Here is a 72089-nt window from a genome sequence, read left to right on the forward strand (position 1 = left end):
AATGATATTCTTAACAATATGGCTGTAATTAAGAAATGTTTTTGCTTTTCTCTTTGCAATGATAATAAAAATAATAAAAAAAAAAATAACTTATCACATTGAAAAAGTCACAAAACCAGGATGTCTATTAATTTGAGAAACATTTCTATTTTAAGGAACGAAACACTCACCTACCTTTAGGTGGCATACTTTGTCATGGGGTTCTTCATCACAACACATCCCAAAGGTCAGTGGTGTAAGCTACAATTCTGACTCGGGGGGGGGGGAGCTAGATGACAGGGTATAGATGAGTCTGGCAGAGTGTAGTGTTGGTGGTGCAAAGATCAAAAATATGTTTTGGTGGAATAAAATCACACTTCATTAAAAATCCCAAGGAGTATATTAAAATATAAGAGAGATATGAAGTGAAACATCAGTTATTAAAAGGTCGAAATGTTTCTGCCAGTCTAAAACCCTACTATGAGTTGTGTGGTGTACAGGACCTTATTGGTCTGCTTTCAAACCACCACTAGTCTGTCTGATGCTCTACTTGGTCAAAGGCAAGCATACAGCCAATGAGTCAAAGGAGAGGTGGTTGGTTTGTGGACTGTTACTGCACTGTGATCTAGTGGTCTTTAAAGAGGTATGTCTTCAAGTATTTTCTAAATTGCTGCAGTGTTGGGGTGAGTGCAAAGATGGAAAAAACTGCTGCCTTCTTTTTCCTTATTGACAGTTCTTCCAGTCTGATAGTGTCCTGGCTGCAAGTGTATTGCGAGGGAATGGAGATGGTGAGTTGTTCTGCAAGATAAACTGGGTTGCAGGTTATGATGAGTTTGTAAATGATTTAGCTGATTTTAAAGATAGTGCGGCCAGTAAGGCAAAGCAATAGAGTTTAGGATGGGGGTGATGTGGCCATATTACTTTGAGCCCTGAAAGAGACATGCTACAGCATGTAGAACTCACTTGAAGGGTGCCAGTGTGGAGTTTAGAAAGCCATGGAGTGGGATATTGCCACCACCCAGGTGCAAGAGCACAAGGGCTTCAACATGAGTTCTCAATTCCCTTTCTGGAAGAAATTGTTTTACTTTCATAAGAAAAGAGAGCTGGAACCAGGCCATCTTGTTATTTTTACAATGTGTTCCTTGAGAGCAAGGTTGGTGTCCAGGGTACACCATGGTTATTGGGCAAGGCATTCAGTGAAAGTTGGGTTTCGAAGCCTTCAAGGTTCATGTAGTTGAACCCGGTTTGTACTAATTCTTTCTTGTTGTTCTTAGCAAAAAGCAGGAATTCTGTCTTGGTTGAGTTGAACTTCAGGAAGGCCCTGGACATCCCGCTCTGGAGGAGATGCAGGCAGTGTTTTAGGTATTGGATGTCTGGAACAGAGGAGAATTTCAAGTAGAGTTGTGCATCACCGATCCGCATATTAATGCTGTATCTGTGAGTGAAGATCCAAGGGGATCCATGTAGTGGGTAAAGATGACAGGGGAGAGAGTGGAACCCTGGGGGACTCTGCAGGTGACAGAAATCTTTCAGGACCTGGAGGTACTCATGTGATCAAACTGCTGTTAGTTGAAAAGGTAGGAGGAGAACCAGTGACGGACATTGCCACTGAATCATAGTCCGGACTTTAGGGTGGTCATGACAGTGGGCTGGTCAACTGTGTTTGCGATGGAAAGGCTTGCCCCTCCCATTGTCAGTGTACTTATGCAGCCCCATCCTCCGTTACTGTAAGAGAAAGCATATTCCCAATGACTATTATGGTAAAAGAAAGACTTATAAGTGTATGCCTACTTATGCTGGTCAAAAGACTGAAACTGTAAGAAAAAGGCCTCACATCCTGCGTACCTATGCAGGTTAAATGATACATTCATAGTTTACTTCCTTTTTAATTACAATTTGGTTAAGAGCTCTGTGAGATTTTCCTTCTGTAAATCCATTTTCTGAATAAACAAAGTTACTTTGATAATTAATGTCATTGTTATAGAATGAGTGATTGCCACTGTAAATTGAGTGGAATGTCTACTCTAAAGGCAGTGCCATGCGTTGCTTGAGAACTGTTGGTACTGTTGAGTCCTCTCCCTGGTGTGCTGTGTCAGGCATGGCTCTGTCAATGGATTTACTTGACGATTGATTCATTCTCTCAGTACACTTCCTTCTTGCCCTGTTTTGGATTTTCACTGTTTGAAGAAACTCCAGATCCATGACTTCAGAGGTCACCTTGGAAAGAGCTACACTTTTATTTACCTGTGTGTCTGCTGGGATTTTGAGATGGTAAGAGCGGGGGTGGGGGTGTTTAGGGGGGCATTCGACATACGCCAACAAGGGAAACTTAAATTAAAAAACAAATTATGGTTTTCTTATTTTTTATTTAAGTTTCCCTCGTTGTTGTGTGTTGAATTCCCCCCCCCCCCGCGCCCTACCGCTCTTACCAGTATGGGCCGCACCTGCCTGTGCAACGCTCCAATGATATCAGGAGGTACAGTGAAATCCATCTGTGATGACTGCTGGAACTGATGCAAAAGACCAACACCCGAGGATGGAGATTCAGGGGATTCCACATCCCGGAACCCCATATTCCTCTCCAAATGCACCAGAAAATACAGCAGTTAGCGACAGCTTTTAGGCGATAGCGAGCGGTTTGGGGCCCGCTTTGCATGTTAGTAATATTTATCGCTAATGACATGCAAAGTGGGCGTACCCAACCAGTTAGCGACTGAAAGCAGTTGCTAACGTCGCTATCGCCTATTAGCAAGGCAGGTGTAGCGATGGAAATATTTGCGCTAAGCGCGAATATCTCCAAATACTAACACCTGCCCAGACCAGTTCTTAGCCATGTTATCCCATGGGAGGTGGATAACATGGCTAAGAGCATTTTGTCGCTAATGCGTGAATATCGCTGTATTCTCAGCGATATTCACGCATTTCGCCGCTATTGCTGGATATTTTAGCACAATGGAGAAAAACGTTGCTAATAGCATGTTTTCTCCGCTAACATATCCAGCGAAAGGCAGCGATAAAAAAACAATGCGTTAAGCGCATTTTGTGATAAATATCGCTATTCCTTGGTAATATGCCCTGAAGTTTCACCTGCAGAGGAAGACATGCTCAGGTTCCCGGTAGACTTTGAGTCTGGCTCCATTTTGATTTCCAAGCTCTCTCCCATTATTTTTATGTAATTATGTTATGAAGTTATGCACCATGTTTTTGTTTGTACAAAGTGTTGTCATTTTTGAAACTGCATCCTAAGCAATTATTATTTTTTATGTATAATTTGTTAAACTTTCTAGTGCCTACTGGATGCTTTATAAGATAAGGGGTTGAGTAATAATGTAACTTATAATGGGAACATCAAGCTCCGTGCATCGAATGTTGCGATGCATTAGGCCCCTCTTAGATAAAGTTGTTTGTGGACGGCTGGCGTCAGGAACTCCATGCCCTGTTGCTGATCTTGTAACTGTCATTACCTGATTGACATACTAGACTTGCTAACTTGTAACAAACTGTCACCCTGTGTGAGGAGTGGGGAAGGGCCTTGGATGGGGTGGGGCCTAGTGCCGAGCACAATGTGAACCACTTCTTCCCACCTCTCCACCCAAACAAAAAGCTTCCAAGGCTGCTGCTGAGATCCTGGTCAGATGTCACACCCCTTTAGGGACACCAGCTGTGCAGGAACTCTGAACACAAGCTGGAAGCCTATAGCGTGAAGGGGTTTCCAGATCATCTTTTGTTCTACCCTGTGATGAAGTGTGAGATCGGCTCTTCACCAGGAAACCGTGTGAAAGGAGCAGGTATTGTGTATCACACCGTGGCATCATGTGAGTTGCCAGGCCTGCTATATGTATTCTCAATAGTTTCACCCCCATCACTATTCTCCTGTGGCATATGTTTTTCTCAGTCTGCCTTTTCTTTGGGAACGTGGCTCCAGAGAAAAACTATGTTGACAGCCCATTCTGTGGCTTTGGGCATAGAAGGGCCCTGCAGGGGATCCTGGCTCTTAATTGCAGGGGAGGAGACGGATATCATGGGCTTCCTAATTCCATGGGTGAGAGGCTATTCAATTAATCGCTTAATTTTTCCTGAAGATATTTGCAGGTTAGTTAAAACTATTATCAATTTAGAACTGCAAGTGCAGAATTCAGGGGAGAACCTGGGCTGCATGAACTACTCAAGCACTGAATATGAAAATATGACATCTCTGTGGCACTGATATGGCAGTCTGTGCCTCCTTCCAGAGGGACACTCTCATAGTGGTGCATTGAGCATTTGTGACATCTCCTGCTCGATAAGTATATGACTTTTCTGCAGCACCGTGCCTTATCAATTTGCAGCAAAAACTCTTTCCACTTCTAATGCGCCTTGGACAGCCCTAAGCAGTTACAACGTCTTGCACTGAAAAATGCAATAGCATGCACATAGGGACTTAGGAGTCAAATTTAATCATTTTAGAATCCACCTGAGGTCAGATATAAGCACAAGTGATAGGGAAAGTGAAAGTAGAAGCTATTGAGTCAACAGGGCAGAGAGTGCACGCTTACTTTTGGCCTGCAATCACATTGGTACTCACATTTGACATACTACTGGCACATACTACTGGCTGATGAGAGATAAAACCCTGAAACAGTTCCTAGGATGCGTGTTTACAGTCCAAGGGGAACCTGGCCTGGAAGTTTGGGCTGGACTGATCCCATTGGGCGCAGGGTCAAGACTGATTTGCATATGGCTGAGTTCAAACTGGAATGACATGGGGAGAAAAACCCAATGGATTAAGTCCCAGATCTCTGTACAGGGGTGAATGTATGACAGTGTTGTGCATTCCATCCATCAATTGTTCTTTTTGCATTTGTCACCCCGAGTGGGACCGGTATGCCCAGCCGTGGGTCCCGGGCTCTCCATGCCACTGGAGTCAAGCTATCCTGGCTGATGAGGGGTGAAACCCCGAAACCGGTCCTGGGATTCTTGTTTCCAGTCCAGGGAGGACCTGGCCTGGCAGTTCGGGCTAGACTGTTCCCATTGGATGCAGGGGCAAGACTGATTTGCATATGGCTGGATTCAAACTGGAATAGCATGGGGAAAACAACCAGATGGATTAAGTCCCAGATCTCTGTGCTGGGGTGAATGATTGACATTGTTCTGCATTCTGTCCATCAATTGTTCTTTTTGCATTTGTTACCCCAAGTGGGACGGGTATGCCAAGACGTGGGTCCCGTGCTCTTCATGCCACTGGCGTCAAGCTATCCTGGCTGATGAGGGATGAAACCCCGAAACCGGTCCTAGGATGCTTGTTTTCAGTCCAGGGAGGACCTGGCCTGGCAGTTCAGGCTGGTCTGTTCCCAATGGGCGCAGGGTCAAGATTGATTTGCATATGGCTGAGTTCAACCTGGAATGGCACGGGGAGTGAAAAATCAATGGATTTACGCCAAGATCGATGTACTGGGGTGAATGTATGACATTGTTCTGAATTCTGTCGATCAATTGTTCTTTTTGCTTTCATCACCCCGAGTGGGGCGGGTATGCCCAGACGTGGGTCCTGTGCTCTCCATGCCACTGGTGTCAAGCTGTCCTGGCTGATGAGAGGTGAAATCCTGAATCTGGTCCTAGGATGGTTGTTTACAGTCCAGGGAGGACTTGGTCTGGCAGTTCGGGCTGGACTGTTCCCAGTGGGCACAGGGTCAAGACTGGTTTTGCATAAGGCTGGGTTCAAACTGAAATGGCATGGGGAGCAAATAAACAATGGATTTACGCCCTGATCTCTGTACTGGGGTGAATGTCTGACATTGTGCTGCATTCTGTTCATCAATTGTTCTTTTTAAATTGATGTTTTTGGATCCAGGTTTTCAAGAGCTTCTTTTGGGAGAACCCCACAGAAAGCACCCTTCGAGTAAGTCCGGTTTAGTCACTGCTTGGTGTCCAGATGGTATTTACACCACACCAATTTCAGATATCACTAGCTACCAATAAAAACATTGCAGTATCCCGTAATGTTTTTGGGAATGAGGTTCATGTGGGCCCCTTGCTTATCCTTGCTCATAGGGCACTCTCATACCATTCATTTCTCATGCTGTCATCTGGGTCAGTAGTCACCTGATCTTTTCCACTCACTTTTCGAGTCGCATTTCTTCCCATATGATTTTTGGTGATGCCACTGTAAGGCCAAAGGTTAAGTTGAATACGATGGCGGTAGGACCGCCACCATCAGGCTGCCTCTGGCTGTCCCACCGCGATCGCCATCTGACCTGACTGCCGCATTATGCTGCAGGCGGTCGGATCAAGACTGTTGGGGTAAAGACTGCTGTGTCCGACAGGATTAAGGATCCCATCAGCGCGGCGGTTGGACTGCTATTCCCTACAATGGGCAGTGCCTGAGCTGGGATTAGGATGTCCCTTTCCACCGGCCATTTAATGGCGGTTAAACGCCATGAAAAGGAACGCGGAAAGTGACTTGGGGGCCACTAGCAGAGCCCCCTGGGCCTTCGCTATGGGCCCTCGGGTGCATCTATAGTGCCCCCTACATATCCCTGCACCATTTGGCAGGCACCGAATGGTGCCTGCCACATAGTGCAGGGGTAAGTATAGAGGAAAAGTGGAGGACTGTGTCCTCACGTTTTGTCAGCAGTAATCCGAAAATGAAATACAAACGTTCTTTGAAAGTTTTATGTGCATAGTTTTTATTTCATGTTACATCTGTGGATAAAGAACAGCCGACACGTGTTTTGCCCTGGTGGCCTATAGGCCGTGGGCTTTTTCAAGGCAAAGGTCTGGTGTTGGCGTAGGTCAAGATCATGAATCTGTTAGAAAGCCGGTATCTCGTCTCTGCGGTCCTGGAAATGTAAGATGTGCATATTTTGTAATTCAGCATGGGCTGCAGCCAGCAGCACACGCCACAATACATAGTATACACATTGCAATAGCAGTTAAGGCGTTGTATTGTAAGTTCGGACAGCGGGACCGCTGACTACTAGTCCCGTGGTCCTGGTTCTGCCACTGTGCTGGTCGTACGTAAATCCGACCGGCATCGTATTCAGGCCCTTAATCACTATGCAAATTATTTTTATGAAACCTGAAAAATCCTACGCTTTTTGTTCAGAGTGTTAACAACTCTAATGCAACCATTGCCTAAGTCACATGCCCTCCTTCTCTGACATGAAGCATCTGTGTATTGCTGAGTATACATGTTGTAAGAACTCACAAACAGAGTACAACTACATCACAACCCACAACACTTCCTGTAATGCCACTAAATGTGATAGTAATTCCTGCGGGTATCACATTTGGCTAAGGTAATTTTTAGTGAGTAAATGAATAATTGAAGAATATTGTCACTTGTTATTAAACTTAAAAGTTGGAACAATCAGGAAAAAAACGCTCTAAATATACTTTTCTGTGTCTTTCTGCCATTTGCAGGTGCAAAATTACATTGTTCAGTCATTTGTTGTAGAGACCTTTTGCCAGACCAGAATCCATTTTATAAAGTGAATATGGTATCCCAAAAATAGATTTTTCAACCATGGCCATGCAGTACATTTACAGGGATAATCGTAAGAGCAGATATATTTTTGAAAGTGTTGCCCTTTTAATGGTTACAGAAATTTGAATTTAAAAGAATTTATAAAGCGCATGTATACCATGCGGTTTCTTGGCGCTGGAGGATGCTAATACGAAGGGCAGGAAGGCGGGTGCCTAGGACAGAAAGGCTTGCCGGAAAAGGAAAGTTTTAAGGGCTCTACGAAACTCCATGTAGGAGGTAGCCGATCTCATGGTGAGCGGGAGTGTGTTCCAGAATGAAGGGGCCAGGATGGAAAATTTCAAGCCTCCCATTCTGCGTTTCTTAAAGCGAGGAACTGAGAGAAGGCATTTGGAAGAGGAGCGCAGCTCTCTAATAGGATGATAGTCCTGGATTGCAGAGGAGATGAAGGCGGGGGCCGTCCCTGCACGGGCTTGAAAAGTCATACAGCCCATCTTAAAGAGAGCCCACTCTTTAATAGGCAGCCAGTGTAGTGCTTTAAGTAAAGGGGTGGCATGATGGAATTTAGGTAGGTCATGGATCAGGCGGGCGGCCTGATTCTGCACTAACTGGAGGCGTTGAAGGGCATAAGTGGGAACACCGTTATACACGATGTTCCCGTAGTCCAGCCGCGATAGAACCATTGTCGTAAGGATCAGTTTAAGGGCCGGGAGAGAAAAGAACCTAGAGATCTTCCGGACAATGCGAAGGATAAAGAAACAAGAGGAAACAACAGAACTGATCTGGGAGTGAAGTGTGAGATGTTGATTTAATCTATAAATAGATATAGAGGAATAAATAACACTAGAAGCAACAATTTAATGAAGAACAGAAAACTTTATTCAGAGTACATATTCACAGCAGAGGACCTCATTGAAAAAAGATGACACCCCATGGGATAAGCTCAAACTCCACACCATCTATAGATAATCAAGCTGACTTCCCATAGCTCTTCAAGTGGGGTTTCTGCGGCATGTACTCTAGACTGTCACCACAGGCATTAGGATTCTTTCACATGCGTTTTAACCACACTGTAAGAATTCAAGTTAAATCCGTCCACAAACAGAGAGTTGACCACATCCAGGTTCAGCCGGTTTGGAAAAGGAATCTTTACATTATCCTTCAAAGTGATCTGCATTTCATCCATGGTGTATCGTATGGTTAACTGCAATGAATATGAAAAAGTAGAGTTCAGTATTAGGATAACATACCATGCTTCAGTTTCTGCCAACCAGGATGCTGCCAGTGTCTCAATCCCCACTGCTTGCATCAGTCTCTTCCTCCAGCTCCACCTTCCTCTGCCACTCCACCCCAAAACCTCTACTAAGTGATCCTCTAACTTTCGTTGACTCTAAGGTTCAAACAAGGCTCTATCACTTCCACCAGCTACCAGTTTTCACTAGAATTATCTTGTAATCTGTCCCACTTTTACTTCTAAGATCCCTTGCATAAGTCAGCAGGAGTTGCAAATGCACGACCCTGCTAGAAGAATCTTGCAAATACATGTCCTGGTGGAGGAGCACATGTGAAGTCCGTAAACACACATCGCTGGTGAAGGAAGATAGGGAAGCTTGTAAATACGTGACCCTCATGGAGAATGACCATTGATGTTTTCAAATGCTTGTCCCTCGTGAAGAAGGATATATGCAGATTGTAAATACATCTCCCAGTTGGAAGAGAGCTATGGCAGCTTGTAAATAAATGTAGCTGGTGGCGGAAGATATGAGAAGCTTGTTAATATATCTCCCTTATGGATAAGGACCATGACTGTTTGCAAATACCTAGTCTAGTGACAGAGGTAATAGGAAGCTTGTAAATACATCTCCAAACAAGAGGAGGACTGTGGAATCTTGTATCATGCACGCATATCTATTAGCTTATAAATTCATGACCATGACTAATAACCATTTAGGAAGTTCGTAAATTCATGTCTCTGTGGGAAGAGGACATAATAAGCTAATAAAAATACATGCATGGTGAAGGAGGAATGTACAAGAGTTTAAATGCAAGTTCATAGGGAAGTGTGACTATGGAAGATGTTAAACTGCATGTCTCTGGTGGAGGTGGATTGTGGAAGCATGTACATACAAGCAATTGATGGTGTGGGACTTGTAAAGCTTGTCCATACTTTTCAGAAACATATTGCAACTTGCATGAACTATGGTGCAACCATTGGGATCTGAAACCTAGGTCTAAGGTAAACATTGTATCTTTTCCACTCCATATTTGATCCCTCCACATTGTAGGTTGCACAACAGACAGGACTTCTCACTGAAGAAACATTTAATTTTTATTCTGACAAGCACAGCATAAGTAAAGCTGACAAAACTATTTTAGAAGAGGAAAAAGTTGAGACCAATTGGAACAATACAATTGGGGCAAGATGTATGACCAGCAGTTTTGCGACTCGCAAATTGCACCGAAACTGCGACTCGCAATTTGCGATTCACAAAACTGTATGTACAACAGTGTGTTTAACGCTGTTCCTAAAACAGCCATGTCTTCATACCCTTCCTCAAGGAGATAATGTCTGAGCAGAAGCAGAGACTAGGGGGGAGTGTGTTCCAATGATAGGGGGCAGTGTAGGAAAAAGATCTACCCCCCTGCTTTGAGGTCCGATGACCTATGGCATCTCACGGGTCAATATGGTTTTAAATGCATGGACAAGTAGGCGGGCAGGATTTGTGACATGCCTAATGTGTCAGACAGCAGAGTTTAAAAATGACCAATTTTCTGATAGGCAGCCAATGGAGCTTCCGAAGAATAGGGGAAGAGTGGGAACGAGAAGGAAGATTTCAAATTAGTGTTGTGTACCACCGGCAACTTGGTCAGCAAGGAGTGAGGTTCCGTGAATTCAGAACCTGTTTCATAAATGTCGTCGTATTATGACGATTTTGGTATCAGCAGACCGAAAATGGCGAGTGTAAGAAGTACGAGTGTTTTCGTCATGTTCGAGTGATGGATTCACTATGAAATCGGGGATTTCGTTCTGAACCCTTGGGTTCCATTTTGCGTATGGCAGCCATTTTGTGGTTGCCCTCACATAGGCCGATGACTAAGGCCGAACGAGTCCTTGGGACACGTACACTTTTAGATGACTTCTGTGTGACCTGGGCAAGCTGACTCCGTTGCACGAGGCCAAACTCGTTGAGCCAGTTCTTTTCCCAGTAGCTGATCAAGATTACGAATCAAGGCACAGGACATCATAAACCTTTTATTGCACACAACTATGTCTTATCTTGCTCACACCTGTCTCTGCTCCTTTCTTTATGGTCCGTTTACGATGAGGAGGTGCCCATTTTTATTAGGGGTCCGATCGACCTGCCTGATGAATAATGTCGGGTTCGACCAATAATTGATGGTGGGCTAGACAATGAAATGTGGGTTTGTCATGCAATGCTTTTTGCCGTGTACACATGGGATTGGTCAACTGTAAATAAGGAATGTTTGCCTGAAGCACAATATTTGGTATAAAAGGGATGACTTGCTTTGTAAATTTGAGCAGTCTCCTACGAATATACAGCCATTGTACTTCGTGGACCTCTGTTACTGGTTGCAGCCAAAAAATTTGATCTTTGATGTCACCAAGAAGTTTCCGCGTTTCTGTAGATCTGAGACAGGTGAATCCGGAGACTTCGGGCGTTACCCTTGGCGCCGCTGGGTTCTAAATAACCCGGTTCTTCATTTGGCGCCCAGCGTGGGGCGACTTCAGCGGTACCAGTCCAAGCCTGAAGATCGTGAGGAGCTTCGTGTGGAAATTCTGGAGGAAGGCCTGCCACTTCATCGACCCCTGTATGTCGTCGTGGTCCGAAAGTCTTTGCTGCGAGGTGCCCCGCTTTCCGACGGCTACGAAGGACTGCTGCCCTGACTGTCGCCCTGTCTTGGAGCCTTAGACGATTTGTAGAGCGAGACGATAGACGGGTCTTCTGGTGACGTCATCGATACCTCAGTTAAGTATGAGTGGAGCGTCTCCCAGTCCTTAGTTTTGGTTCTTAGTTTTGGTATCCCCTTGGTATCTTTGATTTGGAACTTGCAAGTACCGAAGCCGAGGGACTTGTGTATTCACGAGACTATCGTATTCGATAATCCCTTGAAGTTTGAAGCTAGACTAGAGAGCGAAGATGCCTGGTCTTAGCAGACTTGGACATTTGTTTTGTTGTGGTCGAAATAGGGATTCCCGATTGGAGGACTCGTGTCCGGTTCCTCCGATTGGAACTCCAACCTATGAGCTCTATGTGAAGCATGGCGTGGGTCCTATTACGTATAATGAAGTGTGGATCCGATACACTAGGAAAGATGGTGTCCTAAAGTGGCCCCAATATGGTAGTTTTGACACGGAAGTTTTAGATAACCTAGAGGTTAAACTCTTTAAGAAGAAAGCCCGGCCGTCGATGTTTGACTCTTTCCGCCTATGGCGAAAGGAAGCCAAACAGAAAGAAATTAAATTAGCGAAGAGAAATAAAAGAGAGAAGGGTATCTCGATAATGCAAGCTGCTATACAGTTTAAAGATAACGAAGAAGAACAGGCGAGTGAGCAGTTGCACAGGCAACGTAAAATGACGATTGATAACTGTTATCCAGTTTTGTCAACTCTTCAGCAAGATGCAGCAAAGGAACTTGAGAAAGATTCCTTAATGTCGCATTTGTTGAGTTCGCCACCCCCTTATATGCAGAGTGCTACAGCACCTCCACAACCTTTAGTTGTGCATCCTCCGGTTGCTTTACCTCCGGTTATTCCACAGCCGCCAACTCTTCTTCAGTTGGCTCCTACTCCTTTGGCGCAGCCTCCTCAAGGGCCGCCGACCTTGCTACCTGCTTCATCTCTAAATACTACGACTTCAACTCCTAAATTGTCCACTGTTCCTGATATTCCTTCTGATACTGCCTCTGCGTCTGCTTTGTCTCATCCTGTTTTTCCTCCTGTTCTTTTTTCGACTTCTCCTTCTGTTCGACAGAGAATGACTGATACTGTTGCTAGCTTTCTATCTCCTTTCTTTGGGTCATCGAGTATGACCCCAGCGTCAGAGCGTAAACAGTTGCGTAGCCAACTACCTGATTCCCGAGAGCGGGAAGTATTGGACCATTTGGCGTGTAAATGGGTCACTGATCCTTTTAGATATAATGTAGAGTCTGTTATGGATGTCTTCCGTCAGTGGGAAGCACCGAAGCAGAGATATGTTTTCGATAAGATGTGTACTTTCCTTCGTGAAGAATGGGAAGATGGTGATTTGGGACAGACTCCGCATGAGTTGTTCCGTGTACAGTCCGAGTTTGCGAGAGGTACGATTGTGGGTTCCGACGTTGAGAGAGCAGTTGCGACGTTGTTGTCGTTCAGGAGTGAGTCTCTTTCTCAGCCGTTGTTTGAGCCTGATCCTTCTGTTAGGAGAAAGGTGCGACAGTATCCAATGAGAGAGGTTCCCCCACTTTGGAGAGAGGGAGATCAAGCTGCTAATCCGCCTATTTTACCGCATTTCCAGCGAGTGTGGGTGCATATTCCTTGGAAGCGAGCAGAGGTCTTGGCTCTTAAGCAGACCTTACCTGACCCTCGTAAAAATCCTACTGGTTACTATAAAGAGTTGTCTCAGACAGTGGATGCGTGTATAATGAATTTAGCCGATATCGATATGTTGCTGGGTAATGTAGTCCCGCAACCTTTATGGGCGAAGATTCGTCATGAAGACCATGCGCAAGAGTTAGGTGATTCATGGGTTAATATTGCTGCTGCAGATGGCCGACAAGTTGGTGGTGCTAAACCCGAGCCTTTAGTTGCAGAACTTCCTGGTAGGATCGTTACTTACATGAAGACTTTGATGCCTGCTTTACGAGTGAATTGGGATAAGTAAGCAGCATGTAAGCAGAAGAAAGACGAGAGTGTTTCTGACTTTTTCACTAGATTTGAAGAAACGTTTCTCGATCATAGTGGTCAAGACATGAGCACAGAAGGTGGTCAACGGTTGTTTGTTGACAAGTTTGTGCATAATTTACTTCCCGAGTTATGTACCAAGTTGAAAGATTCAGAGAGTTCTTGGGCTGTTTCCTCCCCAGCCCAGATATTGGCTACTGTGCAGTATTACGAAAATAGAAACAAGGACGAGAAGGATAGAGCAGACAAGAAAACTAAAGAGTTAAAGACGAAGGTTCTTTTACAGCAAGCGTATCCGCCTCGTAGTGGCCAGCGTGATTATCAGCAACATCAACAGTTTCAGAGAAACTCGCAAAGGTTCGAGTCTTCTCAACAGCGTTTTCCGGTAGGCCCCAATCAGTGTGCATATTGTAAAGAAGAGGGTCATTTCAAGGGTAGTTGCCCGGTTCTGTTACAGCGCGCAAATGGTGTTTCTAATGTAAGAGGTCGAGGTGTTCAACAAGCTTCTAGAGGTAGGGGACGTGGAGGGTTCCCCCAGAACACGCGTTCCTTTCCTCCACAAAATACGATGAATTGTTTTGATCAGCAGAATGGTGCGTCTGGTAGGACGACTCAGTACTACGCTGACGACTATTACGTCGAAGGTGAGAATATGGATGGTAATGATTGTTAGGACAGCCATGGACAAAGAGAGGGAGTTGTTCAGTTCCAGTGGATCAGAGTGGACCTTATGTTAAAGTGATTACATCAGGTGTGTCAGAGCCTTTTCTGTTGGATACTGGTGCTGCAAAGAGTTCTATTATGCACTCTAAACTCCCTGGCGCACCTTTGTCTGGCTTAACGAATGTTTCAGTAGGTTTTTCTGGCGCCCCAGTTAGGAACCCGATTTCTAGTCCTATGTCTCTTTCTGTTGGACCTCGTGAATTCGGAGCACCCCTTATTCTGACGACAGGTTGTGGTGAGAACTTGTTGGGATTGGATCTGTTGAAAAGATTGTATGCGACGTTGTATTGTTCTCCTTCGGGAGTACAACTTACATTGGGTAAGAAAGTGGTCTCCCCGATGTATTTGTCGAAGGATAAACTCCCGATAGAATTGTCTTCTCTTCCTGATGCTATTTGGGCTACTGGTCCTAATGATGTGGGTCTTTTGGAGATACCGCCATATGTCGTGACATTGAAAGCAAATGTTAAAATGCCACGTATTCCACAATATAGGATCTCTAGTGATGGTGAAAGGGCGTTGCTAGCGATTATCCATGATTTGATTGAGAAAGATGTGATTGAGGAAACAAAAGGTAATGTGTGCAATAGTCCTGTTTTGCCTGTCTTGAAACGCACTGACTCTTCTCAGCCGCCCGTTTACAGATTTGTGATCGATCTTAGAGAGGTGAACAAAATCTTCGTGCCACAATTTCCTGTTGTTCCTGATATTACTGCCTTATTGACAATGATTCCACCTTCGGCCACTTGGTTTTCGGTGATTGATTTGAAGAATGCTTTCTTCAGCATCCCGATTGCCGAGGAGAGTAGGGATATTTTTGGCTTCTCTTTAGGAGGTCTAAGTTTCCGGTTCAAACCCGCTCCGCAAGGCTATTGTGAGAGTCCGTCGATATACAGCCAGGCTTTGAAATCACAGCTTGATACGATTGTCTTGCCTGATGGTGCTGCTCTTCTTCAGTACGTCGACGATTTGTTAGTCGCTACCGATACTGAGGAAATTTGTAAAGAAGCTACTTTGTCATTGCTGCGTCATCTGTCTGACTTCCATCACAAGGTGTCTCTTTCGAAGTTACAGTATTGTCGAAAAGAAGTGCCCTATCTAGGTCATCTGAACGAACGAACTCAAGCGATTGCGAAAATGAGCGTGCCAATTACACAGAGAGAAGTACGTGCTTTCCTGGGTATTACGTCGTATTGTAGACAGTGGATTCCAAATTTTTCGCTTCTTGCGAAACCTTTGATAGCCCTTACTGTTAAAGATACTCCGAATCCTATTCTTTGGACCGATGAATGCCAGACGAGTTTTTCTGAATTGCGCAATGCGTTGTGTTCATCTCCTGTGTTGGGTACCCCCGACTACAGTAAGCCTTTTACACATTATGTTCACGAGAGAGAAGGATGTGCGTTATCAGTGTTGACACAATCTTTTGGGGACAAGCAGCGACCATGTGCGTATTTCTCGTCGACTTTGGATCCGGTAGCTAGAGCGTTGCCGACTTGTTTGAGAGCCACAGCGGCAGCAGCTGTTTCTATTCGACAGTCTGCTGGTTTGGTGATGAATACGCTGGTTGTGATGGTTCCACATGCAGTGGATACGTTGTTAAACAGAACGAAGACACAGCACTTAACTAGTGCTCGATTGTCAGGTTATGAGTTGACACTTTTAGCGAGCCATGTGCACATAAAGAGATGCAATACGTTGAATCCAGCTACGTTATTGCCAACACCAGTGGAGACAGATGTTTCTGAAGAGCATGATTGCTTTCTGAGGACAGAGGAAGAAACGAAAGGGAGAATAGATCTTAGGGACACTCCTTTTGCGGAATGTGATGGTACCTTATGGGTGGATGGTTCATGCTTCAAGCTTCCGAATGGTGATACGACTGCGGCATATGCTGTTACCACTTTGCATACGCTTGTTGTAACTGCACGTATCCCACATAATTTAGCTCAAGCAGCAGAGTTGATTGCACTTACGAGAGCGTGTGTGTTATCAAAAAGAAAGAAAGTGACCATATACACCGATAGCCAGTATGCGTTTGGTGTGGCTCATAGTTTTGGACGTTTGTGGAAGGAACGTGGGTTCCTCACGTCTCATGGAATGAAGATACAGCATGGTCAATTGGTGAATGAGCTTCTGGAGTCACTTACCTTGCCGTTGCAAGTTGCGGTTGTGAAATTCAGTGCACACAAGAAGGTTACTGATGATGTTGGTCGTGGTAATGCATTTGCAGATGAAGTTGCGAAACACGTGGCAAGGGATGTGACGAGTCGAATGTATGTTGCGAGTCCGGCGAGATGGGTTCCGGATAGAGGAATGTGTGAGGATACTATAGAGAGTGTAAAGTCGATTCAAGCTGAAGCTACAGAGAAAGAGTTGAGTGTGTGGAGAGAGAGTACGGGTAGATTGGATTCGAATGGTTGTTGGATTGAATTAGCAAATCAAAAGGGAGAGAGAGGACTAGGTAAGCCAGTCCGGGTCCCCTGGTTATATGTAGAGATATCAATATAGGACTAGCTATGTTGTGTTAGAGGAAACTCAGAAGGTATATCTGTAGGCAAACCCTTAGGTTTGGTCATGAAGCCCTCACACACCAACCTAGTTGGTGTCATGCTTCATCATCGGGCCCACCACAGTGACACCGAATGTGTCCCGGGTGTGCTGCGACTCCAGATTACTGAGGAGCTGGTATTCTTACTGAGTGTGCAGTGTTGGTGAGAATGAAGATGAAAGGTTTTAAAAGCTATACAGGTGGTCCCAGTTCCCGAGGGTAAGAGGTAAATTTAATACCTGGGCCCCTGTTAGCAAGATAAAAAGGCTGTGGACGATGTGGAGTATATTAGGGGCTCCTACGTCCTTGTGGTCTACATGTTTCAGCCAGGCCTTTTGATTAAAACTGGCTTTCCTCAGGACCAAATGAGTATGTGTGGGACACTGGAGCAGGACGATAGGTCGCAGGAACCGCTGATCGGAAATACCGATCTTCTTTCCCTCCCTGCCAAGTGACCCATGAGGCTTTAACAGCAAGTAGCAAGTTAAAGCAGAGGGAATCCCCCTCTTACACGTACGGCACCTTAGCGAGTGCAACACTTTTTTACCACACACTTTCACTTAATATAGTTTATTTTCACCCACACATACTCATTTGGTCCTGAGGAAAGCCAGTTTTAATCAAAAGGCCTGGCTGAAACATGTAGACCACAAGGACGTAGGAGCCCCTAATATACTCCACATCGTCCACAGCCTTTTTATCTTGCTAACAGGGGCCCAGGTATTAAATTTACCTCTTACCCTCGGGAACTGGGACCACCTGTATAGCTTTTAAAACCTTTCATCTTCATTCTCACCAACACTGCACACTCAGTAAGAATACCAGCTCCTCAGTAATCTGGAGTCGCAGCACACCCGGGACACATTCGGTGTCACTGTGGTGGGCCCGATGATGAAGCATGACACCAACTAGGTTGGTGTGTGAGGGCTTCATGACCAAACCTAAGGGTTTGCCTACAGATATACCTTCTGAGTTTCCTCTAACACAACATAGCTAGTCCTATATTGATATCTCTGTTGGATTGAATTGTCAGAACATCAGCGATGGTTGTTACCCGATGCGTACGTGCTTGCAGTGGTTACAATGGCGCATGGGATGGCTCATATCAGTGTGAAAGGGATTTGTAAGTTGTTGGCTCCAGTATGGCAAAATGCTGGAATTCCTAAGTGTGCAGAGAATGTGGTCAAGAATTGTATGGTTTGTCTGAGGTACAATCCTGGTAAGGGAACTCCAACTCCAGCTGGCCATTTTGCGCCTCCGACGTATCCGTTCGAGGTTTTGCAGCAAGATTTTATTCACATGGAGAGATGCAACAACCTGAAATATGTACTCGTGGTTGTTTGTGCCTTTTTGAGATGGGTAGAAGCATATCCCCTGAAAGATAATACTGCCTTGTCCACAGCTAAAGCCCTTGTTAAAGAATTTTTCCCTAGATTTGGTTTGCCGAGAATGGTCTGGAGTGATAATGGGAGTGAATTTGTGGGACAAGTGATGAAAAGACTGTGTGATGGTTTAGGAATCCGACAGAAATTTCATGCTGCAAATCACCCCCAATCAGCTGGACTAGTAGAGTGCTATAATGGCACTCTCAAACTGAAGCTTGCCAAGATACAAGTGAGCTCTGGTCTTAAATGGCCTGACGCTTTGCCATTAGCACTTTTGTCGACAAGGATGACTGTGCATTCACGAGTGGGACTTAGTCCCTACGAAATCATTTTTGGTCGCCCGGCAAACATATGGGGGTACCGAGGCCGACAAAATTCAGCGAGATTGAACACCCTGTACTGCTTGATTACCTGTATGATTTGACGGCTAAATTGCGTGTTTTACACCAACAGGTTCACGATACTTTGCCTCAGGCTTCTGAAGATCCAGGACATGTCATCGATCCTGGCTCATGGGTGCTAATAAAGAATTTTCAGCGGACAAAGAACGATCAGCCCCGCTGGATTGGCCCCTACTTAGTCCTTTTATCTACGCGATCTGCAGTGCGAGTGCAAGGAAAAAAGAACTGGATCCACGGCGTACACTGTAAGAGGGTCCCTTTGCCTCTGCCGTACGACCGGTGGGTCCAGGAGGGCATTCCTGATTCTGAAACTGAGACTGTGCCTCGTTTTCTGCCTTTTAGCGACGCACGTTTAATTGGGACAAGTTCTGAGCGTGAAAGCGACGATATTCTGCAAGGAGCTGCGTAATCTTCAGCTTGATTGGACACTACTGAGCCTGACCTTTTGTTTCGTGATGAGACATTGCCTGAGAAAAGCCGCTATAATTTGAGATCGAGAACTATGGACAAATAAAATGCAAATTCTTTTCTTTACTATTTTTGAAAGTTCAGCTCTCCCATCTGAGAAACTGTTTTGACTGATTTTTGTTTTTCGAACCGCCATCCGGGTTCAGCTGTAGGGTTGCGGCGTCAAGTCTTTGGAGTGCAAGCCGAAGACACAAGGTCGACGGTTCTGGTTGGTCCAAGGGCGTTCCCTGGACTGACAGGCGCATTCCTTAGCACGGAACACCCTACCTCAGCGAGCAGCACGGTTAGAGGATGGAGTTTTTCGAGATGGAGAGACCTGTTGAAGAAATGAACTTTAGAGCTAAAATGTGTCAAATTTTGAGTAGAAAATGTTTTATAATATTGTGTCTTTTTATGTTGCTTAGCTTAATGATGTTGTTAATGGGATATGTAATATTCTCTTTTCAAGTGACGTTTACACCCACTACACAACCCATACCTTCTTCTACTGATTCTTCGCATTCTTTTCATCCTCTGCCTGAACATGAATCCATTAGGAGATTGGAATTCGTTAATAACTCCTTCATTCAGCTTCTGCACCAACACCAATTAGTAGTGAACACAACTAACTGTTGGGTGTGTGGCCTTATGCCCCATACTACTGATAAAGGTATTCCCTACCTGGTCCTGCCCTTTAGCTACAATGGTTGTGTGTGGGCATACAGAACGATGTTCATCTATGCTCGTGAAGTCCACCCCCTACGTTCTGTGAAAGACAATCCAAAGAATAGTGCTCTAGTTAAGGGTATAGTCGACATGATCAGAGGAGCTACTTCTTATGAGACTATCCCGAGAGATGAGACACTAGCATATATTGGATGGAACGTAACCGGATATGGAGCAAGTCTGAGTGAGAACCAGCGAGCGAAAAGATCCTCTCCGATTTGGATTGTACCCCATCAGGGTCATCTATGTCTGCAAGGTAATGGCAAGAATCCGAGAGCTCAGTTAGGGAAGAGTATCTGCACTGAGACGTATGTTTTTGCGTCCCAGACTTCCCCATCGTTTCTAGCAGCTAAGGGTACCTATTTTGTCTGTTACAACAGAGCTTACACATGGTTGCCCCCTGATTTCTCGGGCACATGTTTTGTCTCGTTCCTGTTGCCTCCCACCTACACAGCCGCGGCAGATTACCACAAGACGAGAATTGTTAGAGGTGTCTTCAGTAAGGAAGATACTGCAGGACAAGAATTGGGAGATTTCTTGAAGGGGTTTCTGCCGTTTTGGGGACCTATGGTTAACAGCAGGAACATACGTCAATTGACGAGAGTGGTTGAGTCCACCGTACTTGAAACTGCCGGTGCCCTTAGTAACTTGACTGCTGAGCTCCAGTCGGATCGCCTTATGACTCTCCAGACCAGCGTTGCGTTAGATGTCATACTTGCAGATAGAGGTGGGGTATGTAAAGTGATCCAATCTAGTTGCTGTGTTTTCATTCCAGACAATGCTCCGACAGTGTACCAGGCCAATTCCAAACTACATAAGATCTCCGAATCTATACACGTGGATAAAGGAGATTGGTCGTTGATGGGATGGTTCTGGGAACTGTTATCCACGTGGGGATGGAAGATTCTGATGATCATTGGGATGATCTTAGCCATTCTTTTCCTGTTCTGTCTGTGCGTACAGTGTGCTCCTGCTATATGTGGCCTTTGTGCTACATCGTGTGTAAGGAGACCTGTATCAAGAGACGTGCTAAGTAATAGGATGATGCTACAGCAACATCTTGATGATCTGATGAGTATAGACCTAGATTCAGACTGACATGGATTTAGGTTATTGCCTATGTAAGGGCAAAAGGAGTGTCTGAGGTTCCGTGAATTCAGAACCCGTTTCATAAATGTCGTCGTATTATGACGATTTTGGTATCAGGAGACCGAAAATGGCGAGTGTAAGAAGTACGAGTGTTTTCGTCATGTTCGAGTGATGGATTCACTATGAAATCGGGGATTTCGTTCTGAACCCTTGAGTTCCATTTTGCGTATGGCAGCCATTTTGTGGTTGCCCTCACATAGGCCGATGACTAAGGCCGAACGAGTCCTTGGGACACGTACACTTTTAGATGACTTCTGTGTGACCTGGGCAAGCTGACTCCGTTGCTCGAGGCCAAACTCGTTGAGCCAGTTCTTTTCCCAGTAGCTGATCAAGATTACGAATCAAGGCACAGGACATCATAAACCTTTTATAGCACACAACTATGTCTTATCTTGCTCACACCTGTCTCTGCTCCTTTCTTTATGGTCCGTTTACGATGAGGAGGTGCCCGTTTTTATTAGGGGTCCGATCGACCTGCCTGATGAAGAATGTCGGGTTCGACCAATAATTGATGGTGGGCTGGACAATGAAATGTGGGTTTGTCATGCAATGCTTTTTGCCGTGTACACATGGGATTGGTCAACTGTTAATAAGGAATGTTTGCCTGAAGCACAATATTTGGTATAAAAGGGATGACTTGCTTTGTAAATTTGAGCAGTCTCCTACGAATATACAGCCATTGTACTTCGTGGACCTCTGTTACTGGTTGCAGCCAATAAATTTGATCTTTGACGTCACCAAGAAGTTTCCGCGTTTCTGTAGATCTGAGACAGGTGAATCTGGAGATTCGGGCTTTACCCCTGGCGCCGCTGGGTTCTAAATAACCCGGTTCTTCAGGAGGCATTTACTGATGTTAACAGAGCATTCCCATAGTCCAGGTGACTGATTATGAGAGTTTGGACAAGAGTTTTTCTGGCACTGCCGGGGTGCCAAGTGAGAGCCTTTTTTAAAAGCTTCATAGTGGCAAAGCGGGAGCCGCAGGTGGTGTTTACTTGGTCCTTCATGGAGGGATACCGATCAAGCTTCTCGCCACAGATCGCTTGGGTGAAGAGGCTGGGCCCAGTCCAGGCGGCCACTGGTCGGCTGACCACAGCTCAGATGCTTTCCCAAAAAGTATAATCTCAGTCTTGTCACTGTTTAGTTGAAGATAGTTGCTAGACATCCAAGCAGCGACTTCCCTCGTGCAATTAGCAACTTTAGCAACTTTTCACTAACTATGCCTGGGTCTGGTCTGAAAGGAAATAAGAAGTTGGGTGTCATCAGCATACAACACTTTCTCCGCATCACAGAGTTCTCACGATCCGGGCAAGTAGAGCCATGTAGATATTAAAGAGGGTTGTGCTTAGATATGAGCCCTGGAGCACCCCCATATGCACGTACATAAGAAGTGACTTGAAAGGGTCCAGGCAGACCTGTTGTGTTCGATTGGTAGGGAAGTTGCAGAGCCAATGGAGCGCTCTGCTGTATAGCCCAGCCTCATGAAGCCTGCAAATTAAGATGGAATGGGATACTGTGTTGAACCCTACTGACAAATCGAGCAACACCAGCATAATAGGGGTGCCTCTGTCAAGAGAGAGCCCGATATTATCAGCCATGGCCAACAAAGCGCTCTCTGTGCTATGAAGCTTTCTGAAACCGGATTGTGAATAATCCAGGATGTGATTTTTTTCGAGAAAAGAAGTGAATTGTTTATTGATAAATCCTTCTAGATATTTGTCAAGGAGGGGTAACAGTGAGATTGGTCGATAGTTGGCAGCATCTTTCAGAGTTGCTGAGGATTTCTTGAGCAATGAAGACAATAATGTGTGCTTTCATTCCTTGGGCACAGTAGCTTAAATCAGTGAGCGGTTATATAAGTGTGGGACTACAGGAGATAGACATGTTGCTAAGCTTGCTGTTATTCTTGGGGGCATGGGCCTACAGGTGAACAGGACTTAGCATGAGATAGCTTATCCTACACCTGACCCTCAGAACAAAGAGGGAATTGCTCAGGCTACCCGTGGCCGTCGGATGAGGGTGATTAAGGTCGAAATTATGCTGAAAGCTCTTCGAGTTAGCTGGCAGATTTTTATAGAGTTCTCATATAGGGAAAGACCCCAGGACACTAAAGGCAAATGACCTCAACCTCCATGAGTGATGCTCAATAACATCTTCTTGGCCTGTGGCCTCTGAATGGTTTCTGACATATTGTGCATTTGTGTTAGAATTGGGGGTCTCTGGTTGGCGCAAGTATGCACTTGTGACAAGCAGGGACCCTCTCCTCTAAGTCAGGGCGTAGGATGACCCCTTAGAATTACCCTTGCTCACCCTCTAGGTGCGTGGCGTGAGCAGCCAAGGCTATTCTTCAGGCATTATGGAGTTAAGCATTTGTAATAACACGCACAGTAAAATGTACCAATCCCCCCACAAATGGACACCAGGCTGTGGATATATAAAAATACTGCTTCTTTATGTAAAAATATATATGTTCAGGCAAGACTTATCACAAGACCAATATAACGTTTTTTAGGAAGCCACAAGATTGTAAATCGGCAAGTTCTCTTTGTTACAGTTCAAATGTTTCTTCTTCAGTTCAATTCACAGTTCTCTCAGTTCCAGTTATGCAATAAGTGGGGCCTCTTGCCCTGTTCCTGGAAGGTATGGCGCTCCAAAGCTCCTCTGTGGGCTTCGCAGCGCTCCTCTGTGCTCCACACGGAAGAAAACCCCGGGCCCTACCAATGCTCATGCATCTCGCAGTGCGCTTTGAATGGAGACCAGAGAGGGCCTCGAAAAACCCTGGGCCTTTTCTGGAGGTGGGGGCTGAGCTGCGGAGCAGCAAGCAGGCGATGAGAGGAGCCTGGAGGAGCCCCGGGCCTTTTCCAGAGGTGGGGGCTCCTGGCTGCAGTGAGGAGCAGGGAGGGATGAGAGGAGCCTCTTGGGCCAAGGCACAGGGAAGGCTGACGGGGAAATAAAACGTTGCGGGCCCCGAGACCGGTTTGAATTCCTTCCTTGGGGGGATGAGTTTGACTCGTCTCTGGCAGTGTCTCTGGGTCTTGTCTGAAGCAGGTGGGTGCACACAGGTGGGCGCGGCCCCCGACCCTGGTACAGATGGTACTGGGGTCTCCCAACAGGGGGTCGGCACGGCCTGCAAACTCCTCGGGTCGGCGAGCGGGGACAGCAGGGCACGGTCCTTCGTGCTGGCGGCAGTCCTGGCTTAGGTCACCGGCCTGGAGGAAATTCCGGCGGGAGGGGCCAGAGCACGTCAGCGTGCTCCAGTGGCAGGCAGGGGCAGAGGAGCAGGCAGCCTGAGGGCAGAGAGCGACTCCAAGGAGCGAGGCTCTCATGGGTAAAGGGCAGGCGAGCTCCCGAATGCCACAGCCCTAGGCGGGGCGATGAGGGGCGCAGTCTTACTCCGGCGGGATGCACACACGGCTGGCAGATAGAAACGAGCAAAGACACAATTAACCCACTGGTCCTGGGGTTCAGTTCAGAGGGCAAGCTCAGTCACGCCCTTGGAGAAAGTTTCAAGCACAAGTCAGCAAAGTCTTTTAGAAAAGTCTTCTCTTCTCCTTTCTCAGCAAGGCAAGCAGCAGGCCAGTCCTTCCAGTGTCTTCTTCTCCTTCTAGTCGGGCAGAGGTTCTTTGTGGGAAACAGGATTCTACTTTACAAGGAGCAGGGCTCCTACTTTTATACAGAGTTTTCTTTGTTCTCACAGGCCAGGGGGGCCTTTGCATAACTGCTTTCAGTCTCTGAGCACTTGTTGGGTGTACTTCTGGCTTCTGCTTTCAGTGTGAGGGCAGGCACATCAGACGCTCCACAGGGAGGTGGAGCCAGCATTGTGTGGACAGGGGCAGCCAGGAGTACCTTGATGACAGTGCTTCGCCCTTCCTGGGCCAGGTGCAGGCTGAGTCATCAGTCGTTCCCCAGGGGGGCGGAGCCAGCATTGTGGTGGCAGAGCACAGCCGGATTAAGAGTCCAAGGGCACTCCTACCTCCCACTAAGGTGTAATCCTGGCATTCACCACCTGTCATCCCCCAGCCCTGTCACTCACACATCCCAGACAGTCAGATACACATACTAGCAGAGGCGGGCTGAAATGGTTAGGCAAGCAAATGCTAACTTTCTAAAAGTAGCATTTGCAAACACAGGATATTAAAATAAACTTTACTAAAAGAAGTATTTTATTATTCTGAGTTCAGGCATACTAAACATGATTTTCTACCATGTTCCCTGAGCCTGCTGGGATTATAGTGTGTAATAATTCCAGCAGCTCATCGGGCCTAAGGAGAACAGGTAGCCTTACAATAGTGAAAAACGAATTTGGCATTAATTCACTATTAGGACATGCCACACTCATCAGAGCATGTCCTACCTTACACTTACAATGCACCCTGCCCTTGGGCCTACCATAGGGGTGACTAATATGATGTTAAGGGAAGGTTTAGGGGCTGGCAAGTGTGTGCACTTGCCCAGCCAGCATGACAGTACCAGACTGCACGCCGGTTCTGCAGTGGCAGCCCCTAGACACATTTTAAAAGGCTACTTCTGTGGGTGGCGTAACCAGCGCTGCAGGCCCACTAGCAGTATTGGTATTTACAAGCCCTGGCACTCCTGGTGCACTTTACTGGGTACTGACAGTAAATCCAATGAACCAATCCTGGACATCAATCACATATACACTTTACAGTAGGGAGCACTTGCACTGCGGCACGGGTTGGCTGTGGCGCAGTGCCCTGAGCAGCTGACACCAGCAAAAACATCTGAGGCACATCAGCAAAAAGTGGAAGGGAAACTAACGCCAAGGTGCCAGGTCTAACACGTGTCCCCTCCAGCTGAAATGTGGGGGGAACTATCCTTCCCCAGGGAGTTACTCATCACTAAGGCGGAAAAACCTGGACAGACCGTCAGCATTGGCCTGATCTGTGCCCGGGCGATGTTCCACTGTGAAGTCCATACCCTGTAGGGAGATGGACCACCTCAACAGTTTTGGGTTCTCACCCCTCATCTGCATCAACCATCTGAGGGGCCTGTGGTCTGTCTGAACCCGGAAGTGAGACCCAAACAAGTAGGGTCTTAGCTTCTTCAGCGCCCAGACCACAGCAAATGCTTCTCGCTCTATTGCACTCCACCTACGTTCCCGTGGAAGTAGCCTCCTACTGATGAAGGCTACAGGTTGGTCCCAGCCCTCCTCAGTCATTTGTGAGAGAACAGCCCCTACACCATGCTCTGAAGCGTCTGTTTGCACTAGAAATTCCTTGGAGAAATCAGGGGCCAAGAGCACGGGCGCTGTGCACATGGCAGTTTTCAGGGTGTCAAAAGCCTTCTGACAGGTGTCAGTCCAAATCACATTCCTGGGCTGCTTCTTCGAAGTCAGCTCTGTCAAGGGGGTCACAATAGTGCCATATCCCTTGACAAACCTCCTGTAGTACCCAGTGAGCCCCAGGAAGGCTCTCACTGCAGTCTGGGTCTTGGGGGGGCTCCCAAGCCAGGATGGTCTCAATTTTGGGTTGCAAGGGTGCCACCTTGCCACTCCCCACTTGGTGTCCCAAGTACACCACTGAACCCTGCCCAATCTGGCACTTGCTTGCCTTGATTGTGAGGCCTGCTTTGCGCAGCGCCATCAACACTTCCCAGAGGTGTCGCAGGTGTTCTGGCCAGGTACCGCTGAACACTGCGATGTCATCCAGGTAGGCGGCACTGAACTCGTCCAGTCCAACCAACACCTGGTTGACCAACCTCTGAAAGGTGGCAGGGGCATTCTTCATTCCAAATGGCATAACCCGGAACTGGAAATGCCCATCTGGTGTAGAGAATGCTGACTTCTCCTTTGCCCCATCGGTCAAGGCGATCTGCCAGTACCCAGACGTTAGATCAAACGTGCTGAGGAACCGGGCAGCCCCTAGCCGATCAATGAGCTCATCAGCTCTGGGGATAGGGTGCGCGTCAGTCTTGGTGACTGAATTGAGTCCTCTGTAGTCCACACAGAACCGGAGTTCAGGTGTGGCTCCCGGCGCAGCAGCCTTTGGGACCAAGACCACGGGGCTGGACCAAGGACTGCTGGAGGACTCAACCACCCTAAGAGCAAGCATCTTGGAGACCTCCTCCTTGATGCAGGCCCTGACCCTGTCAGTTACTCTGTAGGCCTTATGCCTCACAGGTAAGCTGTCTCCTGTGTCCACATCATGGACGCACCAATCTGTGACACCAGGAACCAGGGAGAACAGATCTGGAAACTGCCCCGGCAATTGGCGGCAGTCTTCCTGTTGCTCAGGCGTCAGGGTGGGTGAGAGGTTAACTCCATCCACTGACCCATCTTTCTCAGAGGCTACCAAGAGGTCAGGAAGAGGCTCAGACTCCTCTTCCATTCCATCATCAGTTGCCAACAACATGCCCACTTCGGACCTCTCCAAGTGGGGCTTAAGGCGGTTAACATGAAGGACCCTGAAAGGGTTCCTGGTAGACTGCATGTCCACCAAGTAGGTTACCGGACTCTTGCGCTCCACAACCTCAAATGGACCTGTCCACTTATCCTGAAGTGCACAAGGCTCCACTGGGGCCAAGACCCACACCTTTTGCCCAGGCTGAAGTTCTACCAGAGTGGCATTCTGGTCATACCACCGCTTCATCTCCTCCTGGCTGGCTTCCAGATTTGCCTCAGCAAGTTGTCTGAAGCGCCTGGTCTGGTTTCTGAAGGCCAGCATGTAACTGTATACATTCTGGGGAGGTTTCCTGGGAGATTGCTCCCAGCCTTCCTTTACCAAACTCAGAGGTCCTCTCACTGGGTGACCATACAGCAGTTCAAAGGGGCTGAACCCTAGGGACTTCTGTGGCACCTCACGGTATGCAAAGAGGAGGCATGGCAAGAGGACGTCCCACTTACGCCTCATTGGACTTTCCAGGCCCATGATCATGCCTTTTAGGGTTCGGTTGAATCTCTCAACCAACCCATTTCCTTGGGGGTGGTAAGGGGTGGTGAACTTGTAGGTTACACCACACTCTTGCCAGAGGGACTTCATATACTTGGATATGAAGTTGGTCCCCCTGTCTCTCACCACCTCTAGAGGGAATCCCACTCGTGAGAAAATTCCCATCAGTCCCCGTCCCACCACGGGGGCTGTCACTGTCCTCAGAGGGATGGCTTCAGAGTACCGGGTGGCATGGTCCACCAAGATCAGGATGAACCTGTTGCCCATGGCTGTCTTGGGGTCCAGAGGCCCAACAATGTCAATACCCACTCGCTGGAATGGCGTACCGACCACGGGGAAGGGTTGCAGAGGAGCCTTGTGCCTCCCTCCGCTCTTACCACTTGCCTGGCAAGTCTGACAGAATCTACAATGAGCATCTGAGCTCTTGTGCATTTGGGGCCAATAAAAGTGGGTGACAAGCCTGTCATAGGTCTTGTCCATCCCCAAATGTCCTGCTAACGGCACATCATGAGCCAGCCCCAGTAGGAAGGCTCTGAACTTATGGGGTACCACCAGCACACGGGCTGACCCAGGTTCAGCAGCCTTAGGCTCTGAATACAGGAGGTCATTCTCCCAGTACACATAATGTGTCTTGGCCTGAACACCATTGGCCTGTCCTGCAGCCTGCTGCCGCATACCCACGAGAGAAGGGCATTCTTTCTGCTCCCTGCAGAATTCCTCCCTGGAGGGGCCTCCTTCTTGCTGCCAATGGGTCAGCTCAGGCAGGTCCCCCAGTTCAGCAATCTGTTCCCCAGTAGGCTCCAGGGCATCCCCCTCAAGGTCTGCTTCCTCCTGCACCGTGGGAACCTCAGGGGCTGGTTTTCCGCGCCCCCTGCGCCTTCTCTCTAAGGCCGGTTCCTGGGTGTTGGACCTAGGGAACCCCAAGTCACATAAGGTAGCTTGGCACTAAGTGGGTAGGCCTAACTCAAGGTACATGTGTTAAGTTTGCATCAAACCCTTTAGTAACAAGACATCCACCACTCAAAAATAAGGACACTACACCAATTTAGGAAAATATGAGCTGTTTTATAAAAATATACTTTGCTCTTTCGTCTAGGATCAACCTTCAATTAATGCAGTGTAACACCATATGTCAAGCAAGGAAAGTATTACTCCTTCAACAGTTGCCCAATTATTACATTAATCAGTTTCCTTACATACGGCACATTATATTTATCTCCAAAGAGCAATGTTAGACTTCTCCAAACTTTACTGGACTTGACTTCTCTGAAGTGCTTATACTTTTTCCCTTTCTGCACCTTTAGCCACCAAGAAGGTACACAACCAGTGAGAGATGTCAGTGATACAAGAGATTTACATATGCACTAGCAACCTCTAAGAGGATCTTATAATTTTTCTTAGACAGTAGGTACTTTCAGCACTACTTCGACATTTGATCTAATCCCCAAATCCTGGTTCAGTGGCTGCTTTTCCTTGGACCTGTAATCAATGAGGTTTGCATCACCAAGCTACTCCCCACCTTCTAGGACACAGTAAAGGGGGAATAACGAACAGTGTATCTAGACTATTTTTACATGCACTAGTACTAATTTTTCCCTACACGGAAAGACCTTTTAAGAACCCCACTCCTCTGTCTCTCGAGGTGGTTAATCCCTAGGGGTTCAGTCTCCCCCTTTTCCCACACTCTCCTTACTGTACTGTGGAGACTGCACCGCCCACGTCTCCGAGTGTCTGGGTTGTCAGGCGGCTCTACAGAAGTCCCGGCCGGCAGCTGCTGAATCTGTTTCCTCCCGCCCAGCCAGCCACCTGATCTCAGTGCTGGCGCGGAGAGGACCGGGGAATGACTCTCCTTCAATCGGGAACTGCTGTGGGGTCCTCCGCTTTCGGCCACACGATTCCGGGGCTGGCGCTGACAAGGCTGATCAACACTGACGAGCGCCGCTTCCGCTTCTCTCCTCCGGCCGGCTCCGCCTCACAGAGCCAGACGGCTCAACTGGGCATGCGCGGAGGTGAAGTGTCTCCCCGCTGGAGCCCGCGCTCTTCTGCCGGCGCTTCCCCCTTTCACTCCGCCCACTCCGGAACCAACGGAGGCATCACCAGGGCCGCTCCACACAGTGAAACAATCCTCTCACTACGCCTCTCCTCTCACCTCAGGTCCGGCGGCCACACCTCCGAACCTGCGCTGTTCACCTCACGCTGGCTCGAGAGCAGACCAGTTCGTTTCCACACCTCTCTTGCTCCCTCAGCGACCGCTGCTCTCCTCAGCCAGCAATCTGCCACGGCAGGTAAGAGGTGGGATTCCGTGGGGTTATATCGCCAGGGGAAATCAAGGGCATCTACAAGCAGAATCCCTTAAGGAGCTAATCGACGGGGGGCCATAAAGAATCACCCTCAGTCTTAATCTTCTCTTCTTATTGGCAACGCTCTGCCAAGCCTTTCTAAAGATTTTCCAGCTAGGCAGAGGACTGCGCTCCGCAGCGCCGCAGTCCCCTTCACCCACTCACACCCCTTTCTTCAAGGCTAGGGGTTGGTCAGGCGCCCAGGGTCTCCAGTAATCCTACGCAGCGGGGACAGGTCAAGTAACCCAAGGGAGGAAGGGTGGTGGATCAATAAGGCAGCGTCCTTAGACTGGGAGGTCAACCCTTTGACTATCCTACCCCCACCTTCTGCTACAGCCTGTCCTCCAGCTGACTCTCTCTGGTAAGACAAAATGGCTGACCAGCATTCCGCCTTATATAGGCTGACCCTCAGAGGTCCGGAAGGGACCAGAAGGTTCTGGAATGCCCTACTCTACCCTATGGGACAGGTCCCAGGTATGTCAGTTATGACAGTTGGTAGCCACCATTTTGTGACTCCAAGGGAATTCCTGCCAGGGAAGGCCTCTAGGCCTGAGGTGAAAAACTATGAGGGCGAAAGAGCACCTATCCCCTAGACCCGTGGTACTCATAGTACGGCCCGCGGGCCAATTGCGGCCCGCCAGACCTTCCCTTGCGGCCCCCCAGACCTTCCCTTGCGGCCCCCATGGAAAACAACAGCAGTCAGGGTCAGGACTCAGCGCCATTACAGCTGTTGTAATTCCTCGGGCCGCATTTGCCGAGAAAGGGGTCAAAGGGGCATGCGCAGACAAGTAGTGTCTCGCATGCTCACCTGCGGCCCCCGCCCTCATCTGCCACTGGAGGTCATAGGCTTGGGTCACGGCAGGTGAGGATTCCAGAAGAAGGCACGCAAGTTGCTGCCTTTCTTTATCTGCCCTTTTTATTGCGAGTGATTTTGCATATTAAGGTAATGCAACAGTAGATGGCGCTGTTGTGACCAATTGTGAGTTAATCATCAGCTTAAATTTATTTTTCATTCGAGTTTGTTCTCCCGGAGTTAACAGGCAGGACTTTTAGTTGGCCAAGTGCTTCAAAGCAGGTGCTGAGACGGGTAGCTATGGGGGCTCCATTTTTGCCTTCAGGGTTGCAAAAAAATATATATTAAATTGGTAGCAGCACTACTGCTCAGAAAGCCTTTGTCAGTTCAAATCGACATGTTTTCTTTCATTTTTTCAGTCTCATCATTTCAGACCTGAACCATTTTCAATACTATATACAACAAAGTCATCGTTTTTGCTTATTTATCTTACGCAACTAAAAACCTCTTGGGTCTCCATTTTCACCCTTAAATAAATCTCAACTAAACAGCAGCTCAAAGCCTTTGATGTAATTCCAAATAGGCTCGTTTAAGTTCGTTCACAATTTTATCATTTCAGAACTGAAGCATTTTCAATGTTATATGTTGTTGCTTATTTATCTTATGCAACTAACTATCGGGGTCTCCATTTTCGCCATTTACAATGTTATATATTATATACAACAAAGCCATAGTTGTTGCCTATTTACCTTATGCAACTTACTATCGGGGTCTCCATTTGTGCCCTCCGGGTGAACAAAAAAAATCTCATCTCAGTAGCAGCATAATTGCTCAAAGATTTTGATGTAATTTCAAATAGACTGGTTTTACTTCTTTCACAGTCACATCTTTTCAGAACTGACACATTTTCAATATTATAATTCATATACAACAAAGCCATAGTTGTTGCTTATTTATCTCATGCAACTAAAAACTATTGGCAAAGCCAATAGTCCTAACTTGTTGCAGGTATTATGTTACTGGTTGTATCTCATATATCTGAATCCAATGACAAACAGCAACATACCAGTAGGGTGGCACACTATGATAAACAAAGATTTGTGTTTACATGTTTTTAAGTCAACCCCTTAATTTTAGCAGCCTTGGCCCTTTGAGAGAACCCCCAGGTTTTTCATCCCACTAAAAGCCCTGTAACCAGGCAATCCATGTCAGCTATGTGTATATATCACCGTAGTTCGATCTAAAAATCTATTTTTTGGTTCTGTTGCATGTCTGTTAATAGTAGAGAAATACTGCTATTTAAAGAGAGAGAGAGACTGACTGACTGACAGAGAGAGTCTGACTGAGAGGGAAAGACTGACAGAGGGAGAGACTGACTGAGGTAGAGACTGACTGAGGGAGTAAGACTGACTAACAGAGAGAGAGACTGAGAGAGAGAGAGACTGAGAGAGAGAGAGAGACTGACAGGGAGAGAGAGACTGACAGAGAAAGAGAGACTGACACAGAGAGAGAGACTGACACAGAGAGAGAGAGAGACTGACAGAGAGAGAGAGAGAGACTGACACAGAGAGAAAGAGAGACTGGCAGAGAGAGAGACTGACAGAGAGAGAGACTGACAGAGAGAGAGAGAGACTGACAGAGAGAGAGACTGACTGAGAGAGAGACTGACTGAGGGAGTAAGACTGACTAACGGAGAGAGAGACTGAGAGAGAGAGAGACTGAGAGAGAGAGAGACTGAGAGAGAGAGAGAGACTGACAGAGAGAGAGAGAGACTGACAGAGAAAGAGAGACTGACACAGAGAGAGAGACTGACACAGAGAGAGAGAGAGACTGACAGAGAGAGAGAGAGACTGACAGAGAGAGAGAGAGACTGGCAGAGAGAGAGACTGACAGAGAGAGAGAGACTGACAGAGAGAGAGACTGACAGAGAGAGAGACTGACTGACAGAGGGACTGAGTGACAGAGCGACTGCCTGACAGAGAGAGAGACTGACAGAGAGAGAGAGAGACTGACAGAGAGAGAGAGAGACTGACAGAGAGAGAGAGAGAGAGAGAGAGAGAGAGAGACTGACTGAGAGAGAGAGAGGCTGGCTGAGTGAGAGAGACACTGATAGAGAGAGAGAGACCCTGACAGAGAGAGAGACACTGACTGAGAGAGAGAGACTGATGGAATTGGGGTCAAAGTGTGTATGAAGCTATGCAATGCCTCTTTAGATTGCTATTGTCTGCTAATAAGAATATATTGTCAAAATGTGCTCTTTGTAGTTACATCTGCTTTTGAAATATAGCATTTTACTCTAGCTCCGTCCCCCACTGACCCTGACCCCGCCCCTACTGGTGCGGCCCTCGTCCATAAGCCACACTGTAATTTTGGCCCCCGACAGAAAGTTTGTGAGTACCCATGCCCTAGACCAACACCTTGAAAAATCTAGTGGACACAAAAATAAATAAAGGCATGAGGGGCAAAAAGGGGACAAAATAAATAATCAATTGGAGGGACTACGTAAAAGGTCAGACAGGTCTAACACTGGGCCTCTCCTTCAGGCCCCAGGATCTCTTGAGCACCCCTACTGGCTGCCATTGACCGGGTGGTCAAGCACGCCCAGTCAGGCAGACCCACCATCTTCAGGTTCAAGTTCAAGTTCAAGTTCAGAAATTTGTATAGCGCACTACTCACCGAGAGGGTCTCAAGGCGCTTGGGGGCGGGGGGTACCTTACTTATCGAATATCCAAGTTTTTAGTTGCTTTCTGAAGGAGAGGTGGTTCTGTACAAGGCGGAGGTGGGTGGGGAGAGAATTCCAGGTTTTGGCCGCTAAGTCGGAGAAGGATCTTCCCCCCATGGTGGATCTATGGATGCGCGGAATTGTGGCGAGGGCTTGATTGGACGATCGTAGTTGGCGGGTGGGGGTGTAGAAGGATAGGTGCGTGTTGAGGCATTCGGGTCCTAGGTCGTAGAGGGATTTGTGTGCGTGGGTGAGGAGACGGAACGTTATTCTCTTGTTGACGGGGAGCCAGTGGAGGTCTTTCAGGTGGCTGGAGATGTGAGCTTGACGGGGGATGTCCAGTATGAGTCTAGCTGAGGCGTTTTGGATGCGTTGGAGTTTTTTCTGTAATTTGGCTGTTGTTCCGGCGTAACGGGTGTTTCCGTAGTCCAGTCGGCTTGTGACCAGTGCATGGGTGACCGTCTTTCTTGTTTCGGTAGTGATCCAGCGGAAGATTTTTTTGAGCATGCGTAGGATGTTGAAGCATGAAGATGAGACGGCGTTGACTTGTCTGGTCATCGAGAGGGAGGAGTCCAGGATGAAGCCCAGGTTACGTGCGTGGTCTGTAGGTATGGGTGCGGTTCCCAGGGCTGGTGGCCACCATGAGTCGTCCCAGGCGGAGGGGGATGATCCTAAGATGAGGACTTCCGTTTTGTCCGAGTTCAGTTTCAAACGGCTGTTCTTCATCCACTCGGCTACTTCTTTCATTCCTTCGTGTAAGTTGGTTTTGGCGGTGTTTGGGTCTTTGGTGAGGGAGAGGATCAGCTGGGTGTCGTCTGCGTAGGAGATGATGTTGAGGTTGTGTTGGCATGCGATGGATGCGAGGGGACTCATGTATATGTTGAAGAGGGTGGGACTGAGTGATGATCCTTGTGGTACGCCGCAGATGACTTCGGTGGCCTCTGATCTAAAAGGGGGGAGGCGAACTCTCTGGGTTCTTCCGGTGAGGAACGAGATGATCCAGTCCAATGCTTTTCCTTGTATTCCGACGTTGCTGAGGCGTTGTATGAGGGTGCTATGACAGACTGTGTCGAAGGCTGCGGAGAGGTCAAGTAAGATGAGGGCAGCTGTTTCTCCGTTGTCCAGTAGAGTTTGAATGTCGTCTGTTGCTGCGATGAGGGCGGTCTCGGTGCTGTGTTTGGCTCGGAAGCCGGACTGTGAGGGATCGAGGGATTTGTTGGATTCGAGGAAGGCGGCGAGCTGACTGTTGACGGCTTTCTCAATAACTTTGGCAGGGAATGGGAGGAGCGATATGGGGCAGTAGTTCTTAAGTTCAGTGGGGTCTGCTGTAGGTTTCTTCAGAAGGGCGCTGAGTTCAGCGTGCTTCCAGCTTTCCGGGAAGGTGGCGGAGTTGAGGGAGCAGTTGATGATGTCTCGGAGATGGGGTGCGATGATGGAGTCTGCTTTGTTGAAAATGTGCTGGGGACATGGGTCGGTTGGCGATCCTGAGTGGATGGAGTTCATCAGGCGGATGGTGTCTTCAGTGGTGATTGGGTTCCAGGCGCAAAGGTTGTTAGAGGGGGGTTTTGGTTCGGAGGTGGGTGGAGTGGACTGGTCTCCGGACTGGTTTTCAAAGCTGTTATGTATGTCGGCGATTTTGTTGTAGAAGAAAGAGGCTAGGGAGTCGCAGAGGTCTTGGGAGGGAGTGATGTCGTTGGTGCCGGCGGTGGGGTTGGTAAATTCTTTGACGATATTGAATAGTTCCTTGCTGTTGTGGGCGTTTTTGTCAAGTTGATCCTTGAATGCTAATTTCTTGGTGGATCGGATCAGTTGGTGGTGTTTGCGGGTGGCGTTCTTGAAGGTGGTCAGGTTGTCAGTGGTTGGGTTTTTTCTCCAGGCTTTCTCGAGGGTGTGACATAACTTTTTGGATTTCTTAAGGTCATCGTTGAACCAGGGGGCTTTTTTGCTACCTTGCTTGATTTGATGGTTTTTCAAGGGTGCTAGTTCGTCGGCGCTGTGGGTGATCCATTGTGTGAGGTTGGTGGCTGCTTGGTTTGGGTCCGATGATTTGGCAGGAGGGTTTTGGTGAAGCGATGTGAAGAGCTGGTCGGTAGTAATTTTGTTCCAGTTTCTTCGGGGAATAGGTTGTGGGGGGTTGTGGGTCGTGGTCTTTTTTTAGTTGAAGTGAACGCAGCTGTGGTCCGTCCAGTGGAGAGCTGTGGTGTGATTGAAGCAGATGTGCTTGCTGGAGGTGAAGATTGGGTCGAGCGTGTGTCCGGCATAGTGGGTGGGGTTATTGACGAGTTGTTCGAGTCCGAGGTTGGCCAGGTTGTCCAGCAGGGTAGTGTTGTTGCAGTCGTTTTTCTTTTCCAGGTGGTAGTTGAGGTCTCCCAGTAAAATGTAGTCCTCGGAGGGGAGGGCGTGTGGGCTAATGAAGTCAGTGATGTCTTCGCTGAATTGTGTGCGGGGTCCTGGTGGTCTGTAGATGAGGGTGCCTCTGAGTGTGGTCTTGGGGTCGGTGTGGATCTGGAAGTGAAGGTGTTCGGCGGTAGAGAGGTAGTAGTCGGAACTGGTCGTGATGCGGATGGAGTTCTTATGGACGATGGCGATGCCTACTCCTGTTTGGTTGGTGCGGTCCTTTCGGATGATCTTGTAGCCGTCCGGGATGGCTATGGCGATGTCGGGTGCTGATGAGGCGTTCATCCAGGTTTCTGTAAGGAAGGCGACATCCGGCGATGTAGTGTCGAGTAGGTTCCAGAGTTCAATGGCGTGTCTGTGGATCGAGCAGGTTTTGAGCAGGATGCACTTTAGGTGGTTAGTGTCGGAGCTCTGATTGGAGTCTGTGGATTTGGTGTGGGTCCTGATGCAGTTGAATTTGCAGGAGTGGCAAGTGAAGGGTCCATGGGTGTGTCCTGGGGTGGCTTGGTAGCAGTTTGGTTGGCGGCCGGGGTTAAGGGCTGAGAGGGTTGCGGCGTCGTATGTTATGCGGGCGGAGTGGATTATGCGGGGACCAGGGTGTCTGGCGCTGGGCGCGGTCCAGGCGCAGACGGGCGTAGACGGGCTTACCTTTGGCGCACCTTCGGCGCGCATAGGGCGCGTCCGCTGCGCGTGAACGCTGCGCGCATATGCGTCTGTCAAATGTGGATAGTGGAGGGGGGCGGGGCGAGGGAGGAGCAGCTGGGAGGCGGGAGCGGGGTGAAGAGCCGGGCTGGGAAGGCACAACAACAAACAACAAAAAGGCAGCAAGCCAAAAGCCAAATAGGACGAGACTGGGACCCCAACAGTCGGTATTCACAATCAGGCACAAATAAATCAATCACCTAAAGGCAGCAATGCACAATCGAATACTAATTAATGCACAGCTCAGCAGGCAGTAAAGCGCTACGATACATGCACAAATAAGGCACGAATAAGGCACAAATAGTTACAATCGATACAGGCACAAATGAGGCACAAATAGTTACAGGGGTAGTGCGAGCAATGGGCAGCTGATTTTGAAGGCAAAGAGCAAATAGCAGTCTGGCAGTATAGCGCTACGATACCAGATTGTGAGCAGGGAGCAGGGAGCAGCGTGAGGAGCGACCGTTTCTGAGGAGCTCAGGACGGTCACAGCGTTTGCAATGGAGGGAAGAGCCTAACCTTTCTGTGGGAGGGAGGAGCAGCTGGGAGGCGGGAGCGGGGTGGAGAGCCGGGCTGGGAAGGCACAACAACAAACAACAAAATGGCAGCAAGTCAAAAGCCAAATAGGACGAGACTGGGACCCCAACAGTCGGTATTCAGGTGAGTCGTCTTCTCCACCTTTTCCCAAGGGGAGTCCTCCAAGTCATTCCCTAGCAAACAGTATACAGGCATGGTTTTCCTCACACAGACCTGCAGAGTACCAGAGACCCCCCCCCCCCCCCACTCGAAGGGAACTTGAGCCATCGGACACTGACTCTCTGAATTATCAGCATTGATAACCCTACAGTAGGCATGGTTTACAACCTGCTCTTGAGACACCAGGTGCTGCCTCACTGCAGTCACACTGGCTCCTGTATCTCTAAGAGCCTCAGCTTTCTTACCATTGATGGTCACCACCTGCCCATATTTTTTAGTGTTAGAGGGCAGGTAGTTTTCAGGGACCATCTCAATGTCGCCTAGCGAGACTAGGGTCATCTGGACAGGATCTCCACCCCCTTGGACCACTACTTCTTCTCCCAAGTTAACGCTAGTTACTTGCCGGGGTGGAGCACCAGTGGATGCTGGTTTACCAAACAGGCGACACTTGGGGTCACTGGCAATGTGCCCCGGGTCACCACATCTGAAACAATTGAAGGGCCCCTTTGGAACAGGCCTACCTGTCGGGGCCCCATTCTGTTTTGGGGGTGGGGGTGGCTGAGAACCTCGCTGCTGGTTCCCTTGGGGATTACTTTGGGGGCCTCGCTGGAACCCTCTTTGTTTACCCCTGTCCCCCCACTCTTCTGCTGGGGACCCTGCCCACCCTTGGCGGAGTCTCCCACTGGACCCTTGTGGACCCTGGTGCTGAGCCAGCGGTCCGCCTCCTCAGCAAGCTTCCTCGGGTTGGACAGCTTGCTATCAATCAGGTGCTGGCGTAGCTCAGGAAAACTGTGATCAGACAAGTGCTCCCATGCAATTAAATCAAAAAGCCCTTGAAAATCATTTACCTTACTACCCTTCACCCATCCATCCAGTGCTCTGCAAAATCCAGTCACATACTCCACATACGTATTCCCAGGACGCTTTACACTCTCCCTGAACTTCTGTCTGTACATTTCAGGGGTAAGCCCATACCTGGTCATTAAGGCCTCTTTCATGCGGGGGTAGGAACTCTGTTCTTCAAGGGGCAAATCTAGGAGGGTGTCCCGCCCTTCGCTAAGGAACCTTCCCCACAACCCCGCTCCCCAAACCTTGTCAGGGACCCGGTGGGAAGACATGGCTACTTCATAAGCCCTAAACCACTGTCCTATGTCATCCCCCCTAAAGAACTCCTTAACTACATCTTTGGGTATGTACACCCTGGACTCTACCTGCACCGGCGTTGTGCTGCCAACAGAAGGAGTTGTTCCCAAACCTCTCAGCTCCAACTCCTTCAATCTCAGGTCATGCTCCATTTGGCATTGCTGCGCCTCCATGACCAATCTTTGCTTGTCCATCTCCATTTGCCCAGCTAATATTGCCATCTCCATTGCATGTGCCCTGTCTGCTGCCCTGTCCGCCAGCTCCTCTGGTGACAGGCCTCTGCTGGGCTCCACAATGCCATCTGGTGGTATGATATCCAGCGCATTCTGTGGTTCTCTAGACTCTTTCCAGGCTCTCAGCGCCTTGATGTATTGGCCTTTCTTTTTGCACCCAGTGTGTGCAACTCTGAATTTTACACAGTAGCCTTTCAACTGCTCCACTGTGTAACCCTCCAGTCCTCTGTGTTCCCAATCCACATCTTCAATTCCAGAAATCACAGAGGGTGCTCTTCCAGCAGGGAGTGAGCCAGGCATGGCTTCAGCAATGGCAGATGTCTCAACAAAATGGAAATCTGTGGCTGCGCTATAGGTCTGCTCTCACTATGTGGTGATAAGTAATTCACTGTATGTCAACTACAAATGCAAATTCGCAAATCCTCACCGTTGCGTCCAATGTTAGAATTGGGGATCTCTGGTTGGCGCAAGTATGCACTTGTGACAAGCAGGGACCCTCTCCTCTAAGTCAGGGCGAAGGATTACCCCTTAGAATTACCCTTGCTCACCCTCTACATGCGTGGCGTGAGAAGCCACGGCTATTCTTCAGGCGTTATGGAGTTAAGCATTTGTAATAACACACACAGTAAAATGTACCAATCCCCCCACAAATGGACACCAGGCTGTGGATATATAAAAATACTGCTTCTTTATGTAAAAATATATATGTTCAGGCAAGACTTATCACAAGACCAATATAACGTTTTTTAGGTAAGCCACAAGATTGTAAATAGGCAAGTTCTCTTTGTTACAGTTCAAATGTTTCTTCTTCAGTTCAATTCACTTAAACAGTTCTCTCAGTTCCAGTTATGCAATAATTGGGGCCTCTTGCCCTGTTCCTGGAAGGTATGGCGCTCCCAAGCGCCTCTTTGGGCTTTGCAGCGCTCCTCTGTGCTCCACACGGAAGAAAACCCCGGGCCCTACCAATGCTTATGCATCTCGCGGTGCGCTTTGAATGGAGACCAGAGAGGGCCTCGAAAAACCCTGGGCCTTTTCCGGAGGTGGGGGCTGAGCTGCGGAGCAGCAAGCAGGCGATGAGAGGAGCCTGGAGGAGCCCCGGGCCTTTTCCAGAGGTGGGGGCTCCTGGCTGCAGTGAGGAACAGGGAGGGATGAGAGGAGCCTCTTGGGCCAAGGCACAGGGAAGGCTGAGGGGGAAATAAAACGTTGCGGGCCCCGAGACCGGTTGGAATTCCTTCCTTGGGGGGACGAGTTTGACTCGTCTCTGGCAGTGTCTCTGGGTCTTGTCTGAAGCAGGTGGGTGCACACAGGTGGGCGCGGCCCACGACCCTGGTACAGATGGTACTGGGGTCTCCCAACAGGGGGGCGGCACGGCCTGCAAACTCCTCGGGTCGGCGGGCGGGGACAGCAGGGCACGGTCCTTCGTGCTGGCTTCAGTCCTGGCTTAGGTCACCGGCCTGGAGGAAATTCTGGCGGGAGGGGCCAGAGCACTTCAGCGCGCTCCAGTGGCAGGCAGGGGCAGAGGAGCAGGCAGCCTGACCCGGGGGCAGAGAGCGACTCCAAGGAGCGAGGCTCTCATGGGTAAAGGGCAGGCGAGCTCCCGAGTGCCACAGCCCTAGGAGGGGCGATGAGGGGCGCAGTCTTACTCCGGCGGGAGGCACACACGGCTGGCAGATAGAAACGAGCAAAGACACAATGAACCCACTGGTCCTGGGGTTCAGTTCAGGGGGCAAGCTCAGTCACGCCCTTGGAGAAAGTTTCAAGCACAAGTCAGCAAAGTCTTTTAGAAAAGTCTTCTCCTCTCCTTTCTCAGCAAGGCAAGCAGCAGGCCAGTCCTTCCAGCGTCTTCTTCTCCTTCTAGTCGGGCAGAGGTTCATTGTGGGAAACAGGATTCTAATTTACAAGGAGCAGGGCTTCTACTTTTATACAGAGTTTTCTTTGTTCTCACAGGCCAGGGGGGCCTTTGCATACCTGCTTTCAGTCTCTGAGCACTTGTTGGGTGTACTTCTGCCTTCTGCTTTCAGTGTGAGGGCAGGCACATCAGACGCTCCACAGGGAGGTGGAGCCAGCATTGTGTGGACAGGGGCAGCCAGGAGTACCTTGATGACAGTGCTTCGCCCTTCCTGGGCCAGGTGCAGGCTGAGTCATCAGTCGCTCCCCAGGGGGGCGGAGCCAGCATTGTGGTGACAGAGCACAGCCGGATTAAGAGTCCAAGGGCACTCCTACCTCCCACTAAGGTGTAATCCTGGCATTCACCACCTGTCATCCCCCAGCCATGTCACTCACACATCCCAGACAGTCAGATACACATACTAGCAGAGGCGGGCTGAAATGGTTAGGCAAGCAAATGCTAACTTTCTAAAAGTAGCATTTGCAAACACAGGATATTAAAATAAACTTTACTAAAAGAAGTATTTTATTATTCTGAGTTCAGGCATACTAAACATGATTTTCTACCATGTTCCCTGAGTCTGCTGGGATTATAGTGTGTAATAATTCCAGCAGCTCATCTGGCCTAAGGGGAACAGGTAGCCTTACAATAGTGAAAAACGAATTTGGCAGTACTTCACTATTAGGACATGCCACACTCATCAGAGCATGTCCTACCTTACACTTACAATGCACCCTGCCCTTGGGCCTACCATAGGGGTGACTAATATGAAGTTAAGTGAAGGTTTAGGGGCTGGCAAGTGTGTGCACTTGCCCAGCCAGCATGACAGTACCAGACTACACGCAGGTTCTGCAGTGGCAGACCCTAGACACATTTTAAAAGGCTGCTTCTGTGGGTGGCGTAAGCAGCGCTGCAGGCCCACTAGCAGTATTGGTATTTACAAGCCCTGGCACTCCTGGTGCACTTTACTGGGGACTGACAGTAAATCCAATGAACCAATCATAGACATCAATCACATATACACTTTACAGTAGGGAGCACTTGCACTGCGGCACGGGTTGGCTGTGGCGCAGTGCCCTGAGCAGCGGACACCAGCAAAAACATCTGAGGCACATCAGCAAAAAGTGGAAGGGAAACTCACGCCAAGGTGCCAGGTCTAACAATTTATAATTCACTATTGATTGCAATTTCTACTTTTCTACTATGTGTCTGTGAAAATACCTCTGAATAGACCCTCTGCCATGCCATTATGGACCTGTGCATTAGTCATTGAAAACTTAAATGAAATTGTAAAAAACAAAACCTAAACATAACCTCTATCAAAGTTATTACAAACCAATTTATTTGGGCAAACAGATGTTAGTCCAAATTAATCACTAGGAACCAAAGTTTTAAAACTCTTAGCAAAACTCTCTACTATGGAAGCGGCATCTGAATGTTAGCAATTGAACTGCGAATGAAGAGAGTTAAGGGCAATCTTTAAATGCAGTACAACAAAAAGAAAAGAAAGATAAGTTAACGCATTCTATTAACACCATATAGTTAACTTGAATCACCTGCTGTGCGAGAGGGCTAAAATACACAGAAGGGCCTGTGTTTGGGAACATGCGGAATGCTGGGAGTCATGGTATATTTGGGAGTCTGGTTCGGTTTCTGGCCTCTGCCACAACCCTGCTGAATCACTTACCCCCATTTTCTGTCCAAGATGGAAGGGGAAGTCATAGTGGCGGATCTCTTCACCCCAGACACCGTGGTAGCGGGAGTTGAGGACAATGGTATTGATGTTGCCCCCAAAGTTGAAGCAAGCGTCGAATTGCAAAGCAAGGGAGTTGAGGTCCTGCCCTATGCTGATGTTAAAGCTAAAGGGGAAAAAATACTTTGCTTACGTTTTGTTTCGAAATTTCAAAGACTCTTTTACCCATGGTTCACACCTCCTGCTTCTAAATACCCCAGTTTTTCCCCACTGCCCCTTCCGATGCACCGAAATGCCTACATACATGCTCTCCGCCTCTAAGTGTCCTTTATGCTCCCTGCTTCCACCCCTTCCCACCAACAGGCGCAAGCCCTGCACCTTCAGTGCCTGCCCTCTGTAACGTGCTCCCGTCACCCCAGATGCCCCACCTCTTACCGGTCGGTCTTAGGATGTACAATGCCATCAATGATTAGAGTTGTGCCAGGCTTCAGACCAAGTGTGCTGGTCACCAGGGCCTACGAGAGAAGAGAAAACAAATTGAGTTATCGGAGGGGGGAGGGGTTGCTATATGGTTCTAACCCCCCTCTTTTACACAAGGGTCGGTGGATTGTGCAATGTGCTGCCCTAATTGACACCATATCAGTAGCTGAAAACAAAGGGCCTAATTACAACTTTAGTGGTCCTGTGGCAGCTTTGCCCCTGCATAGCACCGCCAAAGCTGTGCATGGTCTGATCCACCAGATTAGCAGTACAACTTGTGTCTGGTGGGCTTTTCTTTTGCTGTAGAACGCAAAAGAAGATTCAGAACTACATGGACTGTGAAGTCCATGCCGTGCTGGAACATGGGGTGCATACAAATAAAGGGGCACATGTTGTGCCCACCTGAATGCATTCTCATGGCAGCAGGGGCTTGGGTCCCTCTAGGGCCCCCTTTGTTTCCCCACCGCCAGCCTTTTTATGGAGGGCTCACCCCATGAAAAGTCTGATGGTGGGGAAACTCGAAATATGATTGGCAGACCAAAGCGGTCCCGCCTTACATATTAGATATCCCTGTTCCCTGCGCCACGGTCAGGGAACGGCGGTTCCCTGGCACAGCCGGCTCAGCGGTGAAAGGTCCAAAATGTCTGCCTTGGACAAACGCCACGGTGATTTTGGCGGTCAAAGACCGCCAGACTCGTTATCGGCCCCAGAGCTCCTATATGCTTCAAGTCATTCATTCGATACCATAATTGTCAACATTCTGCGACCAGGAAGAGGTAGGATTTTCCATATTTTAAACCCAAATTGCGGCATCACACCAAATTTATTTATTTATTTATTTTGAGAGTTTTATATAGCGCTACTGGACCCGAGGGTATCAGAGCGCTTTACAAGGTCAATATAAATACATTAACAAGTTCACAGTGAGTATTATTCATGAGAATTCCCCCCAAAAATTTACATTCAACATGGAAAGGAGGTAACTAAATAAGATGTCATAGCTGAGTGCAGATAATGGTGGAGGATACGAGAGGAGAGGAGAGGTAAGGAACGAGAGGAGGAAGGAGGGTAAAGAGAATAAGGGAAATAAGGGGTTATGGACAGGAGGAGAGGAGGTAAGAGAGGTGGGAAAAGGGGTGGGGTGAGGTGAAAGCAGAGGGGCAGGAGTCGGGCATCATTAGAGTCAGAGACCTTACGTACCCCAGTATTTGTCGAGAAGAAGTGATTTGAGCCTTTTTTTGAAGAGAGGGTAGGAGGGGTTGCAGCAGAGGTCTTTGGGGAGAGACTACCCCTGACTGTGTCACACACTGAAGTCTGGAGAGCACCGTCACTAGTGCAGCATATACCCCTGACTGTGTCAAACACTGAAGTCTGGAGAGCACCGTCACTAGTGCAGCATCTACCCCTGACTGTGTCACACACTGAAGTCTGAAGAGCAGCCTCACTAGTGCAGCATATACCCCTGACTGTGTCACACACTGAAGTCTGGAGAGCAGCCTCACTAGTGCAGCATATACCCCTGACTGTGTCACACACTGAAGTCTGAAGAGCAGCCTCACTAGTGCAGCATATAACTCTGACTGTGTCACACACTGAAGTCTGGAGAGCAGCCTCACTAGTGCAGCATCTACCCCTGACTGCGTCACACACTGAAGTCTGGAGAGCAGCCTCACTAGTGCAGCATCTACCTCTGACTGTGACACACACTGAAGTCTGGAGAGCAGCCTCACTAGTGCAGCATCTACCCCTGACTGTGTCACACACTGAAGCCTAGAGAGCAGCCTCACTAGTGCAGCATCTACCCCTGACTGTGTCACACACTGAAGTCTGGAGAGCAGCCTCACTAGTGCAGCATAGACCCCTGACTGTGTCACACACTGAAGTCTGGAGAGCAGCCTCACTAGTGCAGCATATACCCCTGACTGTGTCACACACTGAAGTCTGGAGAGCAGCCTCACTAGTGCAGCATATAACTCTGACTGTGTCACACACTGAAGTCTGGAGAGCAGCCTCACTAGTGCAGCATCTACCCCTGACTGCGTCACACACTGAAGTCTGGAGAGCAGCCTCACTAGTGCAGCATCTACCTCTGACTGTGACACACACTGAAGTCTGGAGAGCAGCCTCACTAGTGCAGCATCTACCCCTGACTGTGTCACACACTGAAGTCTGGAGAGCAGCCTCACTAGTGCAGCATAGACCCCTGACTGTGACACACACTGAAGTCTGGAGAGCAGCCTCACTAGTGCAGCATAGACCCCTGACTGTGTCACACACTGAAGTCTGGAGAGCAGCCTCATTAGTGCAGCATCTACCCCTGACTGTGTCACAGGCTGAAGTCTGGAGAGCAGCCTCACTAGTGCAGCATATACCCCTGACTGCGTCACACACTGAAGTCTGGAGAGCAGCCTCACTAGTGCAGCATCTACCCCTGACTGTGTCACATACTGAAGTCTGGAGAGCAGCCTCACTAGTGCAGCATCTACCCCTGACTGTGTCACACACTGATGTAGGAGAGCAGCCTCACTAGTGCAGCATCTACCCCTGACTGTGTCACACACTGAAGTCTGGAGAGCAGCCTCACTAGTGCAGCATATACCCCTGACTGCGTCACACACTGAAGTCTGGAGAGCAGCCTCACTAGTGCAGCATATACCCCTGACTGCGTCACACACTGAAGTCTGGAGAGCAGCCTCACTAGTGCAGCATAGACCCCTGACTGTGTCACCCACTGAAGTCTGGAGTGCAGCCTCACTAGAGCAGCATATACCCCTGACTGTGTCACACACTGAAGTCTGGAGAGCAGCCTCACTAGTGCAGCATATACCTCTAACTGTGTCACACACTGAAGTCTGGAGAGCAGCCTCACTAGTGCAGCATATACCCCTGACTGTGTCACACACTGAAGTCTGGAGAGCAGCCTCACTAGTGCAGCATATACCCCTGACTGCGTCACACACTGAAGTCTGGAGAGCAGCCTCACTAGTGCAGCATATACCCCTGACTGCGTCACACACTGAAGTCTGGAGAGCAGCCTCACTAGTGCAGCATAGACCCCTGACTGTGTCACACACTGGAGTCTTGAGAGCAGCCTCACTAGTACAGCATATACCCCTGACGGTGTCACACACTGAAGTCTGGAGAGCAGCCTCACTAGTGCAGCATATACCCCTGACTGTGTCACACACTGAAGTCTGGAGAGCAGCCTCATTAGTGCAGCATCTACCCCTGACTGTGTCACACACTGAAGTCTGGAGAGCACCGTCACTAGTGCAGCATATAGCCCTGACTGTGTCACACACTGAAGTCTGGAGAGCAGCCTCACTAGTGCAGCATCTACCCCTGACTGTGTCACACACTGAAGTCTGGAGAGAACCCTCACTAGTGCAGCATATACCCCTGACTGTGTCACACACTGAAGTCTGGAGAGCAGCCTCACTAGTGCAGCATCTACCCCTGACTGCGTCACACACTGAAGTCTGGAGAGCAGCCTCACTAGTGCAGCATCTACCCCTGACTGCGTCACACACTGAAGTCTGGAGAGCAGCCTCACTAGTGCAGCATCTACCCCTGATTGTGTCACACACTGAAGTCTGGAGAGCAGCCTCACTAGTGCAGCATATACCCCTGACTGCGTCACACACTGAAGTCTGGATAGCAGCCTCACTAGTGCAGCATAGACCCCTGACTGTGTCACACACTGGAGTCTTGAGAGCAGCCTCACTAGTACAGCATATAACCCTGACTGTGTCACACACTGGAGTCTGGAGAGCACCGTCACTAGTGCAGCAAATACCCCTGACTGTGTCACACACTGATGTCTGGAGCGCAGCCTCACTAGTACAGCATATACCCCTGACTGTGTCACACACTGAAGTCTGGAGAGCACCGTCACTAGTGCAGCAAATACCCCTGACTGTGTCACACACTGAAGTCTGGAGAGCAGCCTCACTAGTGCAGCATCTACCCCTGACTGCGTCACACACTGAAGTCTGGAGAGCAGCCTCACTAGTGCAGCATATACCCCTGACTGTGTCATAAACTGAAGTCTGGAGAGCACCGCCACTAGTGCAGCATATACCCCTGACTGTGTCACACACTGATGTAGGAGAGCAGCCTCACTAGTGCCGCATCTACCCCTGACTGTGTCACACACTGAAGTCTGGAGAGCAGCCTCACTAGTGCAGCATCTACCCCTGACTGTGTCACACACTGAAGCCTGGAGAGCACCGTTCACTAGTGCAGCATATACCCCTGACTGTGTCACACACTGAAGTCTGGAGAGCACCGTCACTAGTGCAGCATCTACCCCTGACTGCGTCACACACTGAAGTCTGGAGAGCAGCCTCACTAGTGCAGCAAATACCCCTGACTGTGTCACACACTGAAGTCTGGAGAGCAGCCTCACTAGTGCAGCGTATACCCCTGACTGTGTCACACACTGAAGTCTGGAGAGCAGCCTCACTAGTGCAGCATAGACCCCTGACTGTGTCACACACTGAAGTCTGGAGAGAAGCCTCACTAGTGCAGCATAGACCCCTGACTGTGTCACACACTGAAGTCTTGAGAGCAGCCTCCCTAGTGCAGCATCTACCCCTGACTGTGTCACACACTGAAGTCTGGAGAGCAGCCTCACTAGTGCAGCAAATACCCCTGACTGCGTCACACACTGAAGTCTGGAGAGCAGCCTCACTAGTGCAGCATCTACCCCTGACTGTGTCACACACTGAAGTCTGGAGGGATCCTCACTAGTGCAGCATATACCCCTGACTGTGTCACACACTGAAGTCTGGAGAGCAGCCTCACTAGTGCAGCATCTACCCCTGACTGCGTCACACACTGAAGTCTGGAGAGCAGCCTCACTAGTGCAGCATCTACCCCTGACTGCGTCACACACTGAAGTCTGGAGAGCAGCCTCACTAGTGCAGCATCTACCCCTGATTGTGTCACACACTGAAGTCTGGAGAGCAGCCTCACTAGTGCAGCATATACCCCTGACTGTGTCACACACTGAAGTCTGGAGAGCACCGTCACTAGTGCAGCATATACCTCTAACTGTGTCACACACTGAAGTCTGGAGAGCAGCCTCACTAGTGCAGCATATACCCCTGACTGTGTCACACACTGAAGTCTGGAGAGCAGCCTCACTAGTGCAGCATAGACCCCTGACTGTGTCACACTCTGAAGTCTGGAGAGCAGCCTCACTAGTGCAGCATCTACCCCTGACTGTGTCACACACTGAAGTCTGGAGAGAACCCTCACTAGTGCAGCATATACCCCTGACTGTGTCATAAACTGAAGTCTGGAGAGCAGCCTCACTAGTGCAGCATCTACCCCTGACTGTGTCACACACTGAAGTCTGGAGAGCAGCCTCACTAGTGCAGCATAGACCCCTGACTGTGTCACACACAAGTCTGGAGAGCAGCCTCACTAGTGCAGCATAGACCCCTGACTGTGCCACCCACTGAGAACTGAAGAGTACCCTCGCGGGTGGAGCATATTCTATGCACCTTTTCACACCTCTGGACTCACACTGAATATTATAGACTATTGCAGCACTTTCTCTGATCCCCTGTGCACTCTCCGCCATACCCTGTGGCATGAAGAGCACCCTAACCAGTGCATCATAGTCTTTATACCACTGAACACCTGTGTCACCAACGGAGGCGCACCCCACTAGTGCTGGACATTGTCTGCACGCCTAAGATCTACCTGGACCACGTTCTGGAACACCCTCACTAGTGCTGTACATTGTCTGCATGCCTAAGATCTACCTGGACCATGTTCTGGAACACCCTCACTAGTGCTGTACATTGCCTGCACGACTAAGATCTACGTGGACCACAATGTGGAACAGCCTCATTAGGATATCAAATTCCCTGCACTCTTGGACATACTTTGCCTTACACTGCATTTTATAGAGCAACCTCAGTAGTGCAACAAATTCCTGAATCCCTCAGCACTCTTCATGCACTGAAGATTGAAGACCTACCTTATTAATACAGCCCTTGGGCACCCTCTGCCAACACTGAGGACTGAAGATCACCCTCTGGAGTGCAGGGCATGCCCAGAAGCCCCTAGCACCTCCTGCCCTTTACTAGCGTTCGCAGAGCACTGTCAATAGACTAGCAAATTCTGTGCACCCCTCCAGATCGCTGTACTGCGACTGGAAGAGCACTATCCTTAGCGCATCCTCAGAACTCTCTGGTATACCCTCTTCTTGGTGCATCCTCAGAACTCCCTGGTATAGCCTCTCCTTAATGCATCCTCAGAACTCCCTGGTAAAGCCTCTCCTTAATGCATCCTCAGAACTCCATGGTACACCCTCTTTAATGCATCCTCAGGAAACTCCCTGGTACACCCTCTCCTAAATGTATCATCAGGAAACTCACTGGTACACCCTCTCCTTAGTGCTTTCTCAGTACTCCATCATACCTCCTTGATGCATCCTCAGAACTCCGTTGTACACCCTATCCTTAATGCATCCCCAGGAAACTCCCTGCTACACGAGGGGACTGAGTCGTGCCTATGACATGCTCAGGCCCCTTGGCACATACTAAGGTTTGAAGAGCAACCTCACTAGTATAAGTATAGCATATGCACTGCAGCTCTCAGTATCCGTGTCACACGTATGGAATGCCTGCTCACACTAGTGCAGCCAGTGCTTAATTTGAGCAGGTACTTTCTGGTGCTCAGTACTGGCACCTATTCCTCAGCACCGGTGCTTATAGCACCAGTTAAAGACACACGCATTAGGAAGGCACTTCATTTTCCACAGAATCAGAGGATGTTGACCCACGCCAAGCCTCGAACCCGGTTCCCCAGGTGTGAAATCGGCAGCTCTAGTCATTAGGCCACACCCTCTCCAGAATAAATAGGGCCGGGGTTCTAGTTAAGAGGCAGTTTGCACCAGCACATTTCTCCTTTTAGCGCTGCCTCCTGAGGAGAGCCCCGGCACTTTTTATTTTACAAATTAACCACTGAGTGCAGCAAATGTTCACCCCAGATCCACTGGTGTAACACAAACTGATGAGTGGGGGCCCCCTCAAGGGTTGGAGCCCCTTAAAGGGTTGGGGTCCCCACTTGCTCCGCGGGGGCTGCAGGGGCCGGCGTTAAGCCCATGCCCAGATCACCCAATCATTCATCGGGAATCGCCTCAATAGAGAGGCAAATTCTCTACAGCACTGAGCACCACATGGCACGAAGTTCTCTCACTAGTGCTGCACATTCTCTGCACTCCTGAGACCCCGGGGACCCAAAGACGACTGAAGAACCCCCTCACTGATGCGACACATATTCTGTACCCCAGTAAACTCGTCAAACAATCAGAACTAAAGAGCACATGCTGCACTTCTGCAACCCACTCTTTGCAACCCTGAGCACCGCCTGTCACATGCAGAGGATAGTGAAGCACCCTCACTAATGCAAGGCATTACTGAGTGTCGCTGTCCCACAGTGGGAACTGAGATACTCGTGCCTCTCACCGTGAGAATCTGGGGAGAATAACACTGTCTCTCTCTCGAGCAGCTGTGCCTGCACTCTCACCTATAAACAACCCCTCTCTAGATAACTAGTCACAGACTGAGGCCACACCAGGGCAGACATCACCTGGCACATGCTGAATACCGAAGACACTTATTAGTGCAGCACACGCACTGCAACGTCAAGCAGCACCTGTCACACACCGAGGAGGCATATGATCTGCACCTCTGAGGAACGCCACCACACACACAACATGGAGGAGTCCCTCACTGAGGTTGGATCTAGAATGTTTGTTCATTACCTGGGCTTAGGAGGATTCAGGACCCGACCTGGTGTCAGCTGTCCCCTCAGGCTTTATGATGGTTAGGCTTGACTGGCCCCTTCGTAGAGGGGCGTGTGTGGCTATTATAGTAAAATAAAGTCTATTAAGGCATCTTAGAGTCAATTAGCGTGGACTTTGAAGGGATATGTGAGGTGGCAGAGTTTAAACTTAAAGTGATCAAGAATATCTTACTCTCCGGGTCACTGGTATATAGCCCCCTGGCTCTTGGACTCAGATTATCGAGGCCTGGGGTCGAATTTTTTAACCTTGCTCACTACATTGGGTGATTTTATCTTCCATTTGGAAGATAAGGGGCGCAATGACTCCATCAAACTGCTGGGATGTATGTAAAGCTTTGGATTCATCCAACTGGTCAAATCCCCGACCCATACACTAGGACATAAATGGGAATGGATTTTTACCAACCATGAAGCATTGCCGGTGGGAGATACTCTTCCTCTAAGCTGGGTGGATCACTCAGGGGTGACTTTTGAAATCTTAACGTAGAAGAAAGTAGGACAGGCACAGGATAAACCTATACTCTCTAGGAATTGGAATACAATCTCTGCAGAAGATATGGAATCTGCGCTTAGAGAGGCTTTTGAAAATAATAATTATGCCCATAAACCTAGCGCAGATAACTTTAAAAAATGGATTAATCACACACTGAAGACTAAAGAACACCCTCACTTTGGCAGCACATGATCTACACCCGCAATGAGGACTGAACTGCCTCATGATCACTCCTGCCACCCTGACGCACACACAGGATAGGATCAGGACACCATCACATGTGGAAGACATGCTTTGCAGCGGTGAGAACAACACATAAGAAAGTACACAGTCTGGGGCAGATTTACAAGCCCCTTGCGCCACTTTTGCGTCACTGTCAACTTGGGAAAAGTGACGCAAGGGGTTTCACAAGTGCGCACGACGCACGCGCTGCGTGCCTACGTCACACGCTCAGGTGACGCTCGTTCTCCCTGCTGCTGCACGTCATCGAGACCTCAGACACACTTCACTCGATGAGGACTTGGAAGAAGGCAGGGCAAGTGCTGTTATTAATAGTGAAGCATCGTCGAATGCACTTCACGTGTGTACACATTTTTCTCGGCCAACTAATCTCCACCCTGGTTTGCCCTCTCCGCGGCTTCACACAGATACAGCCTTCACGAAAACTGTCCTTCCGTCATACCCTCAGAGTCCACCCTTCCACTGCCCCTCTCTCACCTTCACAATCATTTTTCCAAGTGTCACTCATTTGCCTCCACGTCACCCTATATTCTCTCTTTATCTATTCTCCTCCTTTGCACTATATTCACACCGGCCTTCCTCACTCCCTATCACACTTGGCTTCATCACTATCCAATTGCTCTTTAACAATTCATCTTCCATTGTCTCCACCTTTTTTCATGTCTCGCTCCTCAGCCCTCTCTTCCACTGTCCCTCACCCCGGTACATTCAGCCTTCCCGCCTCCCTTGTATCACTTCTATTACAGTCATCTCTTCCATCATTGTCCCTGTGCATACTTCTTTCACAGTTTTCCCACCAAAGCCACTCCAGAACCCCTTACGCTCACCTCTCCTCTGGAATTGTCCGTCCTCTAACCCCTAGCACTCACCTTTTCCTTTGTCCTTTCTCTCATCCAAAGGGAGTACACACTTTCAACTATGTCCCTAATCACAGAGTAAACAGGGAGGAGAGAAACCCCAGCAGACATTCGGTTTATTCCCCTGGGTGATTCACAAACAGTGGTGTCAAATGGTGTCTCTTACACCCAAAACCGTTCCTCCTTCATGCACTCTCTTAAATATTTACATAACAAACTGGCCAGACTCATCAGAGTATGGGCACCATTTTAACAGCTATGCCAACAAAACACAACCTATTAGGCAACCCGGTCAACAGACTAACTCTTGTTACACACACCGACAAGACTGAAGTGATTGTTTTTGGCAACAACGGCCCAGTCTGGTCAGTCCAATTGTGTCCTGCCTCCAGGGGTCTCCCCCATCTCTAGATGATCAAACCCAGAACGATGGTGTCATATTTGACCACATTTCCTTTAATCCTCAAATTGCCATGCTGAAGTCTACCTATTTCTGGAACCTTTAAAACTCAGAGAAAAGCCTAAATCTTGCGGTGCCAACCGTGCCACTCCCATCTTCCACTGCCCTACTCTCCCTCATTTCTTTCATAGACCCACTCCCACTCACCTCTTTCATTTTCCCACGCACCTCTTCCATGTCTCACCCCCACTCAACACTTCCTTTGTTCAATTCACACTTATTCCATTGTCTCACTCACACACACCTCTCCCATTGTCCCACTCAGCTTTTATTGTGTCACTCACACCCAGTTCTTCCATTGTCCCACTCACATTTTCTATTGGGTCACTCCCACTCACCTCTTCCATTGTCCCACTCACCTTTTCTATTGTGTCACTCTCACTCACCTCTTCCATTGTCCCACTTACCTATTCTATTGTGACACTCCCACTCACCTCTTCCATTGCCCCACTCACCTTTTCTATTGTGCCACTCCCACTCACCTCTTCCATTGCCCCACTCAACTCTTCTATTGTGTCACTCACACCCACCTCTTCCATTGCCCCACTCACCTTTTCTATTGTGTCACTCCCACTCACCTCTTCCATTGTCCCACTCACCTTTTCTATTGTGCCACTCCCACTCACCTCTTCCATTGCCCGACTCACCTTTTCTATTGTGTCACTCCCACTCACCTCTTCCATTGTCCCACTCACCTTTTCTATTGTGCCACTCCCACTCACCTCTTCCATTGCCCCACTCACCTTTTCTATTGTGTCACTCCCACTCACCTCTTCCATTGTCCCACTCACCTTTTCTATTGTGCCACTCCCACTCACCTCTTCCATTGTCCGACTCACCTTTTCTATTGTGCCACTCCCACTCACCTCTTCTATTGTCCCACTCACCTATTCTATTGTGCCACTCCCACTCACCTCTTCCATTGTCCAACCACCTCCTTTATCGCGTCACTCACACTGACCTCCTCAATTGCTTCACACTCACCGGGGTCCCTTGCTTCTCGTTGCTCTGCTGCTCAGGCTGGATCTTCGTTTTTTGATCTTCCATCTCTGCTGCTCAGGCTGGATCTACTGCCTCTGCTGCTCAGGATGGATCTACTGCCTCTGCTGCTCAGGATGGATCTTCGATCTCTGCTGCTCAGGCTGGATCTACTGCCTCTGCTGCTCAGGCTGGATCTACTGCCTCTGCTGCTCAGGATGGATCTTCGATCTCTGCTGCTCAGGCTGGATCTACTGCCTCTGCTGCTCAGGATGGATCTTCGATCTCCGCTGCTCAGGCTGGTGTTGCTCAGGAGGGTTCAGCCTTATATAGCTGGTAAGGGACTCATATAGGTTACGTGACCTCAGATTCTGAGGACTATTGCAAAATTATTATTGGCAGAGAAACCATTTTGTAGGCGGGGAGGTGGAACAGCAAGGATCAAGGTTTCTTCCGAAGAAGCTTATCAACATAAAGGCATCTATGAAGAGAATGAAGTGGAAAGTAAATACTTCAGAGAGGCAGTGTGGGTTTGAAGGGGGAACTTGCAGAGTCACGTAGGGTTGACTAACAGCATTACCTCCTCGTCCTGGTCTCCCCGTCCCATTCCTGATACGTGAGCAGCTAGTCTGCTCTACAGAACCCCTACCTAGCTGAGCTGTTGGCACTTCCCCCTAGGATGACGTCACCATCACGTGACTACTAAAGGGGGAAGTGCCGGATGAATCATCCTGTTTTCTTTTTTCTGCAGTCTACGACCGCGTTCCTGGCTGGGCTGTTTCCTGGAGGCTTCCTTTTTCTGACAGAAGGAAAACGGGTAAGTCTCCCTGCTGTTTGTTTGTTTTGTACGGCGGCCTGCTCTAGCGGCCGCCTCTGTTTTATTTTCACTGCCGCTTCCCCTGAGCTACATTGGGCTTCCTTTCCTCATGGGGGCATTTTTGTTCCTCGCGGCTCGCGTTAGCGGCCGGCTTTGTGTTGGGGGCGCCTGATTGCACGCGGCTCGCGTTAGCGGCCGTTTCTGTGATCTGTGCTTCTGGGTGCTCACCTGGCTTGGGTTGGCCTGCTCCAGCGGCCGTTCCTGGGCATTCTCCGGTCCGTTTTCGCCCTGCTTTAGCGGGCAGGGGCTTTTCCATGGAGTTTGGTGTCTTGCACCATTTGAGGGGGCGATTTTGGCGGCTGGCTGGGCTTCTTATACTGGCCCAGTTTTCTTTCCCCTCCCACAGGTGTTCGGGTCCTTTTTGGGATGTTTTTTGTCCTTGTTTTTTGCCTGTTGGGAGTATTGTTTGGACTTGTTCTTCTGCAATGGATTCAGTCGCTTCTTCTTCTGCGACCCCTCTGGATGCCCTGCGCCTCATTATTAATGAGGCTGTGGCTGCTGCTTTCCTGGCTAGGGACGCGGCTGAGCCTCCTCCCAAGGTGCCTCGTGTGTCTTTAGATCCACAAGATGCTCCTGAGGGTGACGTTGATCCTGGTGAGGATGAGGGTGTCCGTGGTCGTTTTGTTCAGGGTGCTGAGCTCGCTGACCTGTTTGCCCATGTGAGGTCCAACTTGGGTTTTTCTCTTCCTGCGGATGCTGTTGTTGTGGATGACTTTTTTACGCAGTATGTCCAGCCTGCTCCGGATTCTTTGCCTTTGCATGGTGCGGTGCGTAATGTGCTGTCCCACGAATGGAAGGAGGTGGACAAGTCTTCTTTTCCTCGTTTCCTGTCCAGACGTTACCCTCTTGAGGGTTTTGCTGATGAATTCCCTCAGGCTGTGAAAGTGGACAATTTGATGGCTGGCCTTTCCTCTCAGGGATTGGTTGTTTCTGAGGACGCCCTTCCTGCGGACGCTGTGGATAAGCGTGTTGAGGGGGCGGTGAAGCGTTCCTATGCTGCTTCTAATTTCTCTGTCCGGGCGACTGCGTATTCCAACTATATGGTTCAGTCTCTCCTTAAGGACTTCCAGTCCCTGTCTGTTCTGCTGTCCGAGGGCGAGGATGCCACTCCTCTTCTGTCTTTGATGGAGTTGCAGGTGCGTTACCTGTCGGACATTTCCTTTGACAATTTGGGGGCAGCGGCCGCCGCTTCTGGTGCTTCCATTGCTGCCCGGCGTCATATTTGGATGCGTTCCTGGAAGGCGGACTCTTCGCAGAAGTCGGTCCTCCTTAAGTTGCCTTTTGAAGGTTCTAAGGTGTTCGGTCCTCAGCTGGAGGGCATGGTCAAGCAGTCCGCGGAGAACCGCAAGCTGGTGGCTCCGATCCGTCCTCCTGCTCGGGGGCGTGGATTTGGTTATCGTCGCGCTTTTGGGCCTCCTGCTCGTGGCGCTGCTCAGCCCTTTCGTGGCAGGGGTCGTGGCCGGGGGGCCCCTGGAGGTGCCAAGCCCCGGGCCGCTGCCGGTGTTGCCACCCCCGCTTCCTCCTCTTCTCAATGACTGTCTGCATTTACCCGTTGGTGGTCGACTCCAGCGCTTCCGCGCCCAGTGGTTGTCGGTTCCGGATGCCTGGGCGGTTCAGACTGTTTCGGAAGGTTGCCGGATAGAGTTTTCCTCTCCTCCTCCTCCGGGTTTTGTTCAGACTCCCCTGCCCCGTCTTCCTTTGCGAAGGGTGTCTTTGTTGGCGGGTGTTCAACTCCTGTTGGAGAAACAGGCTATTGTGGAGGTTCCACCGCTGGAGAGGGGCGAGGGTTGCTACTCAATCCTCTTTCTGGTTTCCAAGAAGGACACTTCGGATCTTCGTCCTGTTCTGGATCTGAAGCGTGTCAACCGCTTCGTCGTCCATCGCCCTTTCAAGATGGTGACCCTCCAGTCCATCCTGCCTCTGGTCCTTCCGGGTGGCTTCCTGGCGTCCCTGGATTTGATGGATGCGTACCTGCATGTTCCTGTCCATCCTGCCGACCAGCGTTTTCTGCGCTTTGCTGTGGGGACCCATCACTACCAGTTCCGGGTGCTGCCTTTCGGCCTGTCCTCTGCGCCCAGGGTGTTCACCAAGCTCCTGGCCCCTCTGGTGGGTATTCTTCATTCTGTGGGGCTGCTGGTGTTTCCATATCTGGATGACTGGTTGATTGTCTCTCCGTCTTTTTCGCAGGCTCTGTCGGATGTGGCCCAGGTGTGTCATCTGCTGGGTTCCTTTGGGTTCCTTATCAACCACCGGAAGTCCTCCCTGGTGCCCTCTCAGTCCCTGAAGTTCCTGGGGGCTTTCTTCCGGATGGACCTGGGCATGGTGTTCCTCTCCCAGGAGCGCCAGTTGACTTTGTTTCGCCACCTTTCTTGGCTTCTTTCCCAGTCGCAGGTGTCTGCCCGTCTCTGGTTGCGGAGTCAGGGGGAGATGGCGTCCACTCTTCATCTCCTTCCTTGGGCCCGACTGCATCTGTACCCCCTGTTGCATCATGTCCTGTCTCACTGGGATCCCGCCTCCTTGGACTTCGAGACTCTGATCCCTGTCACTCCGGGGATTCGGGCGGATCTCCAGTGGTGGTTGTCTCCTCTCTCCCTTTCCGGGGGGTTCGATCTCCTTCCCCCTCGGTCTGTGGTCGTGTTGTCCACGGATGCGAGTGCTTTGGGATGGGGGGCTGTTCTGGGTTCTTCCAAGGGTCAGGGTCGGTGGTCCCAATTCGAGTCCCTCCAGTCCTCGAACTGGAAGGAGCTGAGGGCGGTCTGGCTTGCTCTCCTTTGGTTCGCTCCTCTCCTTCGGGGTCGGGCGGTCTCTGTGCAGACCGACAATCAGGTGGTTCGCGCCTATGTGAATCACCTGGGGGGCATGTGTCATTCTCTCTTTCTCCTGTCCCGGGAGATCGGCCTTTGGGCCGAGTCGAATCTGTTGTCTCTGACGGCGGTCTATCTTCCGGGGAAGGAGAATGGGCCTGCGGATACTTTGAGCAGGGTGTTCCCCTCCTCAGTGTCCCTCTGTCTGTCCCCGGATCTGTTCGGCCAGATTGTCCTTCGATTCCGCCTCCCTTGGCTGGATCTTTTTGCCTCGGAGGATTCCGCCCTTCTTCCTCTGTTTTGCAGCATCATTCCGTCTCCGTTGGCTTGGACGACCGATGCTTTCTCGATTCCTTGGTCGGGGGGTCTGCTGTTTGCCTTCCCTCCGTTTGCCTTAATTCCGAGGGTCCTCCGGAAGATTCGTTTGGATCGGGCGGAGGTTCTCCTGGTGGTTCCGGAGTGGTCTCGGCAGTCTTGGTTTCCCCTTCTGCTGACTTTTGCCGTTTGCCCTCATTGGAGGTTTCCCCTGTCTCCCTGCCCCCTGCGGGCTCCTCTTCTCAGTCTTGCCTCCCTGCGTCGCCTCCGGCTGGGGGTTTGGCACTTGAGAGGTTGAGTTTGCTGGGTCTGGGTTGCTCGTTGGAGGTTGCCCAGTGTCTTCAGCTTTCCCGGCGTCCTTCCACCTTGAAGTCTTATGCCCGTCACTGGAAGTCTTTTTCCACCTGGTGTCTTGGGAGGGGTCTCTCTCCTGCCTCCTGTGAGGCCGTGCGGGTGTTGGACTTCTTGCGGGATGGTTTTGTCTTGGGACTGGCGGTTTCTTCCCTGCGGGCGCAATGGGCTGCCGTTCTTGCCTTTCGGGGTTCCTCTGTTTCTTCTGTCTCCCCGTTGGTGGCTCGCCTTCTGAGGAGTTTCTTGCTTCAACGTCCTGTATCCCGTTCCCCTGTGCCTCCTTGGGATCTGCCCTTGGTTCTTCGGGCTTTGACGGGTCCTCCGTTTGAGCCTTTGGACTCCGTGGCCCTGAAGTTCCTTTCTGCCAAGGTTATCTTCCTGGTGGCCATTACCTCTGGGCGTAGGGTTGGTGAGATTGGTGCGCTGATGGCTTCTCCCCCCTTCTTGCGCTTCTGCGCTGACAAGGTCGTTCTCCGTCCGAGTCAGTTTTTTCTCCCTAAGGTGATTTCGACTTTTCACTGTCAGGAGGATATTGTTCTCCCTGTGTTTTTTCCGGCTCCTGCCTCTCCTGAGGAGGAGCTGCTCCATTCTTTGGATGTGTTGAGGGCTCTCCGCATCTACTTAGAGCGTACGGCTGGTTTCCGTAAGGTTGATTCCCTGTTCGTCACCTACGGCCTGTCGGTTCTGGGGCTTCGCCCTTCTTTGTCCACCTTGTCTCGTTGGGTCAAGGGCGCAGTGGTTTCTGCTTATGATTCGGTCCACTGCCCCCTGCCTTCTTCTGTTCAGGGTCGGTCGACTCGGAGTGTTTCGTCCTCCTGGGCCATGTTCAGGGGTGCCTCTTTGCGAGACATTTGCAATGCTGCTACGTGGGCTTCTCCCCACACTTTTGTTGCCCATTATCGTCTGGAGTTGGGGATGGCGGCCTCGGCTGCTTTTGGGACTAGTGTTCTGTCTGCAGTACTTGATTTGTAGTTTTGTACTGTTTTGATTGATTAAAATGGACCTGTTTTTCTGACATTCTTCTGGTCTGTTTTTTTCTTACAATCACCTTGTGCTTGGGTATGGGCTCACGTATCAGGAATGGGACGGGGAGACCAGGACGAGGAGGTAATGCCCGGTTACTCACCGGTAATAACCATTACTCCGAGTCCTGGTCTCCCCGTCCCATTCCTGAGCCCTTCCCTCCCTCCCTGGTTTGGGTTTTCCGTGGGTGATTGTATGTGTTTCGTTCTGTTGTCTTTGGTATTTTCAGGATGATTCATCCGGCACTTCCCCCTTTTGTAGTCACGTGATGGTGACGTCATCCTAGGGGGAAGTGCCAACAGCTCAGCTAGGTAGGGGTTCTGTAGAGCAGACTAGCTGCTCACGTATCAGGAATGGGACGGGGAGACCAGGACTCGGAGTAATGGTTATTACCGGTGAATAACCGGGCATTCTCTCTATTTAAAAAAACAGCTGTAGCAATGCTCTGTATGAGAAATACAGTGCTTCATTGAATTGGTGGGCAAGGGGGTGGGCAATGCAGGCTTGGGCTAGGGGCTTGTTTCCTATTTGCTCTTGATCCCCTGGGACAGCTTGGTCAAAGTGGAGCTGAACTCAATATCCTGGGACCTGCTCCATCTCTTTTCCCTCATGTAATTTAATCAAAGATCCAGGTCAGGACTGGCGCTCCGTGGCACCGGGCATTTTCCTAGTGGGATGGCAGGGTGGGGTCAGGTTTCACTGCGGGTGGGGGCCTATTTTGTTGATGGGGTGATCACGTTTCCTGCCTGCACTGCACCTGTGCTTTAAAAATAAACAACAACAAAACACATTTTCTAAAGCGTGCCCAATCAGACCATGTTCATTTATTAACCAGTTGGTTTTGCATTCGGGTGGTTCCTGTCTCCTGAAGGGTCACCACGAGCAGAGCTTACCTTGAGGGCTTTTGGGTGAAGAGTTTGTTGTTGCTGAGCTCAGAGAGCCCAGTACATATATGATGAAGACTCTCCACAATTGGTACGACTTTAGGCTCCATGTAATTCCCTAGTAAATGGTACCCCTAGTACCTAGGCCATTGGAACTAAAGAGGGTTTCTAACGGCTACAACATGAATTGTGTCACCCTTAGGGACCCCTCACCAAGCTCATGCAAACTGCAATTGCAGCCTGCGAGTCTTGGTGCCGAGAAAAGTGAAGAGTCGACATAGCACACATTCCTGCGTGCCATGCATGCAAAATACTGCATGTGGTATAGGTAAATCACCCACACAGCAGGCCTTACAGCTCTAAGGTAGAGTGCGCTGTACTCCGTGTGTGGGCATATCTGTGTGAGTGGATGTGTCCCTGTGATATTTAAGTCAATCCTTAGATATACCAAGTGCACAGGGAAGCCATAATGAGTACATGGGGTGGACACTTGTGATTATGAATTTCCCATCTAGATGATGGTTTCACTGTACCCACAGATGTTTGGTACCAAATATCTCGGATTAATAAACCCACACTGATGCCAGTGACAGATTAATTAATAAATGCACTAAGAGGGCACATTAGAGGTTACCCCTGACAACATACAAACTACTAGTGTGTTGACAGACTGGTGTTGACCAGCCAGCCACCACAGACAAGTTGCTGACCCCATGAGGTGAGAGCCGTCGCTCTCAGAGGTCAGGAACAAAGCTTGCTCTGGACTGTGGTGTTTGCTTTTACTCCACGCAGGATCTGCATTCCAGGGCAGGACGTTTTAAAAGCTCTACTGTCTTTGTTATGTGACCCTGGCCTCTCCAAGTAGTGGAGATGCCCATCCCAGCTGTCCTGGCTTCACTTTTTGGCAGCAAGACAGGTAGGAAAACTAGTAAGATAGGAGGTGTGTCTAACACCACCCCTAAGGCGAACTAGGTGATTTGAACACTACCTTTTCAGATTCCTCCATTTTGTTTTGGATGGAATTTGCATTCTAGGGTCAGGATTATGCCCCCTTTCCACAGGAGGTGGTCATATAGACTGTGTAGATACCCTAAAGGTAGACAGCCAATGACTACAAACTGTCACCCCTCCTTAACACCCCCAAAATGTAATATTCAGGATGACACCCGTGAAACCAAAAACTCAGATTCGACGGACTAAGAGAAGAAGGATGAAGAAGAGTCACTCCCTGGTGAGAACTGCAGAAGAACTGTGAACTTTGTGCACAAATGCGTGCCTGCTCGCAACTCTCTCAACAATTGCGACGAAGTGGCTCATCCTGTAAGCTGGAGATCTAGCAAAAGCCTTGGGTAGCCTGCTATCTCTTCAAAAGTTGCCTACAGTCTCCCTTGGAGTAGAGAAGGTACTTCCCTGCAGTCTTGAGTGTGTCCCTGCCAACTGTTTACCCCTTAGCATGGGGAGCACCTTTGCGCACCCAGCTTAGCCGACCTAACCACTCTGCACCCAAGCCACCCGACCTTGGTACCGATGAACCGGCTGTGTGTCCTTCCTTCAAGGACCCGTGTGATCTAAGCCCCCATTTGGGAGCTCTCCGACTTGTCGCCAAGTCCCCCTTTGCAGCTTGTTTCCACTTGGCCCACTTCTCTGTAGAGCACAGCTACTTCCTCACCAACACCCTGCTGCCAGCTTAATCCAGGCAGTTCCCAAAGAACTGCTGGTAGTGCTCTGGACCTTGACACACTACAATCAGAAACCCAGAAGGTGAACCTCTGAAACCAACTGTACTTACTGTTATGTATATATGCCTTTTCTCTCCATAGGATTGCATTGTGCGTACAGGCACACAACTTTAAAATGTTTACTTACCTGTAAAAACAGTACTTGCTTTTGAACAAAGTTCTTGGCTTTACACAACATATAAAAATAAGTTTTATTTTTTCTAATCTGATCTTGGATTTAATGTTTGAGTGTGTGTCTCATTTATTGCCCCTGTGAATACAATAAATGCTTAGCACTACCCTTTGATAAACCAAACTGCTCGCCCATACTACCACCAAAGAGAGCATTAGTATTATCTCCTTCAGGCTCTGTAAACCATTTTGGAAACCAAATAGACTCTGCACACTGTACTTCTTTTTAGTGCACTATATTGATAGCCAACTTCCTACAAGAGTGGGTCAGTGGTAGGGTCTACAAGTTTGCATTTGCTGATACCACTTGGTCAATAAGTGACCACATGAATAAATCCCAAAATTGCCTTTTGTTAAATTTCATTTTTTCAATTGGGGGATTTTTTCTAAATTTCTAAAATTAACTGTTAGGGTGTTGGTTGAGTCCCTTAGTTTAAACTGCTTTAGAATTAAAAAACTTACTGTGGATATGACCAACAAAGTTCTGTTAGAATATTTTTCTAATTTCCAAAAAGGTCCCAACTTTAGTAAAATAATGAGTGCCTCAGAGGAAGTGGCTAAGGAGCTCAACATAACCTAATTTCTGCAGGCTAAATACTCACAGTTAAGGACCCTTTTTAAGGGGCAGAAGATGAAAACTGGATCACACTCTACCACTACCGAAACTGTTGGCAGAGGATGAGCTGACCCACCCTGTGGAAAGGACCTAAAATCCTGAAGATCAGAGTGGAGTGAGTGATAATGAGGATGACTTGGGACCTACTCCACTCGAAAGAGAGGTTGTAGTACCTGTACCCAACAATCAACTTAATGTGCCAAGAGCACCCACCTCTAATGAGGATAGCTCAGGTCACTCAAGGTACAGCGAAGATCTCTCTGAGGAGGAGGAGACTCTTCTTGAAAGGTTGGCCCACAGAATAGCCCCGTAGGACAGGATACTGGCCAAAGAAGGGTAGTGCTGATATGGGTTTAGATGAATGGTGGCAGCAACCTAATACCTAGGGATAGAGAGTAAAACTTTGACCCTAAAATCACCAAAGAGATTGTCCCCAAATATGCAGGAGGTGATGATATCACCAAATGGTTTTCAGCGTTAGAGAGAGCTTGTAGAATGAGACGACTCAGTCGAAAGAATTGGGTCTCTCTACTTTGGGAACTGTCCTCTGGTAAGTGCAGGGCTAGACTCCTGACACTGAATGAGGCAGAGGCTGAGTCCTATGATCATATGAAGGGTACCCTAATTTTAAGCTATGGCCTCACTGCTGAAGACCATAGAAGTAAGTTCAGGGGGGACAAATCTCAAGTCATCCCTGGGTTAATTTTGTAGATTGTTCTCCCTAAAATTACGTTCAAGCAAAAGCAGCCATTTTGCTTTCTTGTTGGACAACTAGAGGCGTCATATTAGGATAGTGCATGCTTGAGTTGTTCCAGGACACATTAATTTAATGGGACTTCCTATGCGGATGCGGCAGCAGTAGGTCAATTTTTCCATTTTGCACAAACTTTTGCCTTTTTGCACAATACTCTGTTCATGTTGAATCTTACTTTTTAACCCTTTTTAATCCTTTTTAAATAATCTGTTGTTCTAAAATTTAATTTGTTAGTTGTACTGTGGCACTTTTGAAGGAAATAACCCGAATAGGGTCACTCGGGTCACTCATGACCACCTCTCAGCCTTCCAAACAAATGAAGAGTCGTCAGACACTAGAGAATATAAACCCAAGTTATTTATTAGTATTGCGCTGCCGCGGAGCCCAGTCTGACCAGCCACATGAGATATCTGCCAAGGGACTGATTCCCCCCAACATGACATATGATATTATACATTTCCAAATCTCTAAGAACACGCTCAGGCTGTAAAATTCCAGTCCAGCCACTAGCAAGCAAAGGAGGCACAGAAGGATGAGCTACATCCCTGGGACCGGGTACATGTTATCTTCACTCCAAGGCCACTTCACCAATGCCTGCCATTGGAGAAACGATGGGAACAAGCCTATCTAACAGCAAAGGTATGCAACAATAGAGAGCACATTCATTAGCGAAGCCGAACTTGGCCTTAGAGAAACATGAGCAAAGGTGCATGGAGACAGTTTTCTGCGGAGACAAGCAGTACGAGGCAGGAACTTAGCTTCACTTATGATATCGAATGGTGGATACCAATAAATGGTGCCATGAATGCTAACTTAACATGGAATAAAACATGAGCAATGGGACAATAATATTTTAAATTCTAACACTTAAGTGCATTGTTGGGAGGTGGGGGCAGCTACAATTACGGTCGAGCAAAAGCGGCCATTTCTTTTTCTTGTAGGACAACTAGAATCACCATTTTTGAGTGGTGAGGTCTTTAGTCGGTCCAGGGCACAGTGTTAAAATGGGATACGCTATGTGGGCACCCGTCTATCACACTGAAGGCACACCAAGGGCAAGCCCGTCAGTGGCCATCAGCATCCTGGAAGTGCCCAGCACCAGCCATAATTTCCGTTGTTCATCCGAAGGTAACCCTCTACGATATAGTCTTTCTTTGGAGGCTCGCCTCTCCATTTAATGCGATGTTTAACTGCCCATACTCTCCCCCAAAATTAACTATTCTTGCCTCTATTGCAACTTTCAGCTTATCAACCAATCAGGAGAGAGCGTTAGTTCCCCCTGTGATGTAAATAAGAAGAGCAATGCCAAATGTTGTGCTGCACTGATTAATGCCTTCTGATTACAGAAACACACAGATAACATATTTGACTTCTTTGCGGAGACATTCTGAACATACTATTTGTGACAGAGATTTGGCTTTCTGACACTTCAAAACCCTCCATCACCACTGCAAATGGTTTTAAGATAAATAAGAAAGATCACCAGTCAGGAAAGGGAGGTGATCTTGCCCTGATTCTGAGGGATGATTGGGAATGACAGTCCTTATATATCGAGGACCTGATAGGTGCTGAAGAGATGTGCTTCTGTATCCCTCTATCGCATCAGCAATCGGTAGCTGGTGCACTAATTTTAAATCTCTAGACAGTGTGGTTGCATATTTAGCCCTGAGATATTCACATTTTAGAAGACCTCAATTTGCACATGGATAAGATGGATGACAGTGAGCTAAAGGATCTTAGAGAACTTATGTCCTCCTTACACTCAGCCATATGTATTTAAGCCTAACCACCGAGTGGGCCGTGTAATGGACCAGGTGTTCTCCAATACTTTTTGCTAACAGAAGATCCCATTCCTCAGATCTGGTCAGACCAACACCTGATAAACTTTTTATGGCAGCCCTTTGTTATATTCCATATGGGTACCTCAATGTAGGCACAGGTAACATCTTAACATTCACCTATATTCTTCCCTACATTACGTACATAACATTTCTTGGGGGATTGACCTTTTACCTAGATATAACACTGCACACAGAACGTAGGATTTCCTGGTAGCAGCCTCATACATTATGCATGAGGATTCTTGGAAAACCAGCAGGATTCTCATCTCCTGCATAATAACTATGTATAAAGTTCACTCCCAACATCATCCTAAAGAACCCCCGGGTAGACGTTAGGATATATATACATCGCATCTTGCTGAGATAGAGAGAGGAGATCAGGACTTCCATGCCGACACACTGACGCTAGACACTGAGGTTCCTGCTTGCAGATACTCCAACTCGCAGTGGTCTGACATCCCTTGCGGGGTGTCCAACTCGAGACCAGGACGGGGTCCCACAGTCTCTCACTTCAGGTAATGGGGGTGGACTTTATCCTAGAGGGATTCTTGGCTTAACACCTACATACATGCTAGGTACACTCAGGTACATCTAGTTAGGGTAGCATTGTAGGAGTACGCATTTTATTGCATTTTTATTGTCATGTATTTTATATATTGCCTGCATTCATGAGTATAGCAAAATGGTAGAAATCTACCATCCTTTTACCTTCTTATTGTTTCTGGTCATTTATATCTGTTACTGTCTAATGACCGTTACATCACAATTATTCTACACCAGAATAATAAATACTTATTGAAAACATCCCAACCCTTTATTCTGTGTATCTCTCTGAGACTAAGTGAGCACGAGTGACTGAGCGAAACGTAGTACACTGTTTCCACTGTCCTGAGGGATCGGGGTTGTCATGTTCTATAGCTGCCAAGAACTATTCTCTCCTTGCTAAGAGGAGTTTCTAGTGGCACTGTGAGCTAGCTGGTATAAAGGCCAACATACCCGTTGGGGGTGTCTGGAATCAGTCTGGACACCAAGCCTGCAGTGTATATTGCCCAAACGCGCAGGTCCTGTGTAGGTTGTATAGGGACTACACAACACATTCCTCTGTCAGATCTTCAGACATTTTTAGAGCATTTCATAAAATACAGCCTATGGAGTTTACATGCTCCTTGGAAGAAAGTACCTCTTCTCTCTCAGGTCTGGCTTAGGAAGATGTCATACTGCTCCCCAAAACCTGGATCAGAGTCTCTGCTGCTATACTGGCACCACCTCTCCCTCAAAGAGTGAGCAGAGCTTAGCCCTCAAGCCCTTGGTTCTCTGATGGCCTCAAGGTAGAGAAAAATGGTGAGAAGCATTAGAAAGGAAATGGAGGAAAGAATATAACATGCAGTATTGGGAATTTTACAAATTAGCTCTGAAGAAATATCACGCTGTAATAAGAACAGCTCAACAAGTATACTTTGAAGACAAGGTTGAAAGAGCAGGGAACAAATTCAGGAAAGTTATACATTTATCAAGAATTTCATGTCACCGGCAGCTGGTGCCAGGTCCCACCAGACCTCGTGGAGTAGTGAGAACAGTTGTCCAGCTAATGCCATACTAGGATCTTGTGCCTCCAAGACAGCTTGTCCTCTGGCATGTGGCCGGATGAAGATCTACTAGGCTTTTCGCAAACCTGTATGGTCCCCTCATCTAATGATACTCCTGCTAGCTGCAAACCCATTTCAAAGGAGAATTCGTTGACAGCCCTGAGCACTCTTACATCAGGCTCTCCATCGAACCCATGCCCACCTAATTTGTTAGCCTCAAGGGCCTCGTTCATCAATCCTCTAGCGAACATGATACTCAAAACATCGCTATTGACAGATACGGTTCCTTGTTCCTGGAAACAAGCCTTGTCTTTGGTGCAGAAACCATCTGTTCATCCAAGTATTAAGTTTCCAAGTATCTAATCACAGGCCGATCTCTCTGCTACCGGCATTTTCCAAGATACTTAAAAAACATGTGTATCAACAGCTTCCCCTTTAACTGAATCCAATAAGTTGTTAAACCTGAGTCAGTCTGGCTTTAGACCCCAATTTAGTACTGAGACAGTGCTTATGGAGAAATTGGAGTACATCAAAAGTATCCTTGATACCGGGGGAAGGGCTGGGCTGATCATGTGGACTTTCATACGGTCCACCATTCTAAACTTTTGGCACGTCTCCAGTCCATTGGGTTGATGGGGCAAGCCCTGGACTGGCTCGCTTCTTTTCTGGCAGATAGAAGTCAATAAAGTGTGGATTCCCCCTTTTTCCACAAAACCACGCAAACTGACAGTGGGTGTTCCCCAGGGCTCTGCCCAAAGTCCAACTCTATTCAATATTTATCTCAATCCCCTTGCCCAGATAGCTGAAGCCCTTGGTGCCAAAGTTATTTCTTATGCTGATCATACACAGCTACTATTTTCATGGCACATGGGAGAAGAGATCTCAGAACTACTGATCAAAACATGCCTAACCGCAGATTTACACTGGATGACAGTGCATCAACTCAAGTACAATGCGGATAAAACAGAAAGGGCCTGATTTGGATCTCAGTGAACAGGTTACTCCATCACAACGGTGATGGATATCCCCCTCAGCCGAATTATAAATCCCATAGGATATAATAGGATTTATATTTCGGCGGGCAGGATATCCATCACTGTTGTGATATACCCTGTGTATCTCTTGAAGCAATGGAACAGTGCAATATCTATGAATGGAATCTTGTGTCATGTTTCACACTTTTCATTTTCCACCCTTACTGCTCTTTTAAATGGTTATACCAGTCTCTGGCAATCAGACCACAAATTCTTCTTTACTTGGCTTCCCATGCTTCTGGTTCATTCACTCACACATTCTGTCGCTATATAATTTTATTCATTTATGGACAACATTGTGGTATACGGCATTTACCACTTTACGCTTTCTTCACAACCAGCAGTAGCATAATTTCTAACTTGAAATACTGTCTCTTAATAACTCATACAAAGAAAGTCCCTTCGCTGCATTTGAAGTAAGTCTATATTTCAAAACAGTTATATATAATACCCCATAAGCCTTCTTCCCACGCAGAAGGTTTGACAACCTCCTTCTTGGCCCTTCAGGAAAATACGCTGGCTTGGATTCTACCCTACATTTGTTCCTGATGTATCCATGCCATGCAGAAGGCACATCATTTATCTCATCAATAAATGAATGCATCCATTGCTGTCTACAAATACAATTGTCTTTTTGAGCCAAAGATTCCAAAATTACCATCCTGACATTGTTGGTGTATTTCCTTCCTCGAGCCAAATTGTGATACAGTTGTATCTCTAACTACTAAATCTCAATTTTTCACTGCCATCTCCTCTTGAACCCTACAGATGAATTTAATCGCTCCCAACACACCTCCCTTTCCTCTGGACATCTTCCTGACACATGCTCACCAGCATTCATTATCCCCTGATCAAACTTAATTTCTTTATTCCACTCTGTCTCACTACTGCAGAAAGGACAGTCCATAATGCATGCATGCCCCTTGTATTCATAGGCCACATTTGAGCTCGACCTCCTTAAGTGGAAACCTAAACTTGCACTTTTCAACCATGTTTTTTTTCGGAGGTACATATTGAATCCTACATTTTGCATTTCTCTTTCAAAGATCTGTGAACAGTTCACCTCCCTATGCACACCCTTACACAAACTTGCCACAGAATTCAGCCTGCTCCAAAAACTAGATGAACTGTTCCTTAGACTATGGCACTGGTGCATTCAGATGGCTCTCCCATGCTTAGAGTTTGGTTTAATTTCATTCCCTGAAATGTGGTCCAAATATTCCACAGTAATTTAACTGGGTTTACAATTTTCTAACCTAGAAGTCAGTCCTTTCTTGGCTTAAATGCCAAGATACCCCTTGAATTAATGTTGTGCTCATTTTGGTCTCTTCCAAAAACAAGAATGCCATCCTGGAATTCCATTGCAGCTATAGAGTTGACTACCTGAAGTCTTTACGTGGGAAGGACGTGGGTGGGGATGAGGGGGGGGGGGGTCGTCTTGCCAGTTCTCAGATCTTGCAGCAGTCGAAAGCTCATTGGGTCTCTTCTGGACCCTGAATTCATGGTCTTAACTTTACAGACAAAACACTGATATATTTCTTATAAAAGCCTGCAAAAACCCTAAAAGTAATCCATGCCAGTACTCACATTTCACTTGTTTTTACTTTATCTTGCATTTCATAGGATTACTTGCTTATTTCATGTGTGATGTTATTATGGATTATGTTCTTGCTACACATGACCATAAGTCATATAAGTACAGTTTGTGTTGTGAAATGATTAGCCTCTAGATTACTGGGTGAGTTCGGGTGGTGGGTGAGTGTTCATGATGGGGCATTATTGAGAGCTTGGAGTTGAGGCTGTATGCAGTGCTGGTTTCTCACAATGCTCCACAGTGGATAATTCAGGGAGTCAGAATTTGACAACTATTCGGAGTGTACAGAGCAATGGTTACATATGTGCCATTTGTAATTACAGTGTTATGAGAAAGAGTGTTGAAGGAGGTTAACAGCTGTTCATATATTGAAAGTCGCCGAAGGAAAAGAGGATACAATGTTTACAGATGAGGATAAAGTGGCAATATACAAGTTCCTTTTCTTTTTACAATGGTATGTCTATATGCTAATCTGTGAACACCTAATTACCAATAAAACAGATAAAAGAATTGTCGTTGTTATAGAAATGTGCACAGCTTTCCCTCGCCTTCTTTCTTACGTACTCCCTAAATACTGGTGTAGATTGTTATTACACCTCTTTTGATTAACTTGGTTCAGCCACTATCTTTTTGTTTGTTATTCTGCAAAATTCAATAACAATTATTTGAACTGAAAAACTGTGTGTGTTTTTGTGTGTGTGAGAGAGAGAGACAAAAAGAGAGAGAGAGAGAGAGGAAGGGAGAAAAAGAGAGAGAGAAAGGGAGAAAAAGACAGAGAGAGGGAAAGAGAGAGAGAGAGAGAGAGAGAGAGAGAGAGAGAGAAGGAGAGAGAAAGACCAGGGAAGGCGAAGGGCAGGTGACTCAAGAAAGTACATGAATAAGGCCAGAGTGGAAATTGTGACGATATGGAAGGAGATGACCTGAATAGGGAAGGAGATGACGAGAGATACCGATGGGTATTTCAGAAAGAAATACAGAGAAAAGAGGAAAGTGGTCTAAATGGGAGAACAGGAGTGATGTTGAAGCTCCAAAGACCACTGCACCCTTCCAAGGATCTTAGTAATGTTTAATTCATAGTCACATATTTTCATACCTTTTCTATGTAGGTGCAAAAAAATCATTTTGCTACTCATCTGATACTGCAAACAAGCTTAGGCAAAGCCAACAGGATTGGCTTGTTTTAGGCGTATGTTTGTTGTTGTGTGATAACTCTGGATTGAATAACCAAAACTCACAGACAGGCACCAAATGCTGGTCAGATATTATGCTGTGTGAAACACTGGATTTTAATTCCCATATTTTAAGCTATGCCCTTAATTGCATAGTGCAAGTATTTTGAAAATGTTCCTAGTTATGCTTCTTTGACCACACACTTTTAGAGACCCCCATCTTTTTCAACCCTCTTCAATCACTGGTTGAGTAACCAGGCGTCCTCGATTTTCCCTGATCGTCCCAGTTTAAAAAAATACTTCTGTCCCAACGCAGGGACCTAAAAATAACGAAGTCTGATGCACATCAGCCACGCCTGGAAATGCATTGACGAACTGACTGAGCTCTGGAAGAACGCCTTGTCTTCCTTTACTCCGAATAAAAGGCTGCTGAAGAATCCAGCCCAACTGCTCAGACCCCCTAGATTAGCACAGAATCACCTCGAGAAGAGGGTCACCTTCAAGCTCCTAACCCACGCCTACAAATCCCTCTACCACATCGGACCCAAATATCTGAACAAGTGACTATCCTTCCACGTACTCAAGAGGAAACTCCGCTCCGCCGACCTCGCGCCAGCAAAGGTCCCCTGGATCCGCAAGAACAGAACAGGCAAGAGGGCTTTCTCCCACATCACAGCCAAGACCTGGAACAAGCTCCCAGTGAACATCAGACGCTCCCCAACCCTGTAATGTAATGTAATGTAAGGGGAGCTTGTAAAGCGCGCTGACACCATGGGTTTCCTGGCGCTGGTTGAGTGCTGGGGGACCAGAGGGATTTAACCGGATTGAGGGAAGAGCCATGTTTTTAGGGATTTACGGAAAAGGATGAGAGAGTTAGAGGTTTTGAGAGAGAGGGGGAAGGAGTTCCAAAGTTTAGGGGCCAGGAATGCGAATCTCCGGCCTCCCGATCTGCAAAGTTTGATGGGGGGATGAGTAGGAGGTGAAGGTGGGAAGATCTCAGGTTCCGTGAAGGACAATAGGTCCTGATAAGGGATTTCAGGAAGACGGGACAGGAGCCAGATAAAGATTTAAAGGTGAGGCAGCCGATCTTAAAGGCTGCCCTCGAGATGACAGGGAGCCAGTGCAGTTTAGCAAGAAGGGGTTTGGCAGATTGCCACTTCGGAATCCCAAGGGCCAATCTCGTCGCTTGATTTTGAACAGATTGTAGTCTGGAGAGAGATGTTTTGGGCAGACCATAATAAATAGCGTTCGAAAAGTCTAAGCGGGAGAGGACAAGGGCCATGATTACTTGCAGAAGAGCTTCAGGAGTGAGGAGATAGGCCACCTTCCTGATCCTACGCAGCTGGAACATGCAGGAGGAGACTACTGTCCCCACTTGGGGCCCGAGGGAGAGGCTGGAGTCAATAGTGACCCCGAGACTTTTCACCGAGGCCACAGGGGTGGGGGGGGGCAAGTTCTACCGGCCAAAAGTGCGGACCCCAGTAGGTAGAGCTCCTGCCAGGAAGAAGGAGCTCCGTCTTTCCAGGATTCAATTTGAGCTGGTTTTGACACATCCACTGTAGGATGTGGGACATAGCTGCCTGGAAATTGGGAATGGCAGAGGGGGAATCGAGAGGAAAGATGAGTTGCAGGTCGTCCGCGTAGTTAAAAACGGTGACGTCCCACTGCCTCAGAGAAAAAAGTAGGGGTCGAAGATAGAGGTTGAAGAGAAGAGGGGATAGGGAGGACCCCTGAGGGACCCCACAGGGCAAGTGCTCCCTAGG

The 72089-nt window shown here is 48.4% G+C and overlaps 1 protein-coding gene across 1 annotated transcript; it reads right to left on the reverse strand.

Annotated features, from left to right (window-relative positions):
- Positions 1 to 8297: 8297 nt before the first annotated feature.
- Positions 8298 to 53724, reverse strand: LOC144772849 (galectin-1-like). Its single transcript, XM_078657482.1, has 4 exons — positions 53575 to 53724; positions 42672 to 42751; positions 42231 to 42402; positions 8298 to 8645 (listed from the first exon to the last, which is right to left on the reverse strand). The coding sequence occupies exons 1-4, from the start codon at positions 53635 to 53637 to the stop codon at positions 8481 to 8483; spliced, it is 480 nt and encodes a 159-aa protein (XP_078513608.1). The 5' UTR covers positions 53638 to 53724; the 3' UTR covers positions 8298 to 8480.
- Between the last annotated feature and the right edge of the window lie 18365 nt (positions 53725 to 72089).

The sequence above is a fragment of the Lissotriton helveticus genome, chromosome 1_1 (assembly GCF_964261635.1).
Source record: "Lissotriton helveticus chromosome 1_1, aLisHel1.1, whole genome shotgun sequence".
Classification (NCBI taxonomy): domain Eukaryota; kingdom Metazoa; phylum Chordata; class Amphibia; order Caudata; family Salamandridae; genus Lissotriton; species Lissotriton helveticus.

Bases quoted from the DNA above. Each gene is read 5' to 3' on its own strand.
- LOC144772849 (XM_078657482.1), bottom strand. From the start codon at position 53,637: ATGGAAGATCAAAAAACGAAGATCCAGCCTGAGCAGCAGAGCAACGAG. The intron at 42,752-53,574 runs GTGAGTGTGAAG...CTTCTCTCGTAG, and splicing joins ACGAGAAGCAAGGGACCCCG to GCCCTGGTGACCAGCACACT. The intron at 8,646-42,230 runs GTAAGTGATTCA...TATTCATTGCAG, and splicing joins ATCTTGGACAGAAAATGGGG to TTAACCATACGATACACCAT.